The sequence below is a fragment of the Oncorhynchus tshawytscha genome, linkage group LG03 (genome assembly GCF_018296145.1).
Source record: "Oncorhynchus tshawytscha isolate Ot180627B linkage group LG03, Otsh_v2.0, whole genome shotgun sequence".
NCBI lineage: Eukaryota > Metazoa > Chordata > Actinopteri > Salmoniformes > Salmonidae > Oncorhynchus > Oncorhynchus tshawytscha.
This window is the reverse complement of record NC_056431.1, coordinates 19,119,121-19,191,209: the sequence shown is the minus strand read 5'-3', so window position 1 is coordinate 19,191,209 and position 72,089 is coordinate 19,119,121. Positions and strand designations below refer to the sequence as shown.

At 41.5% G+C, this 72,089-nt stretch overlaps 1 protein-coding gene and 1 long non-coding RNA gene across 10 annotated transcripts in view; one reads left to right on the top strand and one right to left on the bottom strand.

The window, feature by feature from the left end:
* The window catches only part of mef2d (myocyte enhancer factor 2d), a 78,667-nt gene extending 51,572 nt beyond the window's left edge, over positions 1-27,095 (bottom strand). For 3 of the 9 annotated variants that reach the window (XM_024395219.2, XM_024395256.2, XM_024395243.2), the window contains exon 1: positions 26,861-27,095. The gene's annotated coding sequence lies outside the window, so the exon portion shown is untranslated. The remainder of the gene's footprint in view (positions 1-26,860) is intronic. The other 6 variants (XM_024395265.2, XM_024395250.2, XM_024395234.2 and 3 more) reach the window with 4 other exon arrangements.
* A 26,946-nt stretch (positions 27,096-54,041) lies between these two features.
* Positions 54,042-65,454, top strand: LOC112229389. The gene is made up of 3 exons (XR_002950167.2): positions 54,042-54,181; positions 60,972-61,208; positions 64,934-65,454. It is a non-coding gene; the product is annotated as an uncharacterized LOC112229389 (long non-coding RNA).
* Positions 65,455-72,089: the final 6,635 nt, after the last annotated feature.

Below are 72,089 nucleotides of genomic sequence, written 5' to 3'. Positions count from 1 at the left end.
CAATTTCTGAGACTGGTAACTAATGAACTCATCCTCTGCAGCAGAGGTAACTCTGGGTCTTCTTTTCCTGTGGCGTTCCTCATGAGAGACAGTTTTATCATAGCGCTTGATGGTTTTTGCACTTGAAGAAACTTTCAAAGTTCTTGAAATGTTCCGCATTGACTGACCTTCATGTCTTAAAGTAATGATGGACTGTCGTCTCTCTTTGCTTATTTGAGCTGTTCTTGCCATAATATGGACTTGGTCTTTTACCAAATATGACTATCTTCTGCATACCACCCCTATCTTGTCACAACACAACTGATTGGCTCAAACGCATTAAGAAGGAAAGAAATTCCACAAATTAATTTTTAAGAAGGCACACCTGTTAATTGAAATGCATTCCATGTGACTACCTCATGAAGCTGGCTGAGGTGAGGGCACTCGGAGTGTGGTGTCAGGAAAACAACCTCTCATTTAACATCAACAAAACAAAGGCGATGAGCGTGGACTTCAGGAGGGAAGTCAGCAGAGGGAGCATCCCCCATCCACATCGATGGGACAGCAACGGAGAAGGTGGAAAGTTTTAAGTTCCTGGGCGTACATATCACAGACAAACTGAAATGGTCCACCCACACAGAGTGTGGTGAAGAAGGCGCAACAGCGCCTCTTCAACCTCAGAAGGCTGAAGAAATTTGGCTTGTCACCCAAAACCCTGACAAACTTTTACAGGCGTACAATCGAGGGCATCCTGTCGGGCTGTATCACAGCCTGGTATGGCAACTCAACCACAAAGCTCTCCAGAGGGTGGTGCGGTGTGCACAATGCATCACCGGGGGCAAACTACCTGCCCTGCATGACACATACAGCACCTGATGTCCCAGGTTGGCCAAAAAGATCATCAAGGACAACAACCACCCGAGCCACTGCCTGTTCACACCGCTATCATCCAGAAGGTGAGGTCAGTACAGGTGCATCAAAGCTGGGACTGAGAGATAGAAGCTGTTTTTCAATCTCAAGGCCATCAGACTGCTAAACAGCAATCACTAACTCAGAGGCTGCAGCCTACATTGAGGCCCAATCACTGGACACTAATAAATGGATCACTAGTCACTTTAAACAATGCCACTGTAAATAATGTTTACATGTCTTACATTACTCATATCACATGCATATACTGTATTTTATACCATCTATTGCACCTTGCCTATGCCGCTCGGCATTCGCTCATCCGTATACTTATATGTACATATTCTCATTCACCCATTTAGATTTGTGTATATTAGGTAGTTGTTGGGGAATTGTTAGATTACTTGTTAGATATTACTGCACTGTCGGAACTAAACTCAGCAAAAAAAGAAACGTCCCTTTTCAGGACCGTCCTTCAAAGATAATTCGTAAAAATTCAAATAATTTCAGATCTTCATTGTAAAGGGTTTAAACACTGTTTCACATGCCTGTTCAATGAACCATAAACAATTAATGAACATGCACCTGTGGAACGGTCGTTAAGACACTAACATCTTACAGGCGGTAGGCAATTAAGAGACACTAAAAACAGGCCTTTCTACTGACTCTGAAAAACATCAAAAGAAAGATGTCCAGGGTCCCTGCTCATCTGCGTGAACGTGCCTTAGGCATGCTGCAAGGAGGCATGAGGACTGCAGATGTGGCCAGTGCAATAAATTGCAATGTCCGTACTGTAAGACGCCTAAGACAGCTCTACAGGGAGACAGGATGGACAGCTGATCGTCCTCGCAGTGGCAGACCACGTGTAACAACACCTGCACAGGATCGGTACATCCGAACATCACACCTGCGGGACAGGTACAGGATGGTAACAACAACAACTGCCCGAGTTACACCAGGAACGCACTATCCCTCCATCAGTGCTCATACTGTCTGCAATATGCTGAGGCGCTGGACGGAGGGCTTGTAGGCCTGTTGTAAGGCAGGTCCTCACCTGACATCACCGGCAACAACGCGTCACCTATGGGCACAAACCCACCGTCGCTGGACCAGACAGAACTGGCAAAAAGTGCTCTTCACTGACAAGTCACTGTTTTGTCTCACCAGGGGTGATGGCCGGATTCGCATTTATCATCGAAGGAATGAGCATTACACCGAGGCCTGTACTCTGGAGCAGGATCGATTTGGAGGTGGAGGGTCCGTCATGGTCTGGGGCGGTGTGTCACAGCATCATCGGCCTGAGCTTGTTGTCATTGCAGGCAATCTCAATGCTGTGCGTTACAGGGAAGACATCCTCCTCCCTCATGTGGTACCCTTCCTGCAGGCTCATCCTGACATGACCCTCTTGACAGTTTTTGTTCAGTTTATGTCTCAGTTGTTGAATCTTGTTATGTTCATACAAATATTTACACATGTTAAGTTTGCTGACAATAAAAGCAGTTGACAGTGAGAGGACAGTTGACAGTTTCTTTTTTTGCTGAGTTTAGAAGCAAAAGCATTTCATTACATTTGCATTAACATCTGCTAGCCATGTGTATTTGACCAATAAAATCTGATTTGATTTGAGAGAATGCCAAGAGTGTGCAAAGCTGTTATCAAGTCAAAAGGTGGCTATTTGGAGAATCTCAAATATAAAATATATTTTGATTTGTTTTACACTTTTTTTGGTTAGTACATGATTCCATATGCATTATTTCATAGTTTTTATGTCTTCACTATTATTCAACCATGTATAAAATAGTAAAAAATTAAGAAAAACCCTTGAATGAGTAGGTGTTCTAAAACTTTTGACCGGTAGTGCACAACGAATCACAAACAAGTCTGTCGCAGAAGGCACTCTGACTTAACTGTGCACAAACACACACAAAGAGGTCCACAAGACTGGTGTAGTCAGGTTTGTTGTTGACATAGGCTCGTCTCCATCACCACGCCATTCCTGTGGCAATGTGGTTTGACCTGTCAGGTGACATCACAGACTCACATACAAACAGGACCACACCCACTCACTCAGCCCTGGGAGTTGCCAACTGCTCCCATTCACCTGGAACGCTCCCGGGGCCATGCCAGAACAAAATAATAACAGGTGCCTAGGTTATAGTATCCCTTGCTGCTTTCCACAGGTTCTTCCCCCAGTATGTCTCTAATGGGAATACTCAACCCATCATCTTTCTATTTATTCTCAGCCTTTCAGTTAGAGAAACCTACTGGATGCCCCTCCCCCAAAACTTCCCTTTTTCACCTCGCATCAGATGAGGGCCAACCAGCACTGAAGGTCTGAGAGAAAAACACCCTCTAGACCAAACACTGATGACATCAATGTGACATTAGGGGAGAGGGTGTGTGCACAGGTCTGTGTGTGCAAATGTTGGTTGTCACCAGTCGAACATGTTCTGTCAATGAGGCCTCACAAAAGAGGTAGACAGACAAGATCAAGATAGTTGACTGGCACTTAAGTACAGCTGTCTCTCATTATATAATATCACATGTTTATTTTTAAGACTACAGTCATTAGTGAATTAAAGCTAATGTACATAGAACAGTACCATGTTTCTATGACATAAACATGATAATGAGTCTGAAAATACTCAATGGCACACCAAAACTTGTGATGTTGTTTTCAGGAGATTACCCATGTTTTGCAAAACTCTATGTATAGAAGGAGCTTGCAATGTGTTTACCAAATGTGTAATAAGTGTACATTTTTGGTTAGACAACAAAGGTTCTTTCACTAACCTCATTTGAAGAGTTCAACCTAGTTCCATTGTATCCTGCACATCTTCTATGCACCTGCAGTGACTCTCACAACATTTCTCATCATTCTGTTATTCTTTGTAGGAGCATTTGAGGCTGCATGATCATTAGCAAGGCCTTTTGCTCAAAAGTATATGATCGGTGACTTTATTAAGCATGCTACATGAATATAATTAAAATAAGTAGAATTGACATGTCTTGAAAAACTCAACTCCTTTTCATTAGTGTCTCAAACACATATTGAAAACACAGACTTGCAGTGAGCAGCAAATTGCAATGGAAACGTGGAAAATTGGAGTTAACTAACCACACTTCACAGATCAGTAGCTTGGAAGAGTTATTCGTCTCACAGTTATGCGAGTCACGAAAGAACAGAAAAATAAATCGATAATGTAAGGCCATATTTAATAGCATATTAGCACAATGCTAACATTTAAAAACACTCAAAGTGAAAACGCATACCCTTAGGCTATTACTGTATGTAGATGGCACTTGGATGAAAACTGGCTACCAAAAATCTATCAAATAAACCATATGTCACTTAGGCCTACAGAGCCACATGAGCTGCTGTAGAAGAAGTGGGGAACTCACAAAGTAGGCTTTACCAAACCACCAGTATGGAAACTGTTAGTGAAGCACAAGCCACACAGTAAGTCACCTCACAGTCTTTGACATCTGCCATCACTAGCTTCCTATACTGATTACTAAACCACAAAAGCAAAACATAAAACACAGTAACTACCCTGAATGTGTGGCTGTTCTGTGAAAGAATATGCTGAAAGCACAGTCTTATAGTAATATTATTCCACCAAGACAACTTATTTTCATTAGAACTTAAGCCTGAGGAGAGGCCTCATACTGTGCTCAGGAGGGACATTTTTCTCTTTTAAATTCATTAGGCATTTAGCTGGAGCAACATTTGAGTTAATGCACAAGTCACGTTGTAAGGAAGTAACAAATCTTATATGAAAATCCAATGCCGGTGTTGGTTGCCCTTACCCTTGGCTGATCAGTGGGCCGCAGTCAAAAAACAGAGGCGCAAGTTTAAAAAGACTCTTTAAAAAGCAGAAAGCACCAACAAGCACTTTGAATTGAATCCAAAAGACTCTCAGTTACAGTGGCACCCAAAGTATTCTAAGTCAATGTTCAGGCATATTCCCAGTGAGAGGGGTCCAAACAAAGTGTGGTGTGTCCATCCTGCACACAACTGGTAGAAATGACAACTGCAGCAGAGCCCCTCACACTGGAGACCCACTCCCCAGGCTCACGTTCCCTCTGGACAACCAACCCCCCTTCCATCCCCTGGTCAACCACCATCCATTCCCTGGTCAACTCGCCCCCCCCTCGGGCAACCCCTTATCATACTCTTCATACTCTTCCCAGGTCATCTTTTGCCCTAATATGCAGTTAGGCTGCAGAACCTCTATTACACCCCCCCTTTCCCTGGCCGGTACAAGTGCGTGTACATTCTCCCTTCGGATTCACAAGCTGCTGTAAGTGCAGTGGCAGCTGCCCCTACACACCTTTTGTTCCAACAGCCCCTCTCCGCTACCCCCTGTCATCTCCTCACACATGCTCAGCTGTTGAAAGGTTGGGCACACCGGACTAGTGCTGATCTATGCAGCCCCAAATCTGTAGATGTTCTGAAATGGTCTTTTGACCTATCTTTTCTGTTACACGTTGCGTGTAGTCACATATTTTGCCTCTAAAATTGCTTTTGTGTCATGCAAGAAGGCAAAACTTTCAAGGGTACAACTGAAGGCTCTGACTTGATTAGCTATAATCTCACAATCAAGCCCAATTAAAAGCTGGAAAACTGGAGAAATCTACACGAGAGTTGAGAAGTAATGCCATATGTACAAGTTGTCATTTGTGTCTGTTTTCAAGAATGATTCCGCTTCCCAAGGAGTAAATCTCAGGCTGTGCCCTATCATGACCTTCAAATCTCTGAGGGGGTCGAGAGGGTGTGGGAAATGGGAGGCCAGGAGTCTGTTGAACAGTTGTGTCATTGAGTTTCCACAAAATACAGCAAATATCTTTATTGGTAAAGGCACATCTATGTCCAGAACCCAACTGGTTAATAAAGGGTTGAAATGCTCATATCAATAACTCATATGGATACATCTGAGGGAAGGAAATGAAACGGCTCCTTTTGAGTATCAGAGAGGAAATATGCACATGGATGGGAAAAATGCACAACAGCCCTAAACACAACAAGACACTTTGAGGACACAATTACTTCCACAACAAACACCAGTGATTGGCAATGGCCTTATCTCGCTGCCCCTCTCCAGGTTTTTCCCTTCCTCTCCTCTTATCGTCCATGTGCTAGTAAGGCAGACTGGGGCTCTCCATGTTGAACACATTGTGTTGGCCCATAGCCTAATAAGGGGATCCATGTGACTGCCTCCTCTCTTCCGGTGACTAATGTGAATGATGCCCAGGACTATGTGGTGCTGCTGGCCCACGTGTGGTGGTGGAGTATGGGCATCAAGAAGGGAGAGGGATGGATGGTGGTAACGCTGCAGCATGGAGAGTATGGAGAGAATTAAAGAATGAAGGCATTTATTTTTTCCCTGAATAAAGTCACATACCAAATTAGCAAAGTCACAATACCAAATGTATCATTGAATTATTATGCTGAAAGATAGTGATGGGGGAAAAATCGTTTTGACAATATCACAAAATTATTTTGTGCTAGTTGGCTGTACCTGCACCAAAACTCCAGTATTTTTACTTTTTCCAAAACTCTCTCTTGTCCCTCTGTCGAAAAACATCTGGTGAGCAAAATGTTTGGAACATCGAATCTCAATAAAGTCACAGTATCGAATAGCAATACATATAGAATTGTGAGAATCAAAATACATATTGTATCGGAACCAACGTATCGTGATAATATCATATCGTAAGGTCCCTTGTGATACCCAACCATACTGGAAGGGACATTTTGTTTTAGAAAAGGACATGCAAATAAACATCCATAGAGCTCTTCCACCGCTCTGTGCTGGACAGCTACCCTAAGAGTCTAGATTCACGTCGCTCAGGGTCTACCTGAATGATGATTGAAAGGATCAAGTCTGTCTATCAGCACACTGACCGCAGCCCCTGTAATAAAGCAGGGTCTTTGCGCTACAGCTTTAGAGCATGCAGAGTAAAGCACCTGCTCCACTTACTCATTCATTGCTAGAGCTGTCTGGGCTGCATTAGCTTCCCACTCATGCTGCACAGAAGTTAACACACTTGAAAAATGCAACACAGCATGTAGAAATGTTGAAACGGTTCATTACTGTTCACAAAACAATGTCCAGACAGGATAGAATACTTTTACAATGCAAGACGACACCGGTAGAATCCAGCTTTAAATTGTAGGTTAACTTTCCTTGCTAGCTTAGGCTACAGCTGAATTCAGTACCCTAGTACTTTGTTTGTGATAACCATTATGCAAAATATGCTGATTTCAAAGCTGATTGTCACCAAAAAAAATGTTATTAGTTCACTTCGTCTACCTCGCCACCAAAAACTCATTAACTTCTTTTTCTCCCTTGCCTCCCGTCTGATTTACACTAGACTCCATAGCCACAAAGTCAGATTCCACAGCCACATTCTGCCTCAGCAAATTACCTCATTACATTTCTTAAAGAGGCAGCGCACACATTTATAAAAGGTTAGATTGCTTCTTCTATGCAAATGTTTGTTTGTTTTACCCCTTTTCCGTTGTATACTACCAATTAGTTACAGTCCTGTCATGTCGCTGCAACTCCGGTACGGACTCGGGAGAGGCGAAGGTCGAGAGCCATGCGTCCTCCAAAACACAACCAAGCCAAGCCGCACTGCTTCTTGACACAAAGCCCGCTTAATCAGGAAGCCAGCCGCACCAATGTGTTGGAGGAAACACCATACACCTGGTGACCGTGTCAGCGTGCATTGCGCCTGGACCGCCACAGGAGTCGCTAATGCACAATGGGACAAGAACATCCCTGCCGGCCAAACCCTCCCCTAACCCGGGTGACGCTGGACCAATTGTGCGCCGCCCCATGGGTTCCCCAGTTGCGGCTATCTGCGGCAGAGCCTGGACTCGAACCAGGTTCTCTAGTGGCACACTTATTTTCTTGGCAACTGCTAGGAGAACATTACTTTATTGTACTGATCACTGAGGTGCCTTAGACCACTGTGCCACTCGGGAGGACATATGCAAATGTTGATGATCAGTACAATAAAGTAATGTTCTCCTAGCAGTTGCCAAGAAAATAGGTCTGTAGCCCCATGAAATCAGCTAAAACAAGCTCAATAACTGCATGCACACAGTATTGAATAATATGCATTCACCTGTATTGTGAAGACCTATGCTACATCTTGATTTACCCTGTTTTAGCAATAGAGATTGACCATGTTGTTTTGTAGTTAAATATTTTTTTACCAAAGTCAAATCATTGTATAATTGATTCAACTAATGCATACATTACAAAAAAAATGTTTACAAACATTTGCAAATATAATGATACTGAACTCAAAAGATGCCCAACAATTGAACAGAACAGTAGCTGAGTTTATCTGTCTGAATCAAGTGCCATTCTGTGACTTGCTAATATTTAAAAAAAAATTTTTTTACTATGGTACCGTTTTGGTATTTAGTATCATGATGGTATCGAGTATTGTGATACTAAACCTGGTATCGGTATCCAAGTCAAAATTCTGGTGTCTTGACAACACTAATTTACAAAGGAGACTTTTAAAATAAAATAAAGGAATAGAAAATTAACCATGAAAGGTGTGTCTTTAGAAGGAACTCTCTGCTGTAACAGTATAATAGGAAATTCACAGATGCTTTGTTCAATACAAGCCCATTTGGTACTCTCTTTGTAAGTGACTAATAGATTTGTGAACAAACCTCATATGCTTTCAAGTGTTTTGACAATGAATACCCTAATTATGCAAATCCGCTTCCTTCTCAGGGACCGCACAAAAATAACTAATAAAAATTAACTGCAGTACAGCATTTTAATTTCGTGACAATTGATATTACAATTGTGTCAACCATAACAACAATAACTTCTCAGTAACATGTGAAAACAATTTTCTCTAATGCATTATTATAGGGGAATAATCTGCAGGGTAAAAGTAGTAAACCCCTAAACCTCTGACCTGGGGTGAGACTTGACAGACATTCCTTCAGGGTTTGACCATTCAGAACAATTTTCAGTCCTAGGAGGCAACAGCTGCCACCAAGATATTTATGGATTCTCAAAAGAAAGACGCCAACACATCCGACCCACTTCACCCTAAACAGCCTTCCAACATCATTAACATTTAGTAACTAATATGATCTCATTCATGAATATCAACAGTGCTGGGAGAGAAAACCAAAGGACTTGACCCAAATTCTCTGAACAAGACTACTGTCCAACAACAACAACATGGATTTATGTTAGTGTCCCTCCCTGAAAGCATTGCCTCATTCTCCTAATCAGGGGAAATTTGGTATCTCCCAACCCTGGGAGCAGTCACAGCTAAAGGGTAGAGGTCAAGAGGAGCGGGACGAGTCCTAACAGACGTGTCAACCTGTTCCCTTCAGCCACGCCTCGCTCAGCTGCCACCACAAAGGGCCCCTGCCTTCACACACGGAGGCAGTCCCCAGCCACGACACTCGGAGACTACCACACACCAGAATGACCAACCTGGGAGGTGGCGGACATTTAGTCTAGGTTGAGACAGAATGAGACGTAACAATTATATGCAAAGGTTTATCAACAGCTCCTCAGGAAGTTGTTTTGATTGTGAAAAGAGTAGGATATTTAAATAAAACCAATGCCTGTGGTCTCATTCTTTTGTAAAGACAAATAATGGAATCAATGTAAGAATAGAATCATGATATCAGCTCAAATTGAGCATATGTTGAAATCCAATTTCAGTATACTTGATGTTGATTATCTGTATGAATCTACTACAGCCTTCAGATTATACATGATCACTGGATTAAAAAAAAGTGACGAAAACAAGAAAGCATACAGTCCACATTCTAATCTGTGGTGATGGTTATTAGGCTTGGGCGGTATACCTTATACCGGGGTATTTGCAAATAGCCACAAGATGGTTTTTCAATACATTTTCATATTTGTAGCAATTTGTATTTTGTAAATACCTGCAGTCAACTTGTGCAATGCATTAGGAGATAAAGCAGATTGCGTTCTTCATTTCACCTTATTTTATATTATGAAGCTTACCTTAGTTCCCCAGAACAGTTGAGACAGTCATGTGTGTGTTCGTAAATAGCACGGGAGAAAGCGGGAGCAGATGAGTCCAGCTTTGCATTAACAGGGGTTGAGTTTATAATGAAAGTCAGTGTTTTTTACTTCACATTTTTATTAAATACATTACTGCAACACAATCAGCAGAAAATAGCATAATTTTCATCAGATGACAAAAGAAGTGCAAAGCTACAGTGGGGGGAACAAGTATTTGATAACCTGCAAAATCGGCAGTGTTTCCTACTTACAAAGCATGTAGAGGTCTGTAATTTTTATCATAGGTACACTTCAACTGTGAGAGACGGAATCTAAATCAAAAATACAGAAAATCACATTGTATGATTTTTAAGTAATTAATTTGCATTTTATTGCATGACATAAGTATTTGATCACCTACCAACCAGTAAGAATTCCGGCTCTCACAGACCTGTTAGTTTTTCTTTAAGAAGCCCTCCTGTTCTCCACTCATTACCTGTATTAACTGCACCTGTTTGAACGACCTGTATAAAAGACACCTGTCCACACACTCAATCAAACAGACTCCAACCTCTCCACAATGGCCAAGACCAGTGAGCTGTGTAAGGACATCAGGGATGAAATTGTAGACCTGCACAAGGCTGGGACGGGCTACAGGACAATAGGCAAGCAGCTTGGTGAAAAGGCAACAACTATTGGCGCAATTATTAGAAAATGGAAGAAGTTCAAGATGACGGTCAATCACCCTCGGTCTGGCCCTCGTGGGGCATCAATGATCATGAGGAAGGCGAGGGATCAGCCCAGAACTACACGACAGGACCTGGTCAATGACCTGAAGAGAGGTTCTGCTTTTCTGATGTATCAAATACTTATGTCATGCAATAAAATGCAAATTAATTACTTAAAAATCATACAATGTGATTTTCTTGATTTTTGTTTTAGATTTCGTCTCTCACAGTTGAAGTGTACCTATGATAAAATTACAGACCTCTACATGCTTTGTAAGTAGGAAAACCTGCAAAATCGTCAGTGTATCAAATACTTGTTCTCCCCACTGTATGTGGCTGGCAGCCACACAAGTAAATGAGTTTACAATGAAAAAGCAAGGTATTTTTTTCCAAAACAATGCATGGCCATCATATTTCTAATGTTTAGGCCTATCATAGAAAGAATGCAGACAGCTACATTTCCTAATGTTCTGCTTAAAGATAATCTTGCATTTTAACAGAGAAAAATTGGTTGGCTACACTGGGAAAATTATGGAGAAAAGTAGCTACACATCAGTCAGGGTGCTGTCTGCTGATAAAATGCCCGTCCATGAATTGTCATCCGAGTTTAGAAATGCAACTAAAGCACAAAATTTGTCTGATGCCGACCAGAAATTACAACAAGAAATATTTTAGATCAGCGTTTACAAAACGCAGCAAAATATTTAATGCGTTTTAGATTTTTTTCCCTGCGTGAAAAATGCATTATTATGTTTTAGCAAGTTACAATTAGGGGTAGTGTTATCTAAGTAAGTGGCTGAATTAATAAGGTGACAGGGCATCATATTGTGTTAGCTTTCTGCCATGTTTGAGAAGTCAAAGCCCTTTGGATGAGGGTTTTGTACATCTGCCACTGCCATCTTGATTTCCTTTTTCCTAGCAACTCCAGACAGACACAGTGTGTAGACATGCTGCTGGAGAGCCAGTGCTGTTCTTCCTTCAGACAAGCATGCATCTAAACTTTGTTCATTTTGCACAATGTCTCTCGTTCACATTCGCTTGTAAAATGTCCAAACTCACCAAAAACGACATGTGGTAGCTCCTACATATATGTATAACTTTATGAGCCGGTTTGCCTGTCTTTGCAATTGGTTTATTTTCATTTTTCGCTCATTATCAAATTTAGCTAGCAGCCTTCATGGAAATTCGCCATTACTTGTGCTAATTTTGTTAGCATTCTGGGAATAGACGCCCAATGTGCTTTTTTGGTGCCCTCTTGTGTACTAAGCCTGTAATACTGTAAATCTCAAGGTGAGAGAAGGACGGTATGAAGATATGACAATTTGGATACCGCCCAACCCTAATGGATATTTCTAGCCATTAGATTCAAAGGGAAAGTATTGTCCTAGAAGATTCAAAATAGGATTTAACAGAAGAGGAAACCTGTGCTTTTTCAGTAAACCTTTTTCATATTGGGTACAGAAGTCTGTCCTTCAAAGCACCATGGACTGGTATGGACCACAAGACCTGTGCTAGATGACTACTTCGGTATTTAAGATGGAGGCAGCTGACCCCAAGGGAAAATAAGACTGGGGGGGTATATGAGCTGCTCGGAATGGCACGGCGCAACATGTCCCAACTGTCATTGCACACAATGCAGATGAGGCGCTGTGTTGTGCACAAACAAATCACCCAGGCAACGAGACGTTTGATGTACACAGTGGGACGGAGAGGCCTCCACACAAACACCTCCCTTCCTTATCCCCCATCTAGCACGACACACAGACACACACACACTTCTCAGAAACAGCTGACATTTTAACAGACTTCTAACAGCTGACAGGCTACAGGTGGGTCAGAGGGGACCCTTTGTAACCCCCCTTCCTCTCCTCTTAGTCCCCAGCTCCATAATTCCTCTGAGCTGCACAAACACACACACACACACACACACACAGACAGGCACACAGAGTCCCATTTCCACACCTGTTGTGACTCCATAGGAATTGTACTGCATGAAAAACCCAGCTTTACCAGTAACCACCCGTCCAACTCAGTTGACCTCGCCATCTCTAACCCACCTATTCTCTGGACCTTTAAAAAGAGCTTTATGACCTGACAGCATGTGTTGGAGAGGCTTGGTTTGACCATGCGGCTCAGTGTGTGGGCACTGTGTACAGTATGTGAGAGCAGCAACACATGCTACTCTGGTGTCGACTATAACTATGGCACAAGCAAACCCGCTAAGCTCCTTTGCTGCTTCCCTTACGGATGTCCTCAGTGGTATTACCAAACAGCAAGACCACAATGGAAATAAATCATTGACTACAGTTTAAATCCACAATCATTTCTCAATGTTTTTATGTAATCTGTAGACAATGTTACATGATGCCCTATTTTGTATTACATTTTTGCTTTCAATTATTAAATAATACATTAATTACAGGTATACAAGTAAGATGTTCTTAACCTTCTCAGGAGCATATAAGGCTGACACACACAATGAAGTTCACATTCAAAATAGAATGGACAACAGTGGCCTTATGAGAAAAGAATGTCCAAAATGCAGCAAGATGCCAGTTTTACAGGTAGTGGTAGGTCAAAGCAGCTGAAGGGGCCTTGGGCTGCAGTTAAACTACCAGTGGATGCAGCGCTCTTCTTACAGGGAGCTGTGATCACAGAGTATCTAGGGGGACAAACTGACTGAAAGGCTCGTGAAAGTTGAATTGTGAGGGAATGCTGTCTTCATATTTAGGACAAGTAGACAGTTTGTAAAGGGGTAAAGCTCTAGAAGAGAGGGGATTTGAAAGCACAGCACTTCTTGGGATTGGATGGGAAAACCAACCATGGGTTGAAGAAAATAATTTAGGATTTAGGTATTCTTGCTGTGTGTGCAAAATGGAGCAGAACTCTCTCTCACTCTTGTCACTTACCTTCTCACCCTCCAATTTCTCCATCTATCCTTGCTGAATCTCTTCCATTTTCTCCCACTATTTTTCTTCCTCTCCATACTTCTCTATTTCTTTCTTTCTGAAGGAAATGAGACTGTTAGCTTTCAGCTGTACTGTGATAACCATTTCAATTATATAAACAATAGCCAGACTCCTCCAGAGGAAGGAGTGGTTAAGATTCACTTGGAGTGTCGAGGCCAAAGCGCACATGGAAGCTGACTTGTAAACACATGTGTGTTAGAAAGTGAGTGTGTGTGTGTCTCAGTGGATAGATGTCTCTGTGTGTGCACATATGACTGTGTGTGGGATAAAGAGCATAAAGAGGCCTGGGAGAGAGAGAGGTGAGGACGAGTCAGTCAGCAAACACGCTGAAATGAAATGTTATCTAATACATGGAGAGGAACGGTGAGGCTGCCGGTTAAAAATAGTGTATTTTTCTCACCATCTATAACGTCACTGCATTTGCCCCATGGCAAACTAACTGACCACCTGCATTGCTATAGTCTGGACGCCTGTTGAATTAGAATTCAATGGATTTCCTGTGGGATTGCATTGTGGTGAATAGGGGAAAGGTTTTGAGAGTCATAAGATGGGTTTCCATCGAACTGGAAAAATATTTTCATAAGAATATTTTAAAAATCTGCATAAAAACAATATGCACCAGAGATGTGTTTCCATCAAAATTGACTATTTGCGGATAAAAGGCTGTGTTTGATGAGGTAGCACACATAAAAATTACTTTTGCGGTTATACTCCCATGTACCGGAATTTAAAAAAAAAAGTTAAATGGGTTTCCATCGCATTTTCTACTCTACTGACGGTTTTGTCACAACAAATGTAGAGTTATATAGCGAATGTGCCAACTATGGTATTGGCATGTGCGCCTAAGCCAAAAGCTCGCAGATACGGTGTGGGTATAGCCAACATGATGAGATTATTATGGACAAAAGAGCAAGATTGTTTGGCTGCCATTTGACAAGTACAACATCAAACTTTATTTGTCACATGCCCCGAATACAACACGTGTAGACCTTACTATGAAATGCTTACTTACAAGCCATTAACCAACAGTGCAGTTCATGATCAGTTAAGAAAATATTTACCAAATAAATAAAAGTTAAAAATAATAAAAAGTAACAATAAAATAACAATAGCGAGGCTGTATACAGGGGGTACCGGTACTGAGTCAGTGTGCGGGGGTACAGGTTATTTGAGGTAATTAGTAAATATAGGTAGCGGTGAAGTAACTATGCAGATATTAAACAGCGAGTAGCAGCAGTGTAGAAAACAAAATGGAGGGGGGACAATGTAAATAGTCCAGTGGCCATTTGATTAATTGTTCAGCAGTCTTATGGCTTGGGGGTATAAGCTGTTAATGAGCCTTTTGGTCCTAGACTTTGCGCTCCGGTACCGCTTGCCACGTGGTAGCAGAGAAAACAGTCTATGACTTGGGTGACTGGAGTCTCTGACAATTTAAAATGGGCTTTCCTCTGACACCGCCTATTATATAGGTCCTGGATGGCAGGAAGCTTGGCCCCAGTGATGTACTGGGCTGTACACACTACCCTCTGTAGCGCCTTACGGTCAGATGCCGAGCAGTTGCCATACCAGGCGGTGATGCAACCGGTCAAGATGCTCTCGCCAGTGCAGCTGTAGAACGTTGAGGATCTGGGGACCCATGCCAAATATTTTCAGTCTCCTGAAGGGGAAAATGTTTTGTTGTACGCTCTCCACGACTGTCTTTGTGTGTTTGGACCATGATAGTTCGTTGGTGATGTGGACACCAAGGAACTTGAAACTCTCAACCCGCTCCACTACAGCCCCATCGATGTTAAATGGGGGCCTGTTCGGCCCACCATTTCCTGTAGTCCACGATCAGTTCCTTTGTCTTGCTCACATTGGAGGGAGAGTTTGTTGTCCTGGCACCACACTGCCAGTTCTCTGACCTCCTCCCTATAAGCTGTCTCATCATTTTTGGTGATCAGGCCTGTTGTGTCGTCAGCAAACTTAATGATGGTGTTGGAGTCATGATTGGCCACGCAGAGGGGACTAAGTACACACCCCTGAGGGGCCTCAATGTTGAGAATCAGCGTGGCAGACGTGATGTTGCCTACCCTTACCATCTGGGGCCGGCCCGTCAGGAAGTCCAGGATCCAGTTGCAGAGGGAGGTGTTTAGTCCCAGGGTCCTTAGCATAGTGATGAACTTCGTGGGCACTATGGTGTTGAAAGCTGAGCTGTAGTCAATGAACAGCATTCTCACAGTTTTCCTTTTGTCCAGGTGGGAAAGGGCAGTGTGATTGAGATTGCGTCATCTGTGGATCTGTTGGAGTGGTATGCGAATTGGAGTGGGTCTAGGGTTTTCGGGAGGATGCTGTTGATGTGAGCCATGACCAGCCTTTTAAAGGACTTCATGGCTACCGACGTGGGTGCTACGGGGCGGAAATCATTTAGGCAGGTTACCTTCGCTTCCTTGGGCACAGGGACTATGGGGGTCTGCTTGAAACATGTAGGTATTACAGACTCGGACAGGGAGAGGTTGAAAATGTCAGTGAAGACACTTGACAGTTGGTCCGCGCATGCTTTGAGGACATGTCCTGGTAATCCGTATGGCCCGGCGGCTTTGTGAATGTTGACCTGTTTAAAAGTCTTGCTCACATAGGCTACCAAGAGCATTATTACATAGTCATCCAGAACAGCTGGTGCCATCGTGCCTGCTTCAGTGTTGTTGCCTCAAAGCGAGCATAAAAGGCATTTAGCTCGTCTGGTAGGCTCGCGTCACTGGGCAGCTCGAGTCTGGGTTTCCGTTTGTAGTCCGTAATAGTTTTCAAGTCCTGCCACATCCGACGAGCATCAGAACCGGTGTAGTAGGATTCAATCTTTATCCTGTATTGACATTTTGCTTGTTTGATGGTTCATCTGAGGGCATAGCAGGATTTCTTATAAGCGTCCGGATTAGTGTCCCGCTCCTTGAAAGCGGCAGCTCTAGCCTTTAGCTCGATGTAGATGTTGCCTGTAATCCATTGCTTCTGCTTGGGATATGTACATACGGTCACTGTGGGGATGATGTCATTGATGCACTTATTGATGAAGCCAATGACTGAGGTGGTATACTCCTCAATGCCATTGGATGAATCCTGGAACATATTCCAGTCTGTGTTAGCAAAACAGTCCTGTAGCGTAGCATCCGCGTCATCTGACCACTTTCGTATTGAGCGAGTCACTGGTATTTCCTGCTTTAGTTTTTGCTTGTAAGCAGGAATCAAGAGGATAGAATTATGGTAGAGTTGCCAAATGGAGGGCGGGGGGGCTTTTATGAATCTCTGTATGTGGAGTAAAGGTGGTCTAGAGTTTTTTGGTTGCACATGTGACATGCTGGTAAAACTGTTGTCAAACTGATTTAAGTCTGCCTGCATTAAAGTCCCCGGCCACTAGGATGCTTCTGGATGAGTATTTTCTTGTTCGTTTATGGTCTTATAGAGTTGGTTGAGTGTGGTCTTAGTGCCAGCATCGATCTGTGGTGGTATATAGACGACTAAGAATAATATATATGAGAACTCTCTTGGTAGATAGTGTGATCTACAGCTTATCATAAGGTACTCTACCTCAGGCGAGCAATACCTTGAGACTTCTTTAATATTAGACAGCTGTTATTGACAAATAGACACACACCCCCACCCCTCGTCTTACCAGACGTAGCTTCTCCTTTGTTCTGCCGGGGCATGGAAAATCCCACCAGCTTTATATTATCCGTGTCCACAACTCGGTGAAACATAGGATATTACAGTTTTTAGTTGGAGGACCACACAGACTTGCCACCGCCATTTCACGCATATTTAATTTTATAGACACAAACAGATCCCACCTTATTTTGTTTGGTCTACATTTGGAAAGTTGACCAACAAATTAGCTGTTTCCATCAGGCATGTCGTGACATTCTTTATCCGACATGTACTTAATCGCATAAAAAGGTTGGATGCAAACCTGGTTATAGACTGTATTTCAGTGGTCCAAAGGCTGTATTATGATAAGTCGTCTGCCATTTCAAAACTTCCATGGTAACATCAGATTGCCCTTCCCAGTTGTTGTTCACACTACTCAGATTGCTGCTGGAGATCAGTACCAGACCAGCATGCTCTCACACACACAAAATGGGAAGTGTGTCACTTTGGAAGGGTGGAGAGGGGATTTTTTACTCTCCCTCTCTATCTCTGACTCACTGGAACCATTCCCAGCTCTGGGTAATGGCTGCTTCACAAGAGAAAAGGAATAAGCCAGTCATCTTCCCTCCCAACGTAAACTAACACAACCTGCATGGAGAGCACGGCTAACTCAAAGAGCCCTGTGCAGATGGCCCTGTTACTGTACAACCATAAAACTATACCACACCCCAGTGAGGAAAGGGTGATATACATTCAATTGAGGGCACAACTTACAGCATATGCCGTAAATCAGTGACATGAGAAATGTAAGACACAGGTTTGGGAGGAATAAGATGGGAGGGGAGTTTGGAAAAGATGAAGACCAAGTAATGGCAGGAGTTGAGATCAAAGGGAAAGAGGGAGAGAAGAAGAAGGAGAAAGGTGTGCGAGAGGCGGAGGTGTAGTATTTCAGCTCCTGGGCCGGGCGCTTGCCGTTTCAGCTGTGCCGAAGTGATGGCCAGCCCCTGCTCTCGCAACACTGTAACCCCGTCAGCACAGCGGCATAGCTGGCGCTTGGTCTCACTCGCTCTTTTTCTCTTTCAGTCTCAAAGTTGGGATTATTATAGTTCTCTACAGTTGTGGAAGTCTCTTCTCTCCCTCTTCCTTTCTACTTTTGTCTCTCTCCTGGATGATTTTGAACTCTCGTAACAATGACAGACCTTCCCTCTGTACTTGAAGTTTTCACATTGTCCAATGGATTCAGCTGCATTTTCTAAAGAACACAGGTTGGTTTTCCCAAAGGCCTCATCCAATACTCTGATTAAATACAGTTCACTGGTGGTCGCTGATCCTGATCCAAAGTCCTGTCCCCTTACATTAAATCTAACATTACCTGAACACACTGGTTCAGGTTAGTTATGAACCATGTTTGTTAGGGAACCGCTGTGAGGAAAAAGGGACAAGACCATCACCATAATTACTCTGCATTGAGGGAAGATGGCCTCTTTCTGGTTCCTCTAAAAAAGCTCCTCGATTTGTGCACAACTAAATAGATTTTCTAAATACTGTTCTCATTACCTCGCTTCTTTGACATATTTTCTGTAGAAAATGACAGAAAAGGCTTGCCTGATTTGAACTGAATGAACACAAAATGTAATTACATTGACACCAGTCAAGGTCACGCTGGCCCCAGTGTGGTGTAGTGTAACACTTAGTAGTGTGTAGTGTGTTCCAAATCCTTGCTCATCTCAGACTCAATTGTTAATGATAATCTTGCATATATGTACAGCTAAGTTGCATTTAGCCTACGTAGGTTGTGATGTCTTGATCCCACCGCCCCTTGATCCCACCAAAGACCCCCACAAAAGCCCATTCGGTTGGCTTTATGCAAGATTACCCTTTCTATTCGCAAAGAGTATATTAAGAGGAGAGAAATTCAACTTAATCTGGATAAAGCCTCTGGCAAAACAACTGAGTGATAGAGAAGAACAATGAAAACAAAAGGATATGGACACCGTCATGAAACGGAATGAGGGAGTTTTAATATACTCCTACAGATTTCATAATCCCAGATAAAAATACATGTTACGTGCATTCATCATTTTGATTTATTCATCTGTTTCTACCTACTAGCCAAAAGGAGGTCAACCCAGATTTCAATGTTTTGCTCCAAAGCTGTATATTTCAAGAAATGTCTTTAGAGGCAGATTGGATAAATGTAGTGCTCTGAGCAGACTATTTTTTAAAGAAAAGCAACAACTGGGTGTAAGGATTTACCATTCATTTTTTTCCCTTCAGCTATATTTTTATGAAACAGATCCTCATGGATTGATCACTCTAAGCTATAACCTGATGCATGATTGACATACATATAGAAACATGGTGCGCAAACCAATCACAAGACAATGGTATCTGATGATAAACCAACTTTTGAAGAACTGTTGAGATGGGTCATTTCAGTGAATTTAGCTGCCCTTACAAGAACCACGGAAGATCTCGTCATCTTTAGGAGTCCATCTAATCAATGTGAGATGTTAACATGCTAACTAATGCTGTTACTGCAATAAGGATCAAGTGTGACCATTTAGAGCTGAGACATACATAAAAAAAGAAACATGTTATTTTAGCTATGGTAGACTAATGGCTCCAGTGAGAATTGATGAATGCTACAGTATAACAAATGAATAGGGAATCATTGGTATGCTTTTATGACCGGCAGTTCAATGGAACGCTAATAGCTATACCATTTATGGCTTTAAGTCTATGGTTGAATTCTAAGCAGAGATTTGGAACCTAACTTCCCCTTCAAGACGTGAGCAGCTGTTATTTTTGTTGTAAGCTGACACCGGTGGTCGCACAAAAGCAACCACCTCGTTTCAGGGAACTAGTTTTTCAGTGACACCAGTCAGTTCTCATAGTTGTTCAGTTCAGAGAACGGATGTAACAGATTCAAATGCTCATGAGATTACTCTTTGGTGTGTTGGAGCTGTTGCGAAGTTCTACATGCTCGGGTCGAAGGTGTTTGAACCTCCGCTAGAGAGCAAGCAGCCGTTTCAAGTTTTTTTTTAAGTTCTTCAGCTGTTTCTCACTGCTATTTAGGTTATTTCATAACATTCAATCACCTCTGCTTATTCAAAATGACCAAGAAAGGTGGGTGGGAATCAAATCTGAAGGGTAGTAAAAGATGCAAAATGAGAGCCTCAAATAGGCTACCTACAATCATGTTGAGAATATGTCAATCCTCTCTACTTCACCTTTAGATTGGGGATATGCCAAGAACCACCCTCTGGTAATTAGAATAAGACAATCAGACCATTACCAGAATTTTGACTTCGACACAGATACCAGGTTTAGAATCACAAAACTCGATACCAAAATGATACGTCAAAAAAATAAGGTTATTAGCCAAAGTCACAGAAAGGCACTTGATCCAGACCTTTTGAGTTCAATATCATTACATTAGATTATTTTTACTTTGTTTACCACATAATAGTAATCATTTATTTGAATGGTAAATCTCTAGTCTATTGATAAACTAGGTAAATCAAGATGTAGCCTAGGCCTATTCATAATACAGGCGAATCATATTCAATAGGAGTGTGTGAATGAGTTGAATTATTGAGCTTGTTTGGCTGATTCCATGGGGTTAGAGAATAAAAACAATATGTCCACCTTCCATTTGGAACTTATAAATCACTGATCTGGCTTTCAAGTCTGTCTATGAAAATGCCATTTTTGTTAGATTTAACTAGAACCACACATAATACACATTCACTATTAATGACTAACTTCTTGTAGCATGCATTATAGAAAAGTATCACAGGTCTCATAAACAATCTCTCAAGCACAAGCCCAGGTGCTAGTAAGTTAGTGATGGGGTGGATACAAATCGATAGTTACATATCAAGATATGATTTGACACTATATTGTATCGTTTTGACAATATAGCAATATAATTTTGCACTAGTTGTCTGTACCTGCACCAAAACACATGTATTTTCCCTTCATAGCTCGTTCTCCATCTTATTTTTAAATAGGAAGCCAATTTGCTTCAAGCACTTTTATTCATATAACTGATCAAAACAATATGTTTGGAACATCAAATCGCAATAAAATCACAGTATTAAATCGTAATAAATATTAAATTGTGAGTCACAATACATATCGTATCGCCGCCTAAGTATTGTGATAAAATCGTAAGGTCCCTGGCAATTCCCAGCCCTATATATAGTGAGTAGCCATCTAATCTTTATACTTTAAGTTGAGCCAACTTGGATCTATTTGCTAGCTAACAAGGTAGAACAGTTGAAATGTTATGAACACACCCTTCTGTCTGTCTCCAACTGTTTGGACAGCATGCTAGCCCATCCACTTTGTTCAGAAGTTGAAATCAAGTGACCTACCTTATTTCTCAGAATGAGAATGAGTTGCCAATTCCTTACATAAATTATGCTTTTTATGGTTATTGCACATTTATAAAACACAGACTAGACAGCTGGCATAACAGTCATTGGTTAAAATGTTGCTAGCAGTATCTGTTACCACAATGCCGCACGCGACAAACTGAGCATACATTTTCCTGAATCAATGTTCATTGATACTCCCATTTGAGTCGTGTCTGCTCTGCATGCATGGAGTTGAGACATACAAATGGTATCGTTAGAAAGGTTCACTTCTCCTCTATTACAGTACAATAATCTCTCAATGTGTTTCGGTGTCCATATGACCAATTCTGTTGGACCAAACCTCAAATGCAAATAGCGAGTTGAAACCGCTTGTCAGAGAGGAAGAAATGATCTCTCATCTTTGTTGTTGTGAGTGGCAGGGGCTTGGTATGTGAGTAAAAGGTGCACAGAAGGAGCAGAGGAGGCAAGGCCAAAAGGACAACATGAGAACAAGCAGACAAACACTCATCAAAATAAAAACTTGATTCTTGCAATATAGGCATTTGAAATATTGCGCTAAAACCTAAATTAGAAATAATTTAAGCCCCGAATCCCAGCCCAAACTGATCAACAACATTTGAATAGAAGAAGCAATATCTTCTTCTATGAAAAAAAGTGCGCTGTCTCTGTAGTTAAGACCCATGACATCACACACACACACACACACACACACACAGTTCAAGGCTCCAGCAAAGACAATATTGGCTGGGAGAGACACGAAGTGAATTTAATCAAGTTTTTGGCAAAAATCTGCATTATGGTTTGCATATTACCACAAACAAGGTACTAGGTAAGTGAATTGATGTTAGCTTCAACTGTAAGCTGGCAAGGGAAGATAGTCTCCAAAACTGGAAGCTACTGATACCATCTTCTTGCATTGTAAAGTGTTCTCACCTGTAATGGACATTGTTTTTGTGAACAGTAATTAACGGTTTCAACATTTCTAAGTGTGTATACTTCTGTGCAGCATAAGTGGTGATGCAGCCCAGACTACCAGTGAGAACAGTGGTTCCGCAGGACAGGCTAAAGCTAGCAAAGAGTAAGTGGAGCATGCACGGTGCTCTCGTGCAATAAGGGGACATCGGCTGCGCTGATAGACTTAATGCTCTCTCAATCAGTAGACAACGGGAGACACATTTGACAGAAGTACCGAAAGCAAAAATTCTAGTACTGAACCGTTTCATGTTCTATTATCGAAAAAGTACTTTAGTTTCAGCATACTGTGCAAAACTAGTTACCACTGATCGGTAGAGAATCTCAGGCTCCAGCACGATCACCATCAACCAGCTCCACTCCATTTTCCAAACCACTCATCCCTAAGCGGACACTTCAGATCTCCACCTCTCCCAGAGCATCCTAACTCCTCCACCAGCCCACTCCATCCCCCTCTTTCCTTCAGGGACCGTAGGGCCTAGTTGACCTCCCCTGCCCTCTGGACTGGAGCCCTTACTCTCTCCGCTGCGCCTCTCTGCACATAACCTTAATTGATGTTTAACCCCTGAATCAGCTGCTAATGATGGCTCAATTAACAGCTTGCTGGAGGAGAGATTAGTCCTGGGTAAGTAAAGAATTTTCTGCCCTATAGCCGAGGAGAAGCAGAGCTCACTGGGCTTTAATCCTTGGAGGGATGGTTGGGAGACAAAGGTTGCCAGGACTGCTTCCCACATTACACCTCTGTAGGTCTTTGCCCTGTGTGGAGATCCTCTGGCTGCAATTTCAGCATGAAGCATTGAGGGGAGGCCATTTTGAAATTACATGGAAAGAAAGGGGATGGAGGTGAAGCTTGCCAGTATACTTCTCACTTTAAGCGACTGTTGGTCTTAGCCATGATGAACAGCACTGTTGGCTTGTGGCTCCATTAAGCGAAGAGAGTGACATTTCTTTCCCTTATAGTGTGCTGGAGAAAAGTGAGGCCCTGTGATGATTGAATCACAGCCATAATGGCAGAAGGTAGGACCCTGCTGTGCAGCGGAGTTCTTCCTGCTCTCCACACACAGTGTGGGAAAAGCAGTGGGCAAAGCTGCCCTGGAATAAAGGAACACAAAAGAGGCCATGAAACGATCACGGCGAAAGCACACACTCCTTATGTGACACTTGATATAACTAAAATGCTCTCATTCTTTCCAAAGCTGTTGGTTTGTTACAGGTGGAACAATTTTTTGGGGGGGCGTGACAATAAGCAGAGGCTATAGTTATCTGACCTGACTGAAGTGAAGATAAGATGTCTTCCATCGCAATAGAGCGAGATAACATGAGGTCAGCTGTAAGCCGGTGTATGGGGGTTCAGACAGACATTTAACTTGAACTATCCAGGCATTATTTCAGCCTTGGGTTAGGCAGTGATTAAATCACATCAATATTTGTGTCAGGCAAGGGGTCGCCAGTACACCATTGATTGTCCCAGAGATTAGTGCTTAATTGAAATTACACTGTAATTGGAGGAGAGATGGCTTTGACCAATAGAATGTTCTGGGCAGCAGATTTAGGCTATGCTGATCACTTGCTCTTTAGTCTAATCTATAGATTGCTAGACCACCACTTCTATCCCTTCTTAAGTATCCTTACTCTCTCTGTGTCTCTGTCATTCCCTCCCTTCCTACACAGATGCTCACGCCAAAACAAATATTTTACAAACACACACGTACCACACATAAAAATACAGTAATTGTATGGGCACATACTCAAACACTTACATGAAAACATATTCAGTCATTATTCCATACAGACTGCCACATGTGAGATGTCTGAAGAGCACAATAGCTGACCATCTGTGTTTGCAATTCAGCAGGAAGCTGCAGCATGAGAGGATGATTGTTATTCCTTGGAGACTGAGTTAACAAGAGGAATCTTTTTTTGACTGAAGCCACCATGTGGCATGGCTATTCTGAGGGTGCCATATAAACATTATGTTTTTAATTGTGTAATTACAGTGCTATTACATAGATATAAGACCAACTTAATCTAAAGTGTTACCCATTTGCCTTAATATAACTTAAGTTAGATTTTCGAGTTGCCCGTTATTAAATAGTAAGAGACTTCTCTGGCAGAGGCTAGTAGGATGCCCCCTTGCTTGCAGTCATGCTTCTCAACACACAAAAGGCTTTTACTTTGCTGAGCCTAAAAGTTATTTGTCGCTAAAGCCTTTCACTGTTTGAGGAGAAAGTACACCAGTCTACTTACACTCAATCTGCCAGTTTATGCCGTGTGTAGCCTAGCAGCAGGTAGCCTAGTGGTTAGACCGTTGGACTAGTAACCGAAAGGTTGCTAGATCGAATACTCGAGCTGACAACATGAAAATCTGTCGTTCTGCCCCTGAACAAGGCAGTTAACACATTGTTCCTAGGCCGTCATTGAAAATAAGAATTTGTTCTTAACTGACTTGCCTAGTTAAATAAAGGTCAAATAAATAAAAGTGTGTGTGCATGTTGAGAAAGAAAGAGTGTGCAAATCATCCAATTGCAATACCCAAACACTTTAAACTATTTCATGACATCCTCCTGTGGCACATGTGGGAATGATGGTGGGAGCCTCTAATGATGTCAAAATTGAGGCCAGCACAGGAGACTCATGAGGGCCAGTGTCTTCCAGAAAGACAAGAATAGATAAGGTAGGGGAGCTGTAAGGGGGAGGGGTGTTAAGCTCCCATTAGCTCTGACATCTTGACAATGTCAGAGACAGTAGAGTTATTTTGTATTGTTTGGAATACCCAGTCCATGGCACTGGTCCTGACCCATAGCGTCTCAACGATGAAAACAGATTAGCCTTTATCTGGGTGAAAAGTATAATTTACCTTTTCTTATTTGTTTCTGATCGTGTTCCCTGTCTTACCTGTAAGTACTCCTCAGCGGGAAACACAGGGGCATGTCCTTACGGGGACAGCTCATTGTCCTGTAATCTCCTACTCGGTCTCTGACTGCTCTGAGGCTTGCCAGGGCTGGTGAGAACCACGATCTGGACTGTGTCCCTGAGGACCCTGTCTCTGCCATGTGACACCCTGACGGGAATCACAACGTACACTATACCTGCCTGCAAAACTGAAACACTCATCAGTTTATGCCCCTCATTTGTGGGGGGAGGGCAAATACATTAATACATTTAATCCCACAAGTGAGACACTGAACTGTCACATATTGAGGTTTAGGCAGAGCATTAATTCAAATCACTAGACTTCCTATGTTACTGTAAAAACAACATGCCAGGGTAATGGAAAAACTGACAGAATATAATTTCTCCATCAAAGAATATTGGGAAAGAATTCTTAATACAACACGCTTGTTATACTTTAGGTTTAGTCTACACATCCTACCTCCAACACTTTCACGCGCAAAATGGATTCCGGATTTTAGAATATCGTTTGTATAGTTTGTTGACACTTTTCCCTTGAGAAAACAGCAATTATACCAAAGGCAACCATTTTTGCGCCGTTAAATTCATATACAGTCAGGTCAAAAGTGTTTTGCCAATGTTTACCATTTGATAGACGCAAAACATTGACGTTGGTTTACATGCGCATTCCGTTGATACCGAAGGTTCCTTAAATTACTTTTTTTCTGACACATTGATGCTCTCTTTGCGCTATGCTATGCTGTACTGTAACTCTCTTGCTGATGGAGAAAGATTCCATCGAATTGCGTGTCTGCCATGAAGGAACAACCAACAATAGCCTCTCAATAGGAATAAAGTGTGCAGTAAACTATTCATTCTACTCACTTAAGTGAAATCAATTCATATACATTAAGAGTAATCGTGTCAAAACCTCGGTGACACTTTCCATAAATCGTTCTGACAGCTCCTGGTGAACGGTCACCACGGCTGTTGCGCTCATGAAGGAAGAGAATCCCAGCATCCATACAATCAACAATTATTGGCGTTTATTAACTGTGCTAGTATCATACCATTGAGGCGACATAAAGTAATCCCTAGTTTGCAAGTAATACAAACCAGCAAGCAAACTCTCCATCATGTAGTCTACCCTTGACACTCAAAATAAAGCACGAGACAGCACGCGACCACCACACCGAAATATGGTTGCTTAGAGTTGCCCTCAGTTCAATGACATCAGAAAGTGGCCATTCGAAAGCAACATGTTGTTTAATATAAGTTATTCAAAGTAAACAGTTGCCTAATGTTACTGACCAAACGCATTCACTAGCAGGTAGCTAACCTGGGTAACGTTAGCGAGCTTGTGAAGAGTGACTTACCCTGTAGAACTGTATCCACATCTGTCTGGTGAAACTGGAGATTCAAAAATATATGACTATGTATTTAAAATGTTGATTGAGGAATAAAAATTATGTAAACAGGCTGTCTACCGACGTCAGTAGATATTTTTTTTTAAATCATTCCTCTTGAAGTACAAGGTAACTATTTAGTTCTGTCAAACGATACAATGTAGCTGCTGCTGCCCAATCTATCATGATTGGCACTGCTTCATGATTGACACTAGCCGGACCAATAGGCAAGATATTTTCGTGTTGTTTAACCAATCACTGGAGACGTCACAGGATTTGACTCGTCAACGTGAAGTTAGTAGAAGGTGAACCGTGAAGTAGGAAGGACTAATGGTGAGATCATGTGTGAGTGTATCCCTCCGCCACTTCTGTTTTACTGTAAGAATTAACGTTTCTATTTGAATCATGATATCCATTGTCAACATTGTCTTACTTCTCGAATTTACGCACAGTGTTTGAAACAATGCAGTGCGTCATTTCAATTGTGACGCCAGTGATTTCTTATGTGTTGGCCTTGTAGCATAATAGCAAAATAAATGTTATCTTTCCTCTTGTAAGGCTATTGAATATGGCCAATAATCTGACTTTATAAGTGTCTGTTTTCCCCCAATACATTTATCTTGCATTTAGTCTTATTATTTGGCTATATGCTGTTGGACAAAAGTGCATCCATAAGCTCTATACTAGTATAGTAGTATAATAGGTACAGCATAACCTACGGAAAGTAACATACAAATCCTGTACAATGGGTATCACCCAATGAGGTAGAATTGGAAACTTCGATTTCTGCAGACTTGAAGGGTAGGTTACGCACTGAGCGAAAAGCAGAGCAGCGTTTCAATGTTGAACTACTTTATCTCATAACTGCGGAAGAAAATGGTGTTTCCAGTGAGGAAAGGTGTGATGCTGGTCTGCATAGAAATGAAAATGTACGGATGTAGTGTGAAGCGCATGACACGCTTGAATGTTAATTTGCTCATAATCATCTGTAAAGTTTTAAGGCTACTTCACCAGTATAAACACGTAATGTTATTTATTCCAGACTAATGAAAATATTAATACAGTATTTCTATCTTATTTTGTTTCATATTACAGTCTGTCGCACATAGCCTACGTCACCACCTAGTCTGTAGCCTATGAAGCAGATGGTAAGGGCTGTCAAATGTAAAGTCACAGGACATGGTTTCACAGAAATATGAAATTATATTGTATCTGGAAGTAGCCTACAGTATCAGTATCTCCATAATTGAAACAAATGTGTCCGTTTATTATTAGACAGACTGATTTACAAGGATTTCGCTATACCCGCAGATTTGAGCAACTAATGTAATAAAACGTTAATGGGCCTACTAATCATTTTATCAAACTGTATCAAATGTGCCTTTTTTGCCTGTTGTAATCCATCCTGTTGTAACATTCTGTGCTGCCACAGTCACATTTGGGGTCTCTTCTTAACTTCCCATTTCTCTCTCTCTCTCTCTCTCTCTCTCTCTCTCTCTCTCTCTCTCTCTCTCTCTCTCTCACACACACACACACACACACACACACACACACACACACACACACACACACACACCAATAATGTGTCGTATTTCATTCTGTGCTGCCACAGTCGATGCAGAGCAGCATACGGAAACACCCAGCCAGGGAGACTCGGCAAATGGACCATTTACTTGCCTGACACTTTACAGTTTTTCTCAATTACTAAAACACCATTTCTGAAACCTTGCTCCATTTCCTGAAAAAAAACTCATCTTCAAGCACTATTTACATAACCTCTGACTCCTCTTGCAAAATGAAACATTCGCCTCAAAACAGTTTTACCTGTGTTCAAAATCAAACACTGCTCTCAAATCATAAACAAAGTGATCAACATGATATACACTCTCAAGCAGTCAGTAAACAATACACCGAAAAATAGAAAGCACATTGTTCGAAACATACAATTCTCAGGGAGAAGTACATTTTTAATCTAAAAAAAGTATTCATATTTTTCCGTCATTGTCTTTTGATGAACGAAAACATGTTCTATCATAGTCGCTCAAAATTGATCATAAATTACTACTCTGCTTTGCTCTTTGCAATTTTGTTTTTTGTTCTTCCTCCTCCTTGTACCCCTTTGTCTGTGATACTCTAATTCTTGTTCTTTCTTGATATGAACCTGCAACCAGTCAAAATCTATTGAGCAGTCAGTACTGTTAATAAATGGAAAGCACAATGTTCAGGGCCATACAATTTGTCCATTGTACAGTATACAATGCACTGTACTACAGTATCCATTCTCAGACTTTCTCCTTCCCACCTTCAACAACTTGTTTGCTCTCTGAACTGGCTTATATTGGTTGTGTCACATCATTTGAAACAGGTTAAATCAATTTTGAGTGGTTGTGTTCAATCAATGACATATGTTCTCTATTTGTATTTGATTGTTGCCACTTGTGTTTACCAGTATGGATGACATGTGCATTAGAGTGCAGAAAGTGATTTGAGAATGAGAATGTGTTTAGAGTTTTGCTGAAAAGTCTAAGTGAGATCTGCAAATTGTGTTTTACCATGTGAAATGGTTTAAGGTATTGACAACATACTGCATAATTAGCTAAAAGAGTCCAAGCAACTGAGAACTTTGTTCAGCCAATGGTTATAGTGTTTTAGCAATAGAGAAAAACTGTAATCTGTGTATCCCTAAATGTACATTGAACTTTTTGTGATCCATCAACGAGCAGCCAGAGAAACAGAAAGAGAGATAATTGGGGGGTAATCAAGCAACAGTAGTAGTAGAGGGGAGGAATAGGCTGTAGGTAGAGAGATTACACTGTGTTTTATGCTTTGTGTAAGGAGCTTACGTAGTGTGGTTTTGCAGAGGAGAATTAATGCAAACAGATGGACACCCTGTTGGCCTCTCACACTGGCCTGTTCCTAGACGTTCAACCAGTTGGACTTGGAACCAGTTAGACCCTAATTTCATATGACTGGGAATACAGATATGCATCTATTGATCACAGATACCTTAAAAAAAAAGTAGGGGCATTGATCAGAAAATCAGTCAGTATCTGGTATCACCACCATTTGCCTCATGCAATATGACACATCTCCTTCAGAGTTGATCGGGCTGTAGACTGTGCCTGTGGAATGTTGTCCCACTCCTCTTCTCTCTGTGAAGTTGATGGATATTGCCGGGAACTGGAACACGCTGTTGTACACTTCGATCCAGAGCATCCCAAACATACTCAATGGGTGACATGTCTGGTGAGTATGCAGGCCATGGAAGAACTGGGACATTTTCAGCTTCCAGGAATTGTGTACAGATCCTTGTGACATGGGGCCGTGCATTATCATTCTGAAACATGAGGTGATGGTGGTGGATGAATGGCACGACAATGGGCCTCAGGACCTGGTCACAGTATCTCTGTGCATTCAAAATGCCATAAAAATTCAATTGTGTTCGTTGTCCGTAGCTTATACCTGCCAATACATTAACCCCACTGCAACCATTGGGCACTCTGTTCACAGCGTTGACATCAGCAAACTGCTTGCCCACATGACACCATACACACTGTCTGCCATCTGCCCAGTACAGTTGAAACCAGGATTCATCCTTGAAGAGTACACTTCTCCAGCGTGCCAGTGGCCATCGAATGTGAGCATATGCCCGCTGAAGTCGGTTACGTAGCCGAACTGCAGTCAGGTCAAGTCCCCGGTGAGGACGACGAGCATGCAGATGAGTTTCCCTGAGATGGTTTCTGACAGTTTGTAAAAAACGTATTCGGTTGTGCAAACCCACAAATTCAGCAGCTGTCCGGGTGGCTTGTCTCAGACAATCCCACAGGGGAAGAAGCTGGATGTGGAGGTCCTGGGCTGGCGTGGTCTGCAGTTGTGAGGGCAGTTGGATGTATTACCAAATTCTTCAAAATGATGTTGGAGGCAGCTTATTGTAGATGCATTAACATTAAATTATTTGGCAACAGCTGTGGTGGACATTCCTGCATTCAGCATGCCAATTGCACGCTTCCTCAAAACTTGAGACATCTGTGGCATTGTCTTGTGTGACAGAACATCACATTTTAGAGTGGCCTTTTATTGTCCCCAGCATAAGGTGCACCTGTGTAATGATCATGCTGTTTAATCAGGTTCTTGATATGCCACACCTGTCAAGTGGATGGATTATCTTGGCAAAGGAGAAATGCTCATTGCTAACAGGGATGTACACTTATTTGTGCACAACATTTGAGAGAAATAAGCTTTTTATGCATATGAAACATGAAACATGGCACCAACACTACATGTTGCGTTTATATTTTTGTTCCATATATGTTATTATTTTGGTAAGAGGTTCACTTGCAATTAGAAAACTTTGTTTATTCTGAAACATAGGCAATGTTATGGAAGATCAGGTAAGTGTCCAAGCACATTCCACACAATAGTTACTTCTCACGATTAAGCAATGTTTTCAAAAGTCACTCATAGTGTCATTGTGGGACCCTTTTTGTTTAAACTAAAAACATTAACCTCATGCAACAATATGATCATATATGTGTCTCCACAATCAGGATCCTCCACATAGTGCTGCCTGCATATTGTCTACAGAACTACTATTATGGTGTCTCTGTCTCTGTCTCAGTTGATTTGGCGTTCTAGCTAAATGCAGTGTCCCTGGTGACCTAGCTGCCTCTCTCACCCAAGACTTTTGCAGGCTAGAAACCCCTCATCCCATCCAAACACACACATTAGCAACAAGAGGCTTTGAGGGAGGGAAGCAGGCTGTTATAGTGATGTAACCGGATTGCTCTTTATCAGAGCTCTTGTGTCCAGCAGACCAGAATAAGTACCAATCAGAGTGTGTGTGTGTGTGCGTGCGTGTGTGTGTGTGTGTGTGTGTGTGTGTGTGTGTGTGTGTGTGTGTGTGTGTGTGTGTGTGTGTGTGTGTGTGTGTGTGTGTGTGTGTGTGTGTGTGTGTGTGTGTGTGTGTGTGTGTGTGCGTGCGTGCGTGCGTGCGTGCGTGCTGCCCATATTTATATTTTTAGGCATTGGCTACAGCTAACACTTCTCAATAGATATCGTGAGACATGGATTTATCTTGATATTGGACCACTTTTGAGGTCAGACAATATCTGACATACTTGTAAATATTGTTTTTCACTTCTTCACCCTTGCTCTCTCCTCTCGCTCCCTCTTCATAAGCCAATCTTTTCCTTTCTTTTGTCCCTTCTATTCCTCCCTCCCTCTCTTTCTCTTTGTGTGGAGAGTGTGTTAGTCCACGTGAAAGGTGTGTGGGTGCAGTTCCCTCTCTCTGCAATGACCCGCTGCTCCGCCGCACTTGGCTTCCAAAGCATCCTGTCGGCTGCCTAGCAACACTCAGTGTCCATGGCAACGGAGCCAACAAACCCTCCCACCTCCATCAGCTGTACCCCCACAATAGAGCTTAAATGTGGCAATCAGGAGCAGGACTAGAATCCTGTCTCTGGGCTATAGTGAACAGGTGGAGTCAAATGTTACAGTAAAGCAATCACCATGTCTTAATACTAGTTGTTTTTTGGGGATGAGAGCCCACCAATTTTCAGCTAAGACTACCAAACTGCTGAGGGTTCAAAAAGGGTGACAGGTTCTCGAGAACCAGGATGCCCAAATAAGAGACTCGAGGGAGACCAAGTAATTGCACCGGTGTAGAGTTTCCAAAGTACAGAGGTTGTATCTGTTATTTTGTAAAGAGAATACAGCATAAAAAGTAACTAAGCCAGGGTCAAATTAGTTTTCAACTTTTACCTTTTTGCCTTTCATTCCGATATGAAAAAACTGTAACTGTGTCTTAACACATGGTACAGAAGCCCACCTGAGTTTTCACTCTGATTAGAGACAGACATGGATGCATATAGGCCTATACATTCATGTGAACAATACATTTATGGCTCTGGTTAGAGGAGGCTCTTCAAACCTGTCCCTGGAGAGCTACCCTCCAATAGGTTTTCTCTCCAATCCAAAATGTATTCCGTTTATCAACCAGCTAATTATTGGAATCAGTGTAGATTAGGGTTGGAGTGAAAACCTACAGGAAGGTAGCTCTCCAGGAACAGGGTTGGAGAGCCCTGGGTTAGGTAGTGTGCCCCCTCTAGTGGATATAAGTAAGCATTACACCCAAGAAGACATTTTTTTAAATAATTGAATAATTACAATGTAGCATTAACACTGGAGTGATAGATTTGCAGATGATGATGTGCAAGAAGAGATACTGGGGTGAAAAAGAGCAAAAAATAAAATATATGGGGATGAGGTAGTTGGTGGGCTATTTACAGATGGGCTGTGTACAGCTGCAATGATTGGTAAGCTGCTCTGACAGCTGATGCTTAAAGTTAGTGAGGGAGATATAAGTCTCCAGCTTCAGTGATTTTTGCAATTCGTTCCAGTCATTGGCAGCAGAGAACTGGAAGGAAAGGCGGCCAAAGGAGGTGTTGGCTTTGGGGATGACCAGTGAAATATACCTGCTGGAGTGCGTACTACGGGTGGGTGTTGCTATGGTGAACAGTGAGCTGAGATAAGGAGGGGCTTTACCTAGCAAAGACTTATAGATGACCTGGAGCCAGTGGATTTGGCAATGAATATGACGCGAGGGCCAGCCAATGAGAGCATACAGGTCGCAGTGGTGGGCAGTATATGGGGCTTTGGTGAAAAAACAGATGGCACTGTGATAGACTGCATCCAATTTGATGAGTAGAGTGTTGGAGGCTATTTTGTAAATGACATCGCCGAGGTAAAGGATCGTCAGGATAGTCAGTTTTACGAGGGTATCTTTAGCAGCATAAGTGAAGGAGGCTTTGTTGCGAAATAGGAAGCCAATTCTAGATTTAATTTTGGATTGGAGATGCTTACTGTGAGTCTGGAAGGAGAGTTTAAAGCCACCTAGGTATTTGTAGTTGTCCACTTATTCTAAGTCAGAACCGTCCAGAGTTGTGATTCTAGTCATGCAGGCAGGTGCGAGCAGCAATCAGTTGAAGAGCATGCATTCAGTTTTACTAGCATTTAAGAGCAGTTGGAGGACACGGAAGGAGTGTTGTATGGCATTGAAGCTCGTCTGGAGGTTTGTTAACACAGTGTCCAAAGAAGGACCAGAAGTATACAGAATGGTGTCGTCTGCCTAGAGGTGGAATCACCAGCAGCAAGAGAAACATCATTGATATATACAGAGAAAAGAGCCGGCCCGAGAATTGAACCCTGTGGCACCCCCATAGAGACTACCAGAGGTCCCAACAATAGGCCCTCTGATTTGACGCACTAAACTCTATCTGAGAGGTAGTTGGTGAACCAGGCGAGGCAGTCATTTGAGAAACCAAGGCTATTGAGTCTGCCGATAAGAATGTGATGATTGACAGAGTCGAAAGCCTTGGCCAGGTCAATGAAGACAGCTGCACAGTACTGTCTTTTATCGATGGCGGTTATGTTATTGTTTAGGACCTTGAGCGTGCCTGAGGTGCACCCATGACCAGCTCGGAAACCAGATTGCATAGCGAAGAAGGTACGGTGGGATTCAAAATGGTCGGTGATCTGTTTGTTAACTTGGCTTTAGAAGACTTTAGAAAGGCAGGGCAGGATAGATATAGGTCAGTTTGGGTCTAGAGTGTCTCCCCCTTTGAAGAGGGGGATGACCATGGCAGCTTTCCAATCTTTGGGGATCTCAGACGATACGAAAGAAAGGTTGAACAGGCTAGTAATAGGGTTTGCAACAATTGCGGCGGATCATTTTAGAAAGAGAGGGTCCAGATTGTCTAGCCCAGCTGATTTGTAGGGATCCAGATTTTGCAGCTCTTTCAGAACATCAGCTGTCTGGATTTAGGTGAAGTAGAAGCGGGGGGGGACTTGGGCAAGTTTCTGCAGGGGGTGCAGAGCTGTTGGCCCGGGGTAGGGGTAGCCAGGTGGAAAGCAAGGCCAGCCGTAGAAAAATGCTTATTGAAATTCTTGATTATCATAGATTTATCAGTGGTGACAGTGTTTCCTGGCCTCAGTGCAGTGGGCAGCTGAGAGGAGGTGCTCTTATTCTCTATGGACTTCACAGTGTCCCAAAGGTTTTTTGGACTTTGTGCTACAGGATGCACCTTTTTGTTTGAAAAAGCTAGCTTTTGCTTTCCTGACTGACTGTGTATATTGACTGTGTATAACTTCCCTGAAAAGTTACATATCGCAGGGGATATTCGATGCTAATGCAGTACGTCACAGGATGTTTTTGTGCTGGTCAAGGGCAGTCAAGTCTGGAGTGAACCAAGGGCTATATCTGTTCTTAGTTCTAAATGTTTTGAGTGGGGCATGCTTTTTTAAGATGGTGAGGAAAGCACTTTTAAAGAATAACCAGGCATCCTCTACTGACGGGATGAGGTCAATATCCTTCCAGGATACCCGGGCCAGGTCGATTAGAAAGGCCTGCTTGCTGAAGTGTTTTAGGGAGCGTTTGATAGTGATGAGGGGTGGTCGTTTGACCGCAGACCCATTACGGATGCAGGCAATGAGGCAGTGATCGCTGAGATCCTGGTTGAAGACAGCAGAGGTGTATTTAGAGGGCAGGTTGGTCAGGATGATATCTATGATGGTGCCCGTGTTTACGGATTTAGGGTTGAACCTGGTTGGTTCCTTGATAATTTGTGTGAGATTGAGGACATCTAGTTTAGACTGTAGGACGGCCGGGGTGTTAACCATATCCCAGTTTAGGTCACCTAACAGTATGAACTCTGAAGATAAATGGGGGGTAATCAATTCACATATGGTGTCCAGGGCACAGCTGGGGGCTGAGGGGGGTCTATAACAACAAAATTGACAGCAAGGTCGTAGTTTACCTGTTCCAAAGATATCATGAATTCATTGTTGAGGGCTTACACCATTTATGCCATTTTTACATTGCTTTTTAACTGGTTTGACATATGCTCACATTGAGATGAGGACATAACTGTGTGTGGGCTTCATTCAATTGAATCTGCATGTAGTATTTACACACCTGTAAACATGCCATTTCACCCCTGTTGTTTAGGGTTTGATTGATTCTGGTTCTACACAGTCAGTACATTATGCCTACTCTCTCAGTTGCTGATGTTAAAGTATCCCATTTTAAAGCAGAGGATGGATATAGAATGGCCATGTATTGTTAGGCTTAAAGGCCTAAACCATTTAAACAAAGTCTATGAGCCCATACATTTTTTTATTACAGTGCTAGGATACTGCATGCAAATGAATATAATGGAAATCGGTACAATTAGGCCTATTTTTTTTTAAACACTGTTTTTCGGAAGAGACATTATGTAATGGACAAATAAAATCACTTGGTGGCGACCTCTATCAAGGAATTGGTCTATCCTGCACAAGCTATTTTTTGCATCAAGGATGGGAGAACCTTGATGCAAAAATAACTTGCGCAGGATAGGCCAATTCCTTGATTATTATTGTTATTGTTATTATTATTATTGTAAGCATGGTTTGAGCCTAGGGGTGTTGAATGTGGAGAAATGTAGGGCTACATTTCTCCACATTCAACACCCCTAGGCTCAAACCATGCTTACAATAACCATGGCAATAAGGCTATGAAGAGGTTATAATTCATTAGAAGCCTATTAAAAAAAGTTACAAAAATGACAGACATAATTGTGGTTCTTTATGATATTATTCCATGTTGATATTAGGCCTATCAATAAGATTTGCCTACTGGTAGATCCATAACAGAACTAAACCTCAATATGAGGTTTCATTATCTGCAGCATTATGAATACTTACAAATCTTTAGGCAGATGATGCCCAATAACTGACACTTATAAGACATATCCATATAGGGTTGACCTAGTTAAGACCTAGTTTTATATTTTCCTTGCATTGTCATTTGTGAATAAATAATCATTTTTTAACCTTTATTTAACTAGGCAAGTCAGTTAAAAACAAACTCTTATTTTCAATGACGGCCTAGGAACAGTGGGTAAATTGGCAGAATGACAGATTTGTACCTTGGGGATTTGAACTTGCAACATTTCAATTATTGGTCCAATGCTCTAACCACTAGGCTACCTTGCCACCCCAAATGATACTGGTCAATGAGTAAGCACTTCATATACAGTCACTACACTCTAGGAAAAAAGGTGATATCTAGAACCCAAAAGAGTTCTTTGGTGGTCCCCATAGTACAACCCTTTGAAGAACCCTTTTGGGTTCCATGTAGGACCCTTTCCAAAGTGGGTTCTACATGGAACCCAAAAGGGTTCTCCCTGGAACTAAAAAGGGTTCTCCTATGGGGAGTACCAACCTACTCCACATTTTCAAAGTGAAAGAATTATGGAAAATGTTCCAAATTATTACAAAAATAAAAGATTACCCCCAAGTTAATAATTGGTAGCTGTGAATCATTTTGAATAGGATTCTACCAACCTTGCTCAACTCTCAGGGCAACAAAACATTATGAACACCCGCCTAAACTAATCGGGGCATGGTCTCTACTAGCATACGACATTTAAAAGCACTTAAATATTTTGTCTTGCCAATTCAGCCTCTGAATGGCACACATGCACAATCCATATCTCAATTGTCTCAGGGCTTAAAAATCCTGCTTTAACTTGTCTCCTCCCCTTCATCTACACTGATTGAAGTGGATTTAACAGGTGTAATCAATAAGGGAGCATAGCTTTCACCTGGTCAGCCTATGTCATAGAAAGAGCATGTTTTGTACACTCAATGTGTATCCGTTTTTTTTGTAAAAATTCCTCAAGCTCAGTAAATTTGTAAATATGCAAACCTCGTTTCTGATTTTCAAGCGTATTTAAGTCAGGACTGAGACTGGAACATTCAGGAACACTAACATCTTGAAAATCCATTCTGGTGTGTCTTTGCCATTCAAATGTGTGTAACTGTCCTGCTGAAAAATGAAACTGTACCCCAGGATTTAGTTTTCAGAAGTCTATGGATGGTTTCCTACATTTCTTTAGTTGGGATATATTCCTTTCATATTTATTTTGATCCTGGTGCTGGTGACAAGCATACCATGATGCTGCCACAACAATACTTGAAAATAAGATCAACAACATTGACTTCACTCCACATTACTGGCCTGTATGACAAAGAAGGAAGATTTCTTTAAATCCACTCCATATCATCCATTCTGTTTGCAACAAGGCTGTTAAGGAATATTGCAAGATAACACGGAAATTAACTTTTTGGCTTAAATTAAAAACTACCGGTTTGGATCACATTCAATACAGCACAACACAAAGTGAAACCTTATGTATTTTAAACTATTGTGGTGGCAGAATCATGTTATAGGTATGGATCAAAATACATACGGTAGGAGCAAAGCCAAGCTAAAAAAGTTAGAGGAAAACACTCTTAGGTTCTCTGATAACCTAACACAGGGATAGTTCTATTTTTCAGCGGGACAATAACGCAATGCCAAAGATAAACCATAATTGCTTTCCAATAGTTATTGAGTGTCCCTTAGTGGTCCAGTCTCAGTCCTGATTTGAATATGCTTGAAAATCATGGACAAGGTTTGAATATTGCTGTGTTTTCGATTCACAACTGTAATTAAAGACCGCAAAAGGTGCTTCCACCAACTGTAGGAAAGACATCTAATGTAAATTCAATTTTAAGGCAGCAAAATGTGAAGACTGTGAAAAGGGTGTGTAGACTTTCACTAGGCACTGTAATTGGTAATCAAAAAAATGTTTTTTGTAAACCTGTATCCAGACAATTATATACGACATAAGGGGTGGGGCAATATGTCAAACATAAATGGACTATCTGAACATTACCATTTATAGTGCAATAACAGAACTGCAAACAATTTCCATAATTATATGTTTTTTAATATAATACTGTATGGTGTTTATGGAGTGGTTAAGTGGAAACGCCCACCTTTATAAGGAGCTAGGTATTCTGCATACCGTCATTTCATCGATAGGCCTACTTTTGTCCTTGGGAAGAGTGGTGGGGGGTGGTATAGGGTTGATGTAGCCTACTTGCAGAAACACTTTCCTCCATCCTTCCCTAATTTAGCGTGTGAACACTCTGCTTGTTACTCCGCCAACGGAGGCCTTTCTCTTCCTCTAGGAAGACCGCCTGTGCCTGGAATTTAGAACTCTCTCACTTTTAATTTATGTGCATATTAATTGAACGCCATTGTAATTTCCACCGTGGGATACAACATGCAAATGAACAGTGTGTGTTTGTCAGATTTTTTTCTCCTCTGTTAATCCGGCACTACCGCAAGAGAGGAATATTTCTAAAACCAACTCACATGCCCATAATTATGAAACATCGTAAGTAGCCCGCATACCCTGCCAATGGACATAAAACACATTCTGAATTATGACTGCAGTTGGTTCAATTAGCACGTTTCTGCCATGCTTAGTGGTGTATTCTTATCGGTCTTTGGTTGCATGGAAATGTCATGAAATTAATATTCCCATCAATGAGAATTGTGCAAATTAAGTGTTTTTTTAATACAAATTATACGAATAATTATATGCATAGGTAAGCAACCAGAAGGCAATGTTTATTCAATAGGATCCAAGGTAATTGAAAAAACCTACCTGCTGATTTTTTACATAATGTTAAAATAGTAGGCCAAAGTGTAGAGAGTGCTATAGGCTAAATCAGCATGGGATGTTTCCATATTTTGACATTTGAAATATGCTATTTAAATTCCATTATTTCTGCTAAATGTAGCGTTGGCAACACAACAAAGTAAAACCCATATGAAACATGATAGGCCCACTGAAGACAGTGTCTTCGCTGTAATTGACATCTTCCAAGTAAAAATATGATGGACATTTCATTTTTTATTCAGCTATCATTTCCCACTTATTATTTTATTTAAAATGTTCAATGGAACACTTTGAGTGACTAGTTCATCTTTGTTTATTCTCAGCGTGAGCATACAAATAGCCTTAAAGGTCTAATGCAGCTGTTTTAATTTCAATATCAAATCATTTTTGGGTAACAACCTTATTGTGATTGTTTCCAATTAAAATTGTCAAAAAGAAACCAAAATAGTTTCTTAGCAAAGGACAATTTCACAAGCAATAATTTAGCTAGTATGGGGGTAGTCTGAGTGGGGAGGGAAATCTGAAAACGAGTTTTTATTGGCAGAGAGGTTTGTAACTCTCTTTACTATTGGTCTATTGGCTAATTCACTGCCTGGCGATGTCACCAGGCAGGCCAAAACTCCATTCCACCAAAACAGGCAGAAATTTCAGGCAAACTTTTCAAACAACTATTACACTAAAATGCATTATCATCATTTTCACAATTTCACAATATTATTCCAACCTCACGGTATGGAAATATATAGAACATGTAGAAAAATCACGTTTTTGACTGCCCTGGGCCTTTAAAGAATATATGCAGGTAAATGCCAATCCCAGAATGATGTATAGCCATATATAGGCCTATAGTTACCATTCATGTTTCCTTTAAATGATCGTTGAGGTTTCCGTTTTACAATGTTGGGCGTTATCTTTCATTATTTTTCTATCTATATGGAAGAGTTTTAAAGGACATTAACGTGTATGGCCAACATGCGATTTTCTTCAAAGTAAATAACCTATGATCAACTACCATTACTGGAGATGGACTACTTTTAGTCGACTATCTATCTGATAAGTATGCAGGTAAGTAAGATATAAGTAAGTAAAAGTATGTAAGTGAAATATCAATATGCAAAATGGAGAGACGAATACACGTTATCAATGTTGCTTTAGACTATATTAATTATACATGGGGCATGCAATATGTGTAGGTTTTCCCTGTTGAAATTCCTCTATTCCATTTGGAATTTGGAATAGAGCCTTCTATTTTGAATAAAACAATGAAGTGCCCTGGTTACCACATATGATACTTGATTCAAAAATAGCATGTGGGATACACATTTTTTAAATACATAATAGGCTATACATATGTATAACATAATTGTAACTTTGGGTTGCCTTTACGTAATGCCAAAAATATTAGACCAATTCTAGTTGCAAAACAATAATTGAGAACATGTGACGTGTTTTTTCTATTTTAAAGGGGTGCAGACCATCATGTGTGATGTGGGTTCAGTAAAAAAAAAATGATGGTCTCAGCATCCAACCAATTATATTTAGACCCAGGATAAGAATAAGTTTACGTAAAAAATACCAACACTGTGTTCTGGCGCTGAAGTTTGAGTGACGCGTAACTTCAGGGCCATGCATGGAGTGGACAGTGCCTCTTGACTGAAGGCTATACAGGTGCGGTGGCGCACTCAGTTACATACTTCGTATTATACAATCTTACCTCTTCTCCAAGAATATGCCTATTTGTTGAATGCAGGAGGGAAAGTTTAATTCCTGCAAAGAAGGGACAAACAGTCCATATAATTCAATTTACTTTTATTCAGGAAGATAATGCAGCTGGACGTTGATGTATTGTCAATATTAAACGGTTTGTTTTCTCAATAGACGAGACATTATATAAAGTATTTAATAATATAGCATCGACAAATAAAGCAAGTTGGGATGCTCTCCGCCGATTAAAATTATGAAAATACAGCCTTGCATTTTTGCTCTGATCTTACAAGGCACCGCATGGATTTAATACAAATTAGGTAGTTGATATCCTATCCATTTGAACATAGAGGCGAGAAAGGCTTGTTGTGTTAAAACCTTTTGTCCATTGAGATCTAATCAGTCCAATTTGTCCAAAAGCAGTCCTAGTAAAGATTATAGTTAACCCATATTTTTTATATTTAACTAGGTAAGTCAGTTCAGAACAAATTCTTATTTACAATGACGGCTTACTCTGGTCAAACCCCGACGACGCTGGGCTAATTGTACGGCGACCTATGGGACTCCCAATCATGGCCAGATGTGATACAGCCTGGATTCGAACCACGTGCCATAGTCACGCCTCTTGAACTGAGATACAGTGCCTTAGACCGCTGCGCCACTCGGGATCCTGGTTGCCCATAATCCCATTGAATTCCATCATTAGTTCAGTTAAATCTGAACGATTTAACTCTCATTGATTCTCACACATGATTCACAGATTAATATCATAGTCAAAGAGCATCTCCACACCCTTCACGTAAGGCTACCCGCACTTAAACTAAACCAGAGCAACTGGTGCAGGCACATAGGCATAACCTCTTTTAAATGAGGCCAAATTTAAAGGATAGGAGGGGAATGGTGCTAGGAAAATATCTCTAATGTTGTCTAAACGCCCCCAGGCATACATTCAACCCCACGAGCTCAGAGGTCCAATGATGAAAATGGTCCCATCTTCACGCTCGCGCGTCACCTTAATACTAATAAGCTTCGTGCAGCCCAGTTCATTTTTATGAACACATCGACCTCCTGCTCTTTAATACTATTGGCATACAACCACGCTGACAACTCAATCGCAGAGGTGAACAGTGCTTAAAAGACCGATTTTCACCATTGTGCCCCCTGCACAAAAAACATCTCGTTTCATGATGGGCGTGGTCGTGTTATTGCAAATCCTATTTTTTTCATTCGATTCTTTCTTACGGTTATGAATGGGGAAGGGAGGCCGAGAGAAATAATTGCTACAAAGCCTTCCTGTCAGGTATGGTGTAGGGGTGCTCAGTGCTGAGAACGTTTAAATCGAGCAGTCTTTTACCACTGACACCGTCAGAACGCAAAGGGCAGCCTGAACCTTAATCCCCAAACCCAATTAGTGCTTCACGCATTGGATTTACTCCAAGTAAATTCTCGGCCAAGCAAATTATGAAAGAAGATGGCAATGTGTGTTCAATATTCAGCCCATCATACATTTCTACTCTACAATAAAGCATTTGGTATCAAGTCCTAATGAGGACAGAGTAGGACGAAACCGACAAAACGGGCCTAGAGAAATGCATTAAATGTTTTGGCATTTTTCATATAGACTGTATAACCTCAACTTCTCCAGTAAAATAAATGGAAACGGGTATGACACGCTAGAGATCATACGATGTAAATATTCGTAGTTCTTTCTCATTTTAAGTGTTGGCACCTGTTGATATTCCTCCTCAGAAACATGGCCTGTGATTTCTTCTTTTTCACAAGTTTGTCGTTTAAAATGATTGTTTAGCCCGAACGCATTCGATAAAGAGGTTATAATTGTGCCAAATGCCTGTACAACAAATTCATCTGATCAATCAAAATATTGTACACAAATCTGCACATATCCAGAATAGTGCAGGAATTCGACAATTGAAATGCATACAGTTTACAGTACACTGGCTTGTAGGCCTATACAAATTAATCAAGTTTCATTGGTATTAAAGTAGCCTCAATAGCCTGTGTTTATTTTCTTGAACTGTGGGTACATAATATGCATACATACATATTATATTGTGTTTCTGTATTCGTTATTGTCAAAACAATTTCGTTGATTAATACTTCAACTGAACGAGGGGTATTTGGATTTAGCAAAACTCATGCAACTCAAGATTGGAACGTTAGAAAGCTTGGATCGCCCCCTTCACAAGACCTTAAAGATTTTTACTTTGTAAAATGTAATACAAGTGTAATTACTCACAGCCTTAAATGCTTGTTAGGCCTATTGTTTCGAAAATTGTAGAGCAGTTTCAAAATATGTTTTCCATTGATTTGCCATGGCCACAAACGTCTCCCTAAAATACAAAACAAAAGACACCCACTATTCTATAATAATTCAGGCTACAGGCAAGCAAGTGGCAAAACATTTTTAAATGTTAAATATAAATATAAACCTACAATATACAATATAAGATCTGTATTCTATTCTATTTTATTCGACATTATGAGCAATACCTATTATGAAGGAGCTTAGCAACTAGGGACTAGGCCTACACCCTTATATTTGTGGTGAAGAAGTAAATCCAGATTTTTCAGCCACATTATTATACCATTACAAGAGTGGCATCTATAGGCTACCAGCCTTTGTAACGTTGTCATTCTGAAGCACATTGTGTTCCCCATGATGACATCGTGTAGCTACGTAAAGCTCCTACACGCATGTCAGCAAATTGGGGCCTCATTGCATTCATATTTATGAACGCATTAATTAAGCAATTAATTTGGCATTAGGGCCTACGCATCACTCTTCATCATTTCGAGAGTACTGCTATCGGGAGGAGAAACTAGTGGCCACCGACCTGCGAGCTAACATGATCCACCGGAAAAAAATACTTTTGGTCAGTGAGAGACTATCTCAAAGCAGAGCCTTCTTTCGAAATATGTCTAATGCATTGGGGAAACAGATTTTTGACTCAGAGGGACAGATTTACTGAGCGTCTGCACCAGTGCAAAGCAAATACATTTTGTTTCGTAACTTTGGTGCAGTGTTTACTTACTTATCAATTATTTATTATTATCCCACCAATCTGTCTCTTTACTAAATAAACGGGACCATTGATCATCCGTGAATACTGAACAGGGTTTGTGTAAGGCCTATATAAGCATTCTGCCCCGCAAGTTTTGCAACGTCAGAAGTGCATCTGGGAGAGGTTGTTTCCTGCACACTTGAAGTGAAATAAAGCGCTCTCACTCCTGTAAAACCACAATACATGCATTGTGATTGTTAATAGGCTATAACGTATATGGCCCATAAACATTGTTTAATTAAGATATTAATCATGAACTAAACTTATGCACCATTGCAATGTGACCATAAGCATGCATTAGATTGTTCTATCTAAGACAAGGAAATCATTTTCGGAATTTGAACACACACAGACACTAAACACACACTGACATGCGTGCAAATGTGCATTGAAGTGCAATGATGAGGAGACCTGCAGTGAAGTGAAAAGCTTACTGTAAAATGTATTGCCATTTTTCATTCTTAAGGCTTTCTGAACCTTATTTTTACCGATTGCACCAAAAAAAGATTATGTTTTTGCTTTTGATCCACACGAAGGGCCTCCTTCTCTTCTCCAATTGAGCGTCAAGATTAATTTTGTACTGATTAGCATATGCAAATGATTTTTAATTGCAGGCGTAATGACTCTTGCGTGTGAGATTTTTCAACACGCCATTTTTGTTCCTGCATGGTTTACAGGAAACATTTTTCAATAAACAGACCTGGATTACTTTGTTATTCATAAGACATTCCTACACTTAATACCAAATAATGTAGACCTACTAAATGTAATTGTAAGTAGACCTGCAAGTTTGTATTTTTATCTGCATGAGGCATGTACGCTTACTACTGAAACGCTCGGTTGCAATTCTCTCAACGTAATGCTATTCACACAATTCCAGAGCAGATTCAATGTTGATTATTTTTAACATTATATATCAAAAAGTGCAAACGGACAGGTGCAGCCCTATGGCAAATGTAAAGGTAAGAATATATGTAGGTATCATGTGTAGCCTATTTGCAATAGACATATTTGACATATAATAGACATATTTGATATCCGTGTTACAGAGATGTGTAGGCGATAATATATCGATAATATATCGCCTTGTTTTTCGGTATATAAAATACCTGACGTAAAAACTTCCTCTCGGTTGATGAATGATATAGGGGGAAGGGATTGTCTCATGTGGCGCGAGGAGGGTGTGTGCGCGCAATGGACTCCCATGGAGTCTTGACAATATGTCCAGATTTAGGGGGACAAAAGATCGTTGAGCTTTGAGTTGCTAAGCACGTCTCAGATTCTAGTTTGCCAAGACAAGGGTGGCAATTTATTAGCAGTGGTGAGAAAACTAGAAAGAGCTAGGTTGGACTTGGGAAATATATTGCAAAGCGCATAATTTTAAGCCCTGACACACAAATATGATTGTTTATCGGGGAAATGTAAAAATAATTGATAAATAGGAGTGGGCGTATGATGGGCAAAGTTTAAAAACAATTGAGGTATTGTGGTTTTTCAATTTCAACACCCCATGGCTGTATCTCTCTCTCGCGCGCGCTCTCTGCCTCTCACAAGCGTGGACACACAAACACACACACACACACACACACACACATGCATAAATATGATCAAAGTTGCATTGCATTGGTAGTCTATAATTGCCACATATTTCAATTAAAAAATAGCGTACACGCCCTGAAGGGATTGGGAGTGACCTGTGCCTTTGACCCAAAGCTCTTGCACTGGCAAACCTTGCTATTGCCGGATACACACCTCTGCTGATTTGGGCTCGTAGCCTAAAGGCTATACTTTAATGTGCCTTGATGTGTGAATAACAAAAATATGTTATTTGGAGGAATAAGGCCACAAAATCACAAAACCATGAGGCAACTGGTCGGTGTTTGTTCAATTTGGTTGCTTCATCTCCTTTTTAATTTCTCGCTGTGCAGATATAATTTACGGTGCTCTTATAAACGTTGTGCCACGTCTTACCTTTTCAATGTGGCTCCATGACGCCCCCCTGTATAGGTACGGAGCTATTCGTGGAAAAAAGTGAATAAGACTCTGGCTCTGTAATTTACGTTCAAACCACTACAAAATCAAACATTGTCTTAGTATTTTATCAGACGCTCTCACATTGGCTTGAGAAGAGTCTAAAATATGCACAGAGAAGAATGGATCAGGTTTTCATCATGCCCAAAGTGCCTATAATCGCATTGGGAGTCTGAATCAACAAGTTTCCATGCTCAGACATCGGTGAGTATGAGGCTATTGCTTCACTAGAAGCAAGAGCAAAGATGGATCTTACGCACATATACATACACACACATGTTCTGCAAGAGAGAGTTCACGTTTTCATGGTTTGTATTTTTATGTAGGCCTATGTGTGTTTTCCTTGTATATTTGGGTTTTTGTTGCAATATGCCTAATTGGACAATAAAGATGTTCTGAATCTTAATCTCAATCTATTACCAGAAGCAAATTAAGAAGGATATCATAGTTATGGATGCACGGAATCTGGATGATATAACAAGAGTGTTGTCCTTTACACAATGTTTAAGTCAGGTGTGGTGTCACACAAAATAAGTTCATTATCAAAATCCTCCCTTGGCAATCATATTCCATTTTGTTAACCAATGCATGTATTTACCACAGCATTTACCAGCCCAAAAAATGGGTGTTTCCTAAACTGATGCGCTAGTTGTTCACAGGGAGCTGTTCAAGAGATTAAACCCATCAGTAGACACATCACAGAATGAGCACTACAAGACATATTTGATGTATGCGTAATTAAAGATAATACGTATTTACGCACGGTGAATTGATGTCAAATGTTAGCCTAAAATATGCTACGACTAATAGGCACCTATAAGAAGAGTGTACATTTTTTTGTGTGGTTTTAGGCTAAACTGTGCGAACAGTGAGGTTGTACTGCCAGGAGGGGGTTGGGAGACATGCCTGACGAGTGATAATGAACTTGAGACGTGCAAATTGCCATCATACATTTCTGACCAATCTCTTGTCCACCACGGTCCCCGGGTTCCCATCACGCGGTCGCTGTGGGGAAACGAAGCCATTGTCCCAACCCATAGCCCATTAGCCGCTACCAAAGGACGGTTTTAGGCTTGCCCTTGGTAACCTGTGCATCGTTGTGTGCTGGAGAGAAGAAAACAAGCTTACTAAGCTAAGCCCGGGAAAGAAACAGTAGCCGTATTTATAGTTTGATCTCTAGGAAAGCGTCCAACATTTGGAAAGAAAGAAATGGGGACCCCTGAACACTGATAGAGAGAAACCCACAACAACTGTGGCTGACAAAGTTGTCTCTTTGGCAGTCGAACCTCCTATTGAATAAGTAATTTATTCAAAGGAGATTTTCCTCCCCACGATCTGATTATTATGATAATCAACCGACCTAGACCCCTTTCTTGGCTCTTGTCTGCTGGTCTGGACTCGGTGCTGACGGTAAAAGCTGATTTGCACGGTCTCACCCTGGCGATCCAGTGGTCACATTCCACGAGTCTTCTGTGTCAAAGAGACAGACAAAGGGAATGGGGAATGCGCGCACTTGATTCAGGCGCAGGAGTTAGTCCATAGTCGCAGGGGCCTTCATGTCAAACGAATATTGGTAACTAGACAAGATTACATGGAATCCATATAATCCCACAGGAGCCAGGGTCTAAAACTCACTCCAACCAGCCATGACAAACTTTTTAGACTTTGGAGTTATAGAGTTATTTCACTCAATATTAGAAATATATCCCAAGTGGATTATTGAAGCTCATATCACTGATTCATATAACCTCAACCTCGTACCATTGGCATGAAATCACAAGAAAATGGACGCCATGAACAGACATAAAGGATTGTAGTAGTTTAGCCTATATGAGACGAATATCTTGGACACGTTTACTCTTGGGGGCGATAACATTTACCGTTATACAAAACCATGGTTGGGAGAGATGCTGAATATATTCATATCGCAGCCAGTTTCCTTAATTTCAGAGGGGAGGGGACACAATAGAGCTGCATCGTGTCAGAGAGGCCCCTACTGTCGTGTCATAAGGGGAGGGTCTTGGCAATGCTATATGTTTTTTGGCAGGCATGTTTAAGTTCATATGCATTGTACAAGAGGAATGGCGAGCGCGAGGCACAGCGAACGGTTCACTTCGCTCTCCGCGGGGGGAGGCGAACACCATCTCTATGGGAAATAATCTCGATTATAAACAAGGGGGACCCAGCCGCGAAAAGATGAATGGATGGGGCCAGCGCGACGTCACAGCGAGCTGCAGCCATGAAGCTCAAGACCAGGCGCGAGCCAACCTACAAGCGCTCAGTTGTTCTACATCTCTTGACTCGCTTGGTTGATTGTTGTGGAGAGCGTTTGTAACCGTGGCTGGCAGACACCGGGGTGAGTATGGCATAGATGATTAGAAAATGTATGTTCTGTTGCGTGCTATTGAAGCGGATGCGGACAACGCAGTCGTAATTTTGCATGCATGTATAGCATAAAACAGAACAAATAAAAGATCACGCTAGCGCATCGTTTTATCCTGGTGGGTTTGGCACTCACGGTATGCTATTCGTGCAATATCGGCCGCAATAAATGCGTTTTTGGCACCGGTTTTCCTGTATCATTCGAATAGGCTATCAATTCAAATGGTGATGCTCATTTGAAGATTGTGTATGATAATTTCTATTGCACGGTGTCCGGACATTAGATAGCCTACAAGACAAAAAAAACAACTAGCCTATCCATTACAGCTTGGCTTAATTTTGTAGGCTGAAATTATATTTGTAGCATATGGAAACAACCATTTCGACATATACATTATTTTGGATTTGGGCTCTCTTGAATTTAATGACTGGAAGGGCAGGCTCACAATGTATTAGATACGACACAGCTCTCTCCTTCATTACACCCAACACTTCACCTATTACAGTTTAATAGTTTTGCACAAACAAAGAAAAATGGGATATGGTCAATCTTAAGCTAGGGGGCTTGATAACGACCTCCATTACGCACCTTGGAGTAGACTAACCATGCCCCTCACACTGCAAGGTTCCACATGCATCAACACAGACAGACGCAGACCCACAGAGGTAATATAACGCATATGTCATTTTACATACCATACCATTTCTACATAAATAATTCATGTAGCCAGATGTACTTATAAAACATCACAAGAAAATTGTCTACATGTCATCCGCCGTGTAATATGCCATATAATGTAGTCTACAATAATGTAGCCTATTATTCAACTTCTATAGTTTTAAGGACAATTCGCCTATTCAAAATGTAGGCAAGGCCTTGATCAATTGATCATTTGAGATTCGAGTCCAGATGATGAAAACGCTTAATAGCAATAGGTGGATGGAGAATCACAAGGCCATCAAATCCGCACGTGCACGTCGAATACGCGGCCTTCTGAGCACACGTGTGCGCGTTACTGGAGCATAGACCATGGATATGCATTTCCATTATGGTTTGTGAAGTAGTACTATATTTATATATATTGGTATGCCTGTACAGGACACTAATATATACGTTAATAATCCGCAATAGCAGATTGCGTACACATTAGTTGTCATAGGCCATGGTATGATGTGTAAATAAAGAGACTGCAGAATTACATGAAATGTAACTTCTTGCATTTTGCTGCCTAAGATGAAAAAGCGAATTGGTTTTTGCACAGCCAGGTTGTTGTTTGGTTTGGTTTTATAGTTCGTGCTACATCTGGTGACATTCTATCCATAAACGTGCGTGTTTTCTTTATTAAATTGCAAATAATTTAATGTGCACATCTCTTCCAAGCACCTAGCTGGATTGTGGGTTGTGCGTGATGTAGGTCTGACTCGGTTTTTGACGAGTACTGTTGAAAGCCTTGTCTAAAAATCGATCTGCCTATATGTCTTTTAAAGAGCTTTTGGAGATGTCATCTGAGGCGTGTCCTACCTCTAGTCTCGGGTACCTGTCTAGCTCAGATGCCTTTATACAGGTAGATTACATAACAACGCTCTCGTGAATTTTAGCCTACTATCTTGGACCATGTAGTGGTTTTATGTCTCCTCAACGTCATATCTAGAAGGGCAGATGCAGGCTTGAGGCCTCGTACCTGTATGTAGGGACAATAGCAAAAGTAATATACTCAGTTCAAACGAAACTGGGTTGTTGAAATTGTTGACTTTAGCCGGACAATTACCATACCACTGCAGGTGGGTTGGAAAATAAGCGTTTCTTGTTTTTGTTTTTTTCAGGTTTCAATGGAGAGACATATAGGCGCAACAGAGCAGGTGGCATAGGTAATATAAATACACCACACACTCTTACAGTCTTAATAACTGGCCAGGTATGGCTTAGACATTGATCACTTTAACTCAGTTAAATCACTTGCACAAATTCCAAATGGAAGAGACATTGTGGGACGTGTTTTGCTAGAATCGTAACTTTTTGTAGTTGCTTCGTGCTCTCCGGGATCCTTGGAACGTCCATACCCCGTTGAAGTCGACTTGTAAAATGGTTAAGGTAAGGGTTAAGGTTAGGGTTAGGTAATGGGGTATGGCTATGGTTATGGTTATGGATATGGATATGGATATGGTTGAGGTAAGGTTAAGTTTAAGGTTAGGGTTAGGGTTTAGGGTAGGGATGTCCCAAGTATACTCGATAACACCAACCTTTTGTAATTCGATTAGCCTATATGATATTATTTGTGCATAAGAGTGCAGTGCAAGTACCCATTGAAAACTTAGTCCATTCGATTCAATAGTTAAAATATTACAAATTGACTAAGCCTATGGATATTAATACTGTATCAATCATCATTTCACAAGAGAATACAGAAATGAAATGTTATTTTACTGCTTATCTACACCTTTGCGTTCATACTTGTCAAGCTCGTCATTTTTCAGTAGCAGTGGACGCTGTTGGTATAATGACGCCACAAGGTTCCAGTGTGCAGCGGTAGGCTACAGTAGCTTAGGCCCTCTGCCAACAGATTGCATCAACCGCGCCAATTACATATGATGAACATTTAGAAATTACCTCAGTTCGTGCCTCGTGCATAAGCATTGAGACCTGAGCAACAGCAACGTGCCAATACATTACAGATCAGGTTGGATTTAATTACATCGAATCACGTCATATCTCAATGGTATACATTGATCACTTTATTATAAAGCTATAACTACTTTCTTTGTACCTAAAATAAATATAAAGAAAATATGTGCATTGTGTATTGCTTCATCAAACATTTTCAATCATTCCTAAGCATAAATTTGAAGGACGTCACCAACGTCTTATACAATGGCGAGGAGTGATTAGGTTTGTTTGAATGAATGACTGAATGACTGAATGAATGGCTGAAAGAGATATACCCCTTGACAATTATGTGGTTGGCAAGATGCAGTAATAGACAGTCGAACCGGATCTCTCCTTGGCATGTTACTGCGCCATAGAAGCCTATCTGAATTTACCAAGGGGTAGGCCTAGGTTCAACTGTTAAAACAAGAAAACAAATGCAGTTATTTTTAACAAACGGATTGTATGATAGTTAATATGCTTACCGGGGATTTTGGTGTTGAAATCCTGGCACTGAAGGCTACTAAGAGACAAGGCAGCTGTCCACTATTGTGGTGCTGAATCTGATATGAGCTTCGTTACAGATGCGCAGTGTGAGTTCTTTGTAATCGCATCTGGTGCAATGTAGGCCTAATATGAAACATATTCTTTCTTACTTTATTTCCTTAAATAATGTTTATTATTATTACTTGAAATAAAGTTGGTCAAATGCATTGACGTTATCAGAAGGAATCGTCACAACTGCGTATCAAACTATTTGGAATTTGCACAGTATAATAATAACAGTAATAATGATAATAATATATGTTAATAATATAGGCTGATAAAAACAACAACTTTCCAATTCCAACTCTCCACTGCAAACGATGAAATACATGTTAAATGTAATTTCTTGAAAATAACATAAAATACATGTTTTTGATTGTTTTCAATATAATGTTGAGAATATAATGTTACTTATGGTGGTAGTATTATGACTATTTATTTGATCTAATAACTGAGCAATTTAAAAACACATACTGTGTACAGTATTTTTTTTAAAACAGCCAATTATTATTATTATTTTGTTGAATTTCAAATATTAATCCTGGGACAGTATAATTCAAAATCATTTCATGCTTTATAAGTACAATCAAATTAATCACTGCCTTTAGATGTACTGATAACCCTTTATGCTTATATAATCAAGGCTTATTATTTTATCTAAGTTTATCTAATATCCATGTCAGATATAATTTCAAATAATGTTGTAACATGTATGTTCTCTCTGACAAAAAACACGTACAGATCAGGACATTTCTGTAACTGCATCAGTATTTTGTTTTGATGTCATTTTGTCCTTGGCAGGAAGAAATACCTTCCTGAGTGAATAGTCACTTTTTCAGGAAAGATAGTGGCATTCTTATTTCCAGCATGTGTGCATGCTTTTGTTTGGTTTGCACGTGTGGGTGTGTGCTTGCGTGCATGGGTGTATGTGCATGCACTGTATGGAATATGCATGTTTGCGAGTGCGGAGGCTTTCAAAGAACCTTGCTTTGTCCTTGTGTATCATAATGTAGTAAGAAATTATAAAGGTGGTTAGAAATCCTTATGGTGACTGGTAGATTATGAACCAAAATAAGATAGAAGACATTTTCAAGCTTGAATCCTTGTTCTAGCTGACAGTAAGGAGAAGATATGTTGTCTGCCAACAGTATGAGACTACAGGTAAAGATGTGTACACTAAAGGGGAGAATGTTCTCTGTCGTTCTCGCTCTCCCTCCATCTCCCCTGTCAGTCATTAGAACACGTATAGATGGGAGGAGCCTCGATGTGGGGCTGGGCACACAGAAAAACTTTTTATTGGCCCTTGTGCGATGTGCCATAAATGTGTGTACTCTGTGTGTGTGTGTGTGTGTGTGTGTGTGTATCTGTGTGTGTAGGTTTGCACTTGTGTGTGTTTGTGCTTTTGTGCCGTATTCTGACACCAACCTTGAACATGCCCTCCCCAATTTAGTGTGGAATCTCTGATAGATATGCAAACGCAAGAGACAAACCCTTCTCTCTGCATCTTACAGTAAAACGGTTTTAATTTAAAAAATACATTTTGGACATGGCGGGGGGTGGCGTTTGAAGTCATCACCCTCCTATGGAGCCAGTCCTTGTGAGAGACTGCCTCACCATAGGGGTGGGCGCAGGGGCGGAGAGGGGTGGTCTGGGAAGACTGGCGCCGTAACCAGTTTGGACTGGTGTTTTGATCAAGCCTCACGCTGATTATTGGACTTTGAGGAGTCAAGGCTTTGGCTGCCATGTTATGGGCTGGCCATCCAATCAAAGGCTTTGTAACAGCAGAACAGTGAGGGTGGATTGGCAGGGAAATGTTGGCAGGCCAATTGCTGATGAGTACTTTAAGCAGAGGGTCAGGAGGTTCTGGTATTTTGTGAACTGTTAAGTACACATTTGATTAAAGTTGATTAATTTAAAATAATCAGCATTTCTTACATTTTAGGTTCTGCATGAATGTGACCAGACCTCTCTATAGAACTGCTAAAGTTTACTTAGGGTGCTCTTAAGTTTGAAAAGGGAAATTCAAGTCTTAATTTTTCTGATTGTTTATACAGTCTTTTTCCTGATTATAGGTCAGAATCTGGCCCATGTATATCACCTGTGGCACAAGAGGATGGGCAGCCTTAGGGGTTGGTTGTTATCTTTGGTTATCTAGCTGTATGAGTGGTGTACATTCTTCATAAAGCTAGATAACCGAAAGTAACAAGAATCCCATTACGCTCCTGAAAGGCACCAAGATCCCCAACACATATCCCCCATGCTGCACCACCCCATTCTACCAATCACAGCAAAACAAGCAACGAAAATGGCCGACATCATAGGACACGGAAGCAGAAGAAAAAGTCAAGTAAGTCGTGTGATGTCATCCAATTACACAGGTAGTTGTGTGTGTATGTGTACATGTGTGTCTTTTTGATACAATAGCTTCAGCTTGACAATTACAACTATCTGTCTCTGTTATTGCGTCAAATATATCACAATTGCCTTTGAGAATTTTAGCAGTAGATTTGAGAGTTTGAGTATTTGTTGAGTTTCTTTTAAATTTACGTCTTTGAGTATTCACATTTTTGAAGCATTGAGATTTTCCCCTGAGCCGTAGAGTTGGGAAATCCTGATCGCTTTGAGATTGATCTCTAAAAATAATAAGTTATACACAATGCCATACACATATTTCCTCATATTTGCACATGGCCGATGGCATTGGTCCCTCGCAGCCCGGTTGGTCCAACAGGATCACTTGTAATCTAATAATCCCCGATCCCTCTGTGTGGGGCTGCATGCAGCAGCTTATCTTTACGATCACATGGCCAGCAGTGGTGGGTGGGTCCCAAAGAACCAACACCAACCTGAATGGAACTGACTGCAGACTTTACCGAAATGCTTAACAAATTGGCCAGTCAGTAGCTACAAGTAACACCATCCTATCACTGTAGCAATTCTGTACTCGGCTGATGGGTTTTTAGTTAAGGCTGTTGGAAAACAGGTGAAATGAATAGAAAGTATGGTTCTGATTATAGCCTCTAATGTCATACGTTATTTGGATTGTGGAAGTTTACAATGGACTTTTTAAGTTAATCCCATGATCATGTCCCCTGCCAGCACATAGTCGAATGGACAGATTTGTTTGAGGCCAGTTTTGTTAAGATAGACGGTTGTTTATTTGATTTCTCCCCCTCTTTCTTTCATATGGGAAGGTGTTTGATTTTGGTTATGTTTGGGAGTTTGATTTGAGGTGACAGTTGGCTTGGTTGTGAATGTGCCAATGGCGAAGCCTCCATTGCATGAGGTGCTACCATGTGGAAAGGCCTGATGGATCTTGTTGAATGCCACTGTGTGGGGCTCTGTGGAGGAGTGGTCCGAGGGCAATCAACCAGAAACTGCCCCCAGTGACAGAGCCATGAGAGAGGGAACAATCCAGGCCTCAGCCCATAGTGGGGAGTAATTGGTCAATCAGATCTTTACACCTTCAATCAGCCATCAATGCAATGATGTTGATTTCTTTTCAACTAGAAAAAGAATCATGTCGAGTGAGGCTTCTAGTATGATTTTTCTGTCTTTCGGCCAAATCAGCCTTCCATAGCTTCAAGACATTACAGAGAAATTGGAGAGTAAATTGTATACTATAGCACCAGTATGTTTGAAAAACATGTTATTCATCTGGTGATCAATGGCCTAAACAGGGTTTCAATCACATGTACTCTGCTAAATTTATACATTTGAATTCTGCTTTGATAACAAACACAATGTTGACTCCAATATGGCACGTTGGACTAGACTGAAACTCCTGTTGGAGCGTTTGTATAGCAACAACACTCACAATGTCAATCTTAGCGGGTTGTGCAGCGGTCCCTGCCTGCTGCATTGCAGGTGCTGAGTGTGACATTTGAGCTCAGGGCTCAGCGAGGGAGCGAGAGAGACGAGGGCCTTGACAGGAAGTGACAGGCGGTGATGTCACCACCTCCGGTGGCACAGTGGTACCTGGCTCTTTGTCTGTTTTCCCTAGCTACTGTCATTACCAATGAAATAATCCAGGGGAACTGGAACAAGGCCCCAATGACTGTTCTTGGTTGTTATCTGTGGTTTTATATACATGCCATTGTGGCTGTTCATGTGACAAATTGGCTTTTTACAAAGTGTTATGCAAGTCAAATTTGATTGAATGACAACATTTCTAGGTAGAGATTTCAGCAAAGTTAGATTAGCTTTCTGACATCAGTTTGTATTTCTTTTTCAGGCATTAAAACATGTTTTTCTCTCTAATTAGCTTCAGTTTGTACGATAAGCATGAATACTATTTGAAGAAACGATGATATGATGTCAGTAACAGATGCCCATGAAGATGTGTGCACTGGTGCAGCTGTTTTGTTTGTGGCGATAAGGAGGATAACTGTGTGTGGCACAGTCATATCAATAACAGTCCACACTAGGGACCCTAGAGTACAGTTGCAAAACCAGGAGTTCTGGAACACCAGGGAAATCATTGAAAGTTCCTGGAATTTTGCAACCCTACCCCAGAGGAAAGACGGCCTTAGCACTGCCTGCCTGAAAATGTCACAAAAACAGGAGTTCCACAAAACCTCCAGGACTCTACTGTAGCCCTGTCTGGAGTGGAGGCAGGGAAAGAGAGAGGGGGATAAAGAGAAAGGATGGAGGGAGGGAGAGGAGAAAGGAAGGGAGGCAGAGAGAGGGTTTGGTGGATTTTTCCTAGCTTTCAGGCACTAGGCAAGCAGATTTAGACTCCAAGTGTCAAGTAGAAAAGCAGGCATTGTGGCCGGGCCCTGACGGCCCCACACCAGTAGACTTTACAGTCAATAGAGCTAGTCCACTTGTCACATGGAGACAATGGGCTCCTTTACCACCATTTCAGCACCTCCGGGTCCTAACAGCCAGACGGGTTTCTGAAAAAGGCCCAGTGATTCTTACCCCTTTTCTCTGCCTCCCTTTCTCTCAACAGAACACACCAACAGAGTTTGGAAAATGGCTTCACTGTTGGGCTGGTACAGAGGGGCAGACTTTGCCATTTCTAAAGTGGCCCCCGCCTCCCTGTCGCTCACAGAGAAATTCATGTATTTCAGGCGTTTACAGAAGTCAATGGGCCCACCCAGACAAAGGAGATCAAGTTTGGTAACTTAGCAGTAACAGGTGTACTTTGACTTGGTTCGGACCACACCGGAGTTGGGTGCTATTGTTGTTCTGTTTCCTCCCTGACAGTTTCGACTTGTGTGGAGATAAAGATGGAACTGCTTTACGGCCTTTGACAATCTGCTTTATATGTTTCCTCTTGGAAGTTAGTGCTGGGAGTTTGTTTGGCCTAGCTGTCCAAGATCAGTCTCTTATCATTTCTCGGTCTTTGAAAATGCTTCTCAGTTTTGCTACAATTCATCATTGATTTGCCAAGAAGTCTCCAAAGGGAGACAGGAGTTATGTTTAGATCTCCTTCCACTGTTGCCCCAGGGAGCTAGTGAAGGGTAAACAATCCAAATAGGGAAATATCAGAAGGATTTCAGAACACTGTACATTCTAGCATTTAGAACAATATGCTCAACTGGTAATGCTTTAACACAGGATGCATTTTTTGAAAAAAGCAAATAATTTTCTGTATATTTTAACAGCTAGGAAAAAGAGCCTCTCAACAAAAAGATAAATATTACATTTTCAGAAGTTTGGCAAATATTGCACAAACTGAAACAAACTATTTCAGTCTTGAACAAAGCATTTGGACAGAGCCTGACAGAGCCTCAGTCCACAGAAGGCCATTCTGGTGAAATGACTTGTCAGAACGTCATGTGAAGGGGCTGTTCAGACCGAAGCGGCTATGGCAGCCATTGTCTTGTTCTCGCTCACACACCTACGAGTCCAGAGTAAGCACACAATTTCATTGTTCCCTGAGCTGTTAATATCAGAGGCTTCATAATGGAACCCATTCGCCATATTTGCATATGGCACTTTTCCAACAAGGACTCGGAGCGGGCTTGAAAGCTGGCCCACTTTAGTGCCAATGGCAGAAAAATGTCAAGTGCCAATTAGGAGAGGTTTGCCACCATTCAGTGGTACCCCACCCCCTCTACTACTGCCCTTCCCTTCCTCCTAACCTACTCTCTCATACTCCAAGGCCCTTCCCTTCACCCCTATCCCTACTCCCCCATTACAGCCTACAAAATAGTGCCTCCCTACTGGCACCCAGAAACAAAAGCTGCCTCCTTCCTCTAGCCTGAGAGTGAAAACAGATAGCAGCTCTCTCCTCCCCGATTAGTCTGCTCTCTTAGTTGGTTCACCAAATGTCATGTATAGGCTAGGCTGGTAGCTAGTTAGTAGATTCCAACCCAGATTGGTGGAGTTAGTTTGTAGCTCTTGGGCTACTTGCATGTGCAGCTTGGCCGGAGAATGACATGGAAAAGCACCACTACAATATGCTTGACTATTTAATGCTAAAACAATGCAAAGGCTAACATAATAGCTCCAGCAACCTATTCATCAACCTAGTATGTTGATACAATAGCTCCAGCAACCTCTTAATCAACCTAGCATGTTGATACAATAGCTCCAGCAACCTCTTCCGCAACCTAGCAGGTTGATACAATAGCTCCAGCAACCTCTTCATCAACCTAGCATGTTGACACAATAGCTCCAGCAACCTCTTCATCAACCTAGCATGTTGATACAATAGCTCCAGCAACCTCTTCATCAACCTAGCATGTTGATACAATAGCTCCAGCTCACCTGATCCCCTTTATCGTGATGGAGGTCTTCTCTATGCTGCGACGACCTTAGAGGGATGTGGAGGATGTTCCTCCTGGGGTCAGGAGAATTGCTTGATGAGGTGGTTGCTCTTCCCTGCGTTGTGTAACCTCTTAATCAACCTAGCATGTTGATACAATAGCTCCAGCAACCTCTTCATCAACCTAGCATGTTGATACAATAGCTCCAGCAACCTCTTCCTCAACCTAGCAGGTTGATACAATAGCTCCAGCAACCTCTTCATCAACCTAGCATGTTGATACAATAGCTCCAGCAACCTCTTCATCAACCTAGCATGTTGATACTGTAGCTCCAGCAACCTCTTCATCAACCTAGCATGTTGATACAATAGCTCCAGCAACCTCTTCATCAACCTAGCATGTTGATACAATAGCTCCAGCAACCTCTTCATCAACCTAGCATGTTGATACTGTAGCTCCAGCAACCTAGCATGTTGATACTGTAGCTCCAGCAACCTAGCATGTTGATACTGTAGCTCCAGCAACCTCTTCTTCAACCTAGCATGTTGATACAATAGTTCCAGCAACCTCTTCATCAACCTAGCATGTTGATACTGTAGCATTGTTGTCTTTGTTATGATGAAGTTTCACAACATTTGATCTCATACAGCCAACCATCTGTGACTCCAATAGCATATTTTAGACAACAATCTCCTTCTAGGTCACAGCCTTTCTACCACTGTATTAGATTATATTTTCACGTGATCACATAACCTTTCATGTGGTTTTGGTAGGATTTACAGTACATTTTGGGATAATTCACATGATTACATAGGCCATGCCCTGCAAACAACATGTCCCACAGTCACAGTGTTTTCAATTTACATATTTTACACACATGATTACATTGTTTATTTATTTATGTCCTCCCCTGGGATATGAACTCACAACCTCTTGGTTCAAGGCATTACGTACGATCTTCCTGCTACGCCATCATGTCTGTGCCAATAACTGATTTTACCTCTATTCCTATACTTTTGACTTCAAAGTATATCTCAGCTTTGTTAAAAAAACAAATACTCAATAATAACTATTATATTTATCATTGTGATTCAGGAGTAAGTAAATAATATGCCCCACCAACATATTGTCAACTATATAGAAAACCCCCAAATTGATGAAATAAGTCAAGGAAATCAATGATGAGATAATAGTCAGATTAATTTAGAACTAAAATAGCAGCGCAGATGGCACTCTTGAGCTAATTGCAGAGATTCATTGTAGGTAATTAATCTGTGGAGGACTTCTGAGAATACTACAGACTTTGTGACACAGCAGAACGATCAGCGTACTCCAAATATTGAGAGTGTGATTTTAAATCCCAGGTGCGTCCCTAAGTGATCAAATGTAATCATATCGATTAAATATACAGTATTACACTATTTTATTTGAACAGCGTACCACTTACCTTAAAACTCCAATATTATTTCATTACTTCCCTTACAAAAAAAAAACATGAAAAGAGACACGTGAGATTAGTTGTTCACGTGAAACAATATGTTCACATGTATTACATTTAGAGTTCACATGTTAACACCACTTTTTCACATGTGTGGAGAATAAAGTTTTCACCTCACGTGATTTGCAGTAAAAGCAACATGTGAAATAAGCAGTTTCACATTGTGAAAAACATTTTAAAAATGTTGCATCCCCATGTCACATTTCTTTCACGTGATAATGTTATTGCGCGTGCTCAAATGTTTTCACATGTGTAGCTTCACACTATCACATTAACTTCACCAAAGATCACGTGATCACATGTGAAATTCATGTGTTTATTCCATAACAGAGCTCAAGTTCTTGTTGCGTCCTTGAATGAAAGTAAAGACATTTATTGTGGAATGGCTGAAAAGCCTGCGTTAGCTGGAGCAATCTCTTTTCTCACTATTGCAGATGATGTGAGTCTGAACTTAACTTCATATGAAACCTGTGTGATATCAAGTATGATGTTAAAATACAGTGCAGTCAGAAAAAAGACAAGACATCTTTATAATACAAAAGGTAATCTTGTTTGTCCAATTGGGGCCACTGTTGTTCCTCCACATACCATTTACCTAACTTATCGCCTCCTGCCACTCAAAAGGATTCCCCCCCCTGTTCTTTTTCTCTTTCATTCTTTCATTCAATCTCTGTGTCAATTTTTTTTCTTCCCAGTCTTGATTTTCAGATGGTTGGATCTGATTTGCACGCATTTGCATAATGAAAGTCATTTGCATGCTCAGGGGCAGACTGTACCATGAGAAAAGACATGAAAAGGTGTGTGTGTGGGTGCGTGTGTATACGTACATATGCATGTATGTGTATCTCGGCTGGTTAAACTGCATACTCACATTTTCTCTTTTTGCCTCATATTTTTCCCTATTCTTATTTTTTGTGCAGACTACCAACACCACCATGACAGAATGCTGGCAAAATGAGGCTGAAAAACAGGGAGAGGAGGAGAGGTTGCTGTTGACTCTGACTCCCTCTCCTCCGTATGTCCTCTCCCCTTCTCCCCTCCCTCGCTTCATCCTCAGCTGCTTTCCCCATTCTCCTGTACCGCGAGACGCAGCCCACGCCACCATCTTAGGACGACGCTCGCTGGCATGAAATGGAAGTGAGGACCAGAGAGAGCAGGTAACAACAACAGCCCTGCGCCCGCCATGCTGCATCACGCCTCCATAACACCACCATCACCCCATCCTTTCCTCCTCCTCTGGACCCTCCCTTCTCTCTCGCTCCCTCCCTCTGCCAGGCTGGCCTTGCCTTTAAGCACCTCAGATGTGTTTGCTAATTGCAGAAATCACGAGACGCGTTGATGGAGGGGGGAGGAAGGCTGGGGTTTTTGTGTGTGTGCTTGCATTAAATCCCTCCTCGCTCTTGCTCTCTCTCAGGCATTCAGTGGGCATCTGTGCTCTGAACAGCCCAGTTTTCTTCCCGTTTGGGAATTGTTGTGCCATCCTCTTCACACACATGCCCGACATGGCGGCGGCTGCCATTTTGGTTGAAATACGCGGGCCGTATTCCCTGGTCAGAATAACTGAGACATGAATGTTCCACATTTAGCATATTATATAAGATAGTTACACCCAGAGACTATTAACGAATATTAGCTAGGGCTATATTATATCATCACTATTCTTATTATCATTAGTAATCAAAGACAGAGTACGCTTTTTGCAATATTTATTTTTACCAAGTCTTATCATTCCTTTTTTGTAATTAATTATCCTGATTTGTTGACATGTATAGATTTACGCTAATGACTGTTTAGTTAAACATTCTAAAAGCAGCTCAGAGCACCTCTTTAAAGGACAGAACTGTGACGTCCACGAGTCAGTGAATATGCTACTCAGACAGACACTGCAGTACAACACCAACACAGAGAGAAAGGGACCAGGAGAGAGTGAGTGTGGTTGAGGGACAGAGAAAGGGAGTGAGAGAGGCAGAGGCCCAATGAGAGTATGATAGCGAGGTCTCAGTAGCGGAAAGCTGTCTTTGTGTTGGTGGGTGAGGTGTTGGGGGAGCTGGTGCTGAGACAAGTCGTGTATTGTTCTCCTAAGCAAGCTTGTTGTAGCGACTCCTTTATTCCGAACAGAGAGCTGCAAGTTTAAAAACCGCTTAATAACCAAAACACCAATTAGAGTCGGCTGGGTCCTATTAAATAAGGCAGCCGGTAAACAATGTATGCCATTGTCCGTGCCACACGGAGAGAACTCCCTTTGTTTGTGTCTGCGTACTGGAGGTCGAGACAGTGCTATGGCTAAGATACTGTACAGTGCCAGAGCATTGCAAATGGATAGGCTACTGAGTTACTACCCATGCATATGGACGGTGAAACACTAGAGTGCTATTAAGTCTGTCTCGTCGCCAATCCCGCCAAGGTATTCCGCTGCATGAGGTCTACAGAGACATTGCTGTTAGGACTAGACCTAATGAATTTATTAAGGTTATTAAAATAAATTGTAGCATCTGATTAAGCCAAATGTGGAGAGAGAAGAAAATCATGACAAAACCACAACATTCACATTGGAGCTTCATCGGACCATTAGCTGGTAGCAGTTTTTAATTAAAGTTGTTTTTGTCTAAGTTTCTATGTTGGGGAGCCAGTCTAACAAAACATCGCATGAGAACCTTAATAGTAACAGTGTCTAATCTAATGCAAACCCACTAATCACGGGCAGTCTCTGTAAACAGGTGGTAGATTGAGCAGGGGCCACGGCCATTCTCAATTTACTGTGTAAATTATGCAGAGCCCAAAACAATACAAACAGTAGACAGTGGAGTGGCTGGCGTTGGGTAATGAGATGATGTGTGGCCTGTGCGGGCTGGGAGCGAGTCGAGGGGGTGGGTGGGCACAGTCAGCAGCTTGCGTCTGAGTGTGCGGGTCTGGAGGGCTGGAGTTTGGGCAGGGGGCAGACACTGTCCCGTCTGCACACACCCCTCCTGCCTAGACTAGAGGGTGGGGGGAGGCAGCTGGGACCTGGAGCACCCTCCCCCATACCTCCAGCAAAAGCTCCAGTCTTGGGAACTTTTGTGGAAGGCAGAGGTCCCCCCAATATTGGCACGTAGGGGCCCCCTAAAGTCTGGCTGTGTCTGTGGCTCCCACTCACCCCCTCCCTCCTGTCTCCCCACAGCCTCCCAACCCCACACCTCCCTCCCCACTCCCTGCCTCTCTCCCCAATGTGACGCTGGGGGCCTGGGAAGGACTTGAAGTTCACGGCCAGACCTCCTATTGAGCTGACAGGCTGACTGTTTGCTCAATTCGACTCCCTATTCAAGACTGAGCTAGAGGGGGAGTTTAAGGGGTGTAGGGTGGGGGTGTTGGTGGGGGGGACACCATAGCGCTGTGACTATTCATTCAGAGGGAGAGACAAGTGAATGGAGAGAGAGGAAAGGCCAGGAAGAAGATAAAGGGTAGAAGGGAGGGAGAATAGACAGGGTGCATAAATAAGAGTGAGGATTCCATGCACAAAGTTTGCTCTGAGCAGTGTGTGCCCCCTCTCACACTCCCTTAGACTCTTAATTACCAGAGTCCTCCACTCTACTCACTCCCCCTCTTTCTCTTTCTCTCCTCCTCTCACAATCATTCTCATCGTCCTCTATGTCCCCCTGTCCCCCTGGTTTTATTGGCCCACATGCTGGGGTTGTAAATTTACCATTAACTAGCTCATTCACCGTAGGCCACTCAACAAAAACAAGACCATGATTCCCAATAACTCAAACCGACACCAATACCCTAAACCCCTTTTGTGACTCCACTTCTGTCTCATTTTACGTTTAATTAGAAATGTCTTTCCTTGACTTGTAGTTAGCCCATTGACATACAGTACAGTTTAAACTGCTATCAAGATGCTAGCTGGCATGGCTAACATGATTCTGGCTAAAAACTAATATGGCTAACATGATGCTAGCTAGTTAGCATGCTGGCTCTATCCATTGTAGTTTTGAACCCAGAAAACTGCAAACATCATGGCTGGTTCTCTATGTACTCTATGACCCTTGGGTAAGATTTTAAGTTGCTTGTCTGAGTGGCTGTAAAATAAAAGGGCCCCCAGCTCTCAGAAGTCCCTCAGTCTCAGCTCCTACAGCTTAGGGTGTGTCACATGCTTCCTCTTTGCATTATGGCCCAGTAGTGTACCAGGCTCCAACAGTGGCTTTCAACTTCACCCTCAATCCCCTTGGCTAGCTGGCAGTCTGCGCCCGGCACACAGAGCCCAGGCTTACCTCAGCTAAAACCAGACCAGGCGCACCTAAGGCCACTTGTCAGAAACTCCCTGATGGTTTTTGCTATATGAAAGAGACTGTCTGTTCACTAGGAAATATTTGAACACAAAATTTCTGGCTTTAATGTGAGTTTGTTTTATTTATCGTGATGTTTTAACCAGTGGTTGGAACCGGTTCAGGGAACAGATCCGAAAACCAGAAAATAACAAAACATGTCAAGGAACGGAAACAGAACTGGGAACGAAAGTAATCTCTCGTGTTCCCGGAACAGAACCGCTATTTTCAAATCTTGAAAACTGGTTAATAATGTTATTTTTTGTTCCGGGAACAATATCCCTAATGTCTAGTATATAATTCTGCAATTCAGTGAAGTTCTGATGCTAGTAATAGCCTATACACAATCCCAATTTATGTCATGATGCTCAGCGCTTCAAACCATGCTCCTCAATGTTCACCCATTTCTCTCGCTCTCTCCCCACCTGTGAAAATTCAGTTGCATCATCTCTGACCAATTAAATATGTAGCCTGCACGTTCCATAGGAAGAACAAAAAATATAGGGGTTCAGTTCGGAATGATTGGAAAATAATTTGGGTCCCAACCCCTGCTTCTAACATACTATCTTTTTTTCCTCCAGGCAAATAATGGTCCAGAACACTGGAAGGGGGCAGAATGACAGCGAGCAGTAATCCATTGGGAGAAGAGAAGTTGCCCACAAACTACCAACCCATCCCTAGTATTTGCAATGGAACAGGCCCATTACAACAATGTTTGTCCACTACACTCCGACTTGTGCCACAACATTTGAGCATCAGAGCACTTTAGCTGCCTCTGACATGTGGTTGGACCTCTGGCCTGGGTTTTGTTATCCAACAAGGGCCAATCAGGATTGGTTTTCTTTCCTTTCATTAAGCCAATAAGAAAGTGGGGTGGCATGGAAAACAAGAGCAAATATCTCAGGATTCAAAATGAACAGAGAAACACTGATTCTTGGATACACTGTGCTATGAATGAGAGACATGACATGTGCTGTGTACCTACAGTATTTGCTTGCAGCCTCAATAACATCTACACTGAGTGTCCAAAACATTAAGAACATCTGCTCTTTCCATGACATAGACTGACCAGGTGAATCCAGGTGAAAGCTATGATCCCTTAATGATGTCACTTGTTAAATCCACTTCAATCAGTGTAGATGAAGGGGAGTTGACAGGTTAAAGAAGGATTTTTAAGCCTTGAGACAATTGAGACATGGATTGTGTGTGTGCCATTCAGAGGGTGGATGGGCAAGACACAAAAATGTAAGTGCCTTTGAACGGGGTATGGTAGTAGGTGCCAGGCACACTGGTTTGTGTCAAGAACTGCAACACTGCTGGGTTTTTCACGCTGAACAGTTCCCTGTGTGAATCAAGAATGGTCCACCAGCCAAAGGACATCCAGCCAACTTGACACAACGGTGGGAAGTATTGGAGTCAACATAGGCCAGCATCCCTGTTGAATGCTTTTCAACACCTTGTAGAGTCCATGCCCCGATGAATTGAGGCTGCAACTCAATAGTAGGAAGGTGTCCTTAAATGTTTTGTACACTCAGTGTGTGTTACATGTGAGGAAATGTTCCTTGCAATACAGATTCTTAGGTGCAAACATTTCTATAATAGCATAGAGCACTTTACTACTACTACTACTACTACTACTACTACTACTTTAATTTAAAGTAAATAACAATGTATGAATAGAGTCCATGGTGTTTCATGGGAATGTTGTATAACAAGCTATATAAATAACATAGACCTACCTAGATAATATGGGTTAGAATTTTTGCCCATTTTTGTTTTTTATATTTTATTGTTCACTAGTTGCTATGACTGACAGACACATGAATGTGAGACCCACGGCAGCAGTGAAGAATACTGCACTGCGATTGGACGGCTCCGTGTGTCATATGACACACAGGCGAATGGGAGAGCTGTTGTCTTTATACTCTATGCAACTGTTTTTGGCCTGCTACCAAATATATTGGGCAAGCCTTCAACTGAATTATTTTTGGGCGAACAATCTCATGAAATATTACACTGTTTGTTCAGTTCTCTTACCATGTAGGTTGTTGTGTGTGTGTGTGTGTGTGTGTGTGTGTGTGTGTGTGTGTGTGTGTGTGTGTGTGTGTGTGTGTGTGTGTGTGTGTGTGTGTGTGTGTGTGTGTGTGTGTGTGTGTGTGTGTGTGTGTGTGTGTGAAAGAGGGAAAGAGTGAACGTTAGAGAGAAAGTTAGACATTACAGATGAACATAACACATTTGATTTATAAAACAAATTGTGGAGAGACATTTTAGTTTGAATTTTTCAATAACAGAGTTGAATATGCTGGCCCTAAGCCTCTGCCAACGCAAATCAGTGTAGGAATTACACATCTAATATTCTTGATGGCAGAGCTCTGTTTGATCAGCAGTGCGGTTTATAGGGAGTAAGCTAGGCTGCACGGACAGAACATTCTACACCACTTAAGCTTTCCAAGTAGGCTTTGTATGCAGTAGCCTGGCTTTCCCTAGCAAACCACGTCAGCGTAATACAAGGTACTTTAGAGTAAGACATGATAAATTCAAAGACTTCCTTAATTTTCTGTCCTTGACATTATCGCACAGATACACACACACACACACACACACACACACACACACACACACACACACACAATACACATGCAAAAAATGCAATAATGCAAGCACTATCATAGACTAGTTTGTTTTATATACATTTTCAGGAAGTGGCACATTTTTATTCCAATTGATAATGTATGCAAATCTTTTAAATATTAATTTTAACAATATATTCAGCGCTTGTGCAATTGAGTTGAAGGAGACTATCTTGGTCTGATTTTGTAAATGTATGCTATAATGCTAATGCTATATTATTACATCTGCCTGGATAAGCTTGAAATTGAAAAACATTTTTAATCCGTAACTAAAAGTCACTTCAGGGATGACTAAAACCAGTCTATCCGCATATAATCAACAAATTGTGGTCGCTGAAATGATTAAATAATTATTTGTTTCTTGTTTTGTTTTGCACCGAGATGAAATGTCTATTCAGATATTTTTAAGCAACCGATGTTGTTTGTGTTATGCAATCTAGTGTGTATTATGTAATGCTAGATTGCACTGAATGAACCACGTGCCTTTGTATGAAAAACAAACTGTGTCCTGTCATGGATTAGTAATAAAAGTTTACATTGAAAACAAACAGAAAACAACAGTTTTGTTCTATTTCTGTCCATCTTCATGAATCTGTTGGCATATAAGATAGAGAAGGTGGAAGACTCACCAAAAAATCACTGACAGTATATCACAAGACATACTTGCCCTAATTTGAAGCGGTTAGCAGATTTACTGATAACTCATAACCAGGACTGGAAAATTCTATTGCCAAATTCCACAGGATTAAGGATCTTATACGTTTAGTGTTGAGCTACTTGAGATCACAATAATCAGTCATAATAGTTGTGATAAAAAGTCAAATCTTCAAACAATTCCAATTCAATACATGGTTGAGATGGATTTTTTTGTAAACGCAATCCATAACTGCTTTAATTTATTTTAAGTTTACTGAATTTGAATAACCCTCAACACACACACTCACACACTCGTGCGCACACACACACACACACACACACACACACACACACACACACACACACACACACACACACACACACACACACACGTGCGCACACACACACACACACACACACACACACACACACACACACACACACACACACACACACACACACACACACACACTCGTGCGCACACACACACACACACACACACACACACACACACACACACACACACACACACACACACACACACACACACACACACAACCCTACTCGGGTGTGTAGTCCTCTGTGTACTGCATGTTACAGTGTACTGTCACTGAGATGTTTGACACCACATTTGGCAAATGTGCCAACAACCGGCATATGGGCCCTCACAAGTCACTACCATTGTTATGTAAAAGAGTCTGCTGACCCTAGTGTATAGGTCTGTATATATACTTTAAAACAAATGAAATGCAACCCTAACAGCATAGGTTTATCAAGCAGTTGTTTTCATTTTAGGAATCTTTGCAATTGAATGTAAACATTTGAATGCTGCAAGCATGCCGATACAGGATTTTGATATCCACATTGGATAGTGTCAGAGTTCTGAAAGAAACTACTGTTTTGTTTAACTATGGCCAGCAGAAAACAAGTGGCTGTACAATTAAACATCCACTCCACGCAAATATTATAGTGCCCTTATTAACCTGGCCAGGTTGCAAGTACATTATGTTCCAGGCATTAACATCCAGTCTTTTGTGACATCTCCCCTCGCCCTCCATGTTTCTTGGCGGTGTTATCGTTCTCATAATCTAATTCACTGCTTTCTGTCAACCTGCCAAGAGACAAGTTGCATTAGCTGAGCACTATAGGCTTTAATGAACTGAGCCGTGATGTTAAGCACATTTGAGCAATGCTAGCTACACAACGGAACTGTTGTCGGACTGATGGTGGATTATGGTCTGAGCTGGCTGCTGCTTGAACTCACAGGTTGGTCAGGGTCAGATCCAGGGTAAAGTCACCCAGCTTGTCTGTGGAACACTCCTGCTACTCGCCAAGATACGCTCGGCTTCTTTTGTAGCCCCGTCATCCATTGGCATCATGTCAACAAGAGGGAGCCATGGAAAATAGAAGAAGATTTCAATGTTCTATAATCATATGGGCTACAAATCGTATTGGCTCTGTGAGCGTCATTTGACGACGCACAATGTTGATTTACAATACCTGAGGTCACTTGACATTTTATCGCCTGATAATGTGAATGCTTCAAACAAAGGATTAGCATGGGCAAATAAGGAGTTTCTGTAGTTAACATTTAGAGGGTGTAGCCTTCTTTCGTGAGAAGCATGCATTAGCTACGTCTAACATGAGAGCGATGTATGAATACAGACTCTTAGGCATTCCAAGATGGCGGCAATGGTTTGTCAACATAGCTTTAACCTGATACGTAAAATGGAAGATTCACATTTCTGACCATAGCTGTTTGATGGACAGTGGCACCAGGGCCAGTGCCAAGGGAGTACAGAGGGGAAAATGGCATGTATTGGTAGTTGCCCAAGGGTCAGGAACTTGGGTGCTGCTCCTTTCATAGTTTCCTCAGCATCATCATTACCATGCAGGAATGCGCCCCTAGGAGTCCATTCTGTGTGGTTTTGGAGGGAAACGTGTTCTCAACCCATCACTATGGACCGAGGATGCGTGTCCGTAGATCCAACTGTGGTCAGTGCCAAGTATAATTTTGACCTCTTTAAGTGGTTGTTGGTCCACAGTTTGCTGCTTTTTTTCGCTGCACTGCCATCTTTCGTTTGACGGCCGTTCCATGCAGTGAGCAAAAAGACAGTGGCCAGAGGTGCATGCTAAAAATATGATAAATATTGTATCAACATAAAAATGTTATCAACAGAAAATGTAATAAAGTAACAAAGCACTGGGCTGAAATACCACTGGATCAAGTGAAAAGCATTGATCACTGATCAATTGTGGCCACTGTCTTTGGTTTTTTGGATGCATTAAGGGAATCCTGTCCTGGAATGTCAAACAGCTTGGCCAGAGCTGGCGAATGGAGGCAGTAAGAACTGTGAGTAATGTCGTCTCTTTCACAGCCCTCCCAACCCCCTGCATCCTCCTCAACCGCCAAAACGTCCCTCCAAACGTTATGGTGATGTCATTCATATGCAAAAGAGGCGTGCTTTCAGTGAAGGAGTGAATGAGTGAGTGTGTGCATGCACATGTTACTGGAGTGGTTGATTCCATTACTTGAAGCACCATTACACTTGCCTGTCACTAACCAAACGACCTGAGAAAAATGTGTACACCTAAATCACCCACCTCCCACCATCCCCCGCCTCCACTTACTCATCCTCACTATCAAGTTATTTTGGCGCAAGCCTTATTTGGATCCTGTTAAAATATAACCTGTCATTTGTTCTTGAGCAATCTTATACATGTACACTCTCAATGGGGCGCATTGGATTGTTGAGGCTAACTAAGTATAGCCTGCTATAATTATTTAACAAGCGGGATCTAGTTTCCTTCTGTCTTTAATTATGACCATTGCATTTGTAAAGTGAATTGGTGGAAGGCCAAATGCAACTCAAAAGGTTGGTTTTACAATCTCGTAAAATTAAACGCATTCTGCCATGTTTGCTCAGTTCAAGCACTCTACTCTCATTTTGTGTGGTCGAAGGGGAAGTTTAAATGTCACTGAGGGGTTAGGTTAACTCAATAACTATCACAAATCAACATTGCTGTTGTTGAAAGGGTCTTGACGGTCTTGATCTCTCCTTGACTGACAGAAATCCTATCATCTTGTCTTTGGTTTCGACCTACATTAACTGTGCCTCCACTCCAATTGCAGCTTCTCTTTAACGTAGAATATTTTTTGCGTCAGATGTTGAAACCATAAAGTAAGTTAATTATGGAGAATTATATTAAACAGTGCCGTTTTGATTTGATTGCTGATTGAATACCAATCAATCTCATTAGATAATGAATCAAATCTGACACTTTTGACAGATTCTGAAACGTGTGTCTAGTGTCTTATCATGGGAAGGCAGAAAGCTAGTGGAGTTTCTCCCCTAATCCCTTAAAAACAAAAGAATAAATCTGAGATCCAGTGTGTGGGAATAGAACCCTTGGGTCAAATTAGCATACACACACAGTGGCATTGGATGGGACCAGAAGGGTGTCCCGAATAGAGGTGCGAAGAGTTAATGCAGACAGTTCAACAAAGGCATCCACCGCCATCGGGGCAGAGAGGAGCACGGGAAAAGAGCCGGGGTCAAGGGGAACTCAGGGGGGTTCAAGTTCAAGGCAACTGTCACTGTCTGCATTTTAAGTGCCGTACCACACCCACCCAGTTCTTCTACTCCCATTGGTACCCCCATTCTCTCCTCTTCCCAACATTAAATCTGAGGCTAAACACAAATTCCCTTTTGTCTCACTGCTGCCCTATCGACAAAATAAAGGTGTAAGTAAAACAATGCATCTTTTCAGGATTAGTCTTGGTGACTCTTATGGTAATGTGTGTGATTTTGAACTGTGGCTTCCGTGGGAGAGTGGGAAGGGGCTTATTGTGCATTTCGCTTAGGTGGGTGGTATTTTACTGGCAAGAAAAGAAAATGTTCAGTGACTTATGCATCATATGTGTATACGAGTCAGAGGTTGTACCATTACACTCTATAAGGGAAGGGTCTTCATAGAGCTGATGGTTGTTGTGGTAACCTGTGTTCTTATTCTGATTTGGTTGTTCATTTTGAGAGGCTAAGTAATTGTGTAAAGCTGTGCAACACAGGCAGATCTTTACCACAGCTAGCTACACAGCAAAATAGTGGCCATTTTGAAGCAGACACATTTTTTTTAAATAAAAGGAATCTAGATATACAAAGCAGTAAATAAAACAGTCAGATAATGCCATAGGATAGTGACATAGCCTATTTCATTTTTAAATGGTTGATATTTGCATAAACAATCATCAATTTTACCATCTGTTTCCGCAATGTTTCCATTGAGGCATTGCCACACTGAATGACAGACAATAGTCTCTATAGGACTCTACATTAGGCTCAGTTAATCCACTATGGCATTACATCAATACGGACTAATCTTGACCAGAGCAGAAGTTCAAGTTCATTTAATGAACTGGAATCCCACGTGTGCTTTCAGATGGCGCTGCCTCCATTGAGAAAGAGCATAT